Source organism: Cucumis sativus, chromosome 3 (assembly GCF_000004075.3).
Source record: "Cucumis sativus cultivar 9930 chromosome 3, Cucumber_9930_V3, whole genome shotgun sequence".
Taxonomy (NCBI): Eukaryota; Viridiplantae; Streptophyta; class Magnoliopsida; order Cucurbitales; family Cucurbitaceae; genus Cucumis; species Cucumis sativus.
This window is the reverse complement of record NC_026657.2, coordinates 23,430,072-23,501,371: the sequence shown is the minus strand read 5'-3', so window position 1 is coordinate 23,501,371 and position 71,300 is coordinate 23,430,072. Positions and strand designations below refer to the sequence as shown.

The 71,300-nt window shown below is 33.1% G+C and overlaps 7 protein-coding genes across 9 annotated transcripts in view; 4 read left to right on the top strand and 3 right to left on the bottom strand.

Moving 5' to 3' along the window:
• The first annotated feature begins 8,771 nt into the window (after positions 1-8,771).
• Positions 8,772-11,487, top strand: LOC101216739 (F-box/kelch-repeat protein At3g27150). The gene is made up of 2 exons (XM_004145622.3): positions 8,772-9,382; positions 9,821-11,487. The coding sequence occupies exon 2, from the start codon at positions 9,830-9,832 to the stop codon at positions 11,096-11,098; it is 1,269 nt and encodes a 422-aa protein (XP_004145670.1). The 5' UTR covers positions 8,772-9,382; positions 9,821-9,829; the 3' UTR covers positions 11,099-11,487.
• An 11,744-nt stretch (positions 11,488-23,231) lies between these two features.
• LOC101216499 (KIN17-like protein) lies at positions 23,232-25,133 on the top strand. Its single transcript, XM_004145621.3, has one exon. The coding sequence runs from the start codon at positions 23,675-23,677 to the stop codon at positions 24,866-24,868; it is 1,194 nt and encodes a 397-aa protein (XP_004145669.1). The 5' UTR covers positions 23,232-23,674; the 3' UTR covers positions 24,869-25,133.
• A 15,559-nt stretch (positions 25,134-40,692) lies between these two features.
• Positions 40,693-43,953, top strand: LOC101216251 (SWI/SNF complex component SNF12 homolog). Of its 2 annotated transcripts, XM_004145620.3 has the most exons (3): positions 40,693-40,867; positions 41,130-42,980; positions 43,381-43,953. In XM_004145620.3, exons 2-3 carry the CDS (start codon positions 41,410-41,412, stop codon positions 43,451-43,453), a joined length of 1,644 nt encoding a protein of 547 aa, XP_004145668.1. In that variant the 5' UTR covers positions 40,693-40,867; positions 41,130-41,409; the 3' UTR covers positions 43,454-43,953. The 2 variants fall into 2 exon arrangements, with proteins under 2 accessions (XP_004145668.1, XP_011651559.1); XM_011653257.2 differs by having other exon boundaries at positions 40,693-42,980.
• Positions 43,954-44,124: 171 nt separating this feature from the next.
• LOC101207598 (cytochrome P450 94B3) lies at positions 44,125-48,640 on the bottom strand. Its single transcript, XM_011653256.2, has 3 exons — positions 48,061-48,640; positions 46,520-46,815; positions 44,125-45,192 (listed from the first exon to the last, which is right to left on the bottom strand). Exons 1-3 carry the CDS (start codon positions 48,568-48,570, stop codon positions 44,481-44,483), a joined length of 1,518 nt encoding a protein of 505 aa, XP_011651558.1. The 5' UTR covers positions 48,571-48,640; the 3' UTR covers positions 44,125-44,480.
• A 14,497-nt stretch (positions 48,641-63,137) lies between these two features.
• Positions 63,138-64,742, top strand: LOC101207350. Its single transcript, XM_004145665.3, has 3 exons — positions 63,138-63,354; positions 63,455-63,973; positions 64,070-64,742. The coding sequence occupies exons 1-3, from the start codon at positions 63,165-63,167 to the stop codon at positions 64,645-64,647; spliced, it is 1,287 nt and encodes a 428-aa protein (XP_004145713.2). The 5' UTR covers positions 63,138-63,164; the 3' UTR covers positions 64,648-64,742.
• LOC101216014 (protease HtpX homolog) lies at positions 64,703-70,555 on the bottom strand. Of its 2 annotated transcripts, XM_004145619.3 has the most exons (9): positions 70,217-70,541; positions 68,460-68,517; positions 67,707-67,774; positions 67,371-67,550; positions 66,954-67,050; positions 66,555-66,664; positions 66,289-66,422; positions 66,022-66,209; positions 64,703-65,002 (listed from the first exon to the last, which is right to left on the bottom strand). In XM_004145619.3, the coding sequence occupies exons 1-8, from the start codon at positions 70,436-70,438 to the stop codon at positions 66,074-66,076; spliced, it is 1,005 nt and encodes a 334-aa protein (XP_004145667.1). In that variant the 5' UTR covers positions 70,439-70,541; the 3' UTR covers positions 64,703-65,002; positions 66,022-66,073. The 2 variants fall into 2 exon arrangements, with proteins under 2 accessions (XP_004145667.1, XP_011651557.1); XM_011653255.2 differs by lacking the exon at positions 64,703-65,002 and having other exon boundaries at positions 66,126-66,209; positions 66,289-66,424; positions 70,217-70,555.
• A 666-nt stretch (positions 70,556-71,221) lies between these two features.
• LOC101215772 overlaps positions 71,222-71,300 on the bottom strand; it is a 3,476-nt gene continuing 3,397 nt past the window's right edge. The window contains exon 6 of the mRNA XM_004145618.3: positions 71,222-71,300. This exon is cut by the window's right edge and continues 399 nt beyond it. The gene's annotated coding sequence lies outside the window, so the exon portion shown is untranslated.

Sequence of the window (71,300 nt, the reverse complement as noted above, 5' to 3'; positions counted from 1 at the left end):
TGTGGTGGGGTACCCGGTGGCACATAAATAGTAAAATCATGTCACGAAAGTTATCGATTTAAGACAATTCCATATACAAATCCCTTAGCTTCAATGTCGGAGAAGTACAAATACCACTTACCCTTCGCAACTTGCAGTCCATTGGGTCGTGAAATAGCATCATGAAGTATGTGGGAATCGGTTGCAGATCCTTCCTAGCTAGCCAAGATGAATACGAAGTCGCCTTTTGTGTCACAGACGTCAAAGACATTTATGAAAACTTCATCCTTACGTGTTTTATACCTAGGACAATCGAACACGAGCATGTTCACCTGTATATAAGTCTCGTCCAATACCCAAAGAAAATTTTGTAGAATTGAACAAACTGCAGATAAGTACTATGAGCTCGGGATATCTTTATAGTATGGACTACAAGAATAGTTAAACCTCGAAGCACCTCCATCGTGAATCGATGCATGTGTTTGTTACTGGTTGTGGTTTTTTCAGCAACTCATCATGCAATCATATCATAGCTAACAACACGAGGTTGATATGACAAGAAACAGTCTCCCTCGACCGCATAAAGTCCCGCTGGATGACTCTATTCTTCACATTGTGAGCCAGTATATCTAGGAACATTGCGGCCATCTCCTCCACATCGACAATTTATGTTGACGTCTTACCGACACTTGTCCTTAATAAGTGACATAGAATGGAAAAAGTTCTTCTGTTCATTCTAGTACTTTGACGATAAACGAGGTCAGAGGCGTGGATCATACAAAAGTACACAAGATGTCAAATTTGATGTCTAGTGTCGTACGGTGTATGTGTCACCCGCTTATTGTTGTTCATCAATGCCTCCAAAATTAGCAGTAACTGACGTTGGGTTACTATGAAGATAGTTAGTATTGTGCGAATGTTTTCTGATGCCATTTTAGGGTAATCACTACGAACCTGACGATGTACTTTTCTAATTAGAATGTTATTACAGTTACAATGCATGCGTTAGAAAATAATAAAATATGCGTTTAAATTTTAAAAAAACGTTGTGACTTTATATCTCGAGTACACTCTATTGCGAAGTGGGACAGGTACCAATCTTTGATTGGAATTTGTAATTGAATAAAACAAACTTAGGGGATTCATCAATCCTCAATCCATTTTTTTTAACTGAAAACAGAGATCCGTATCCGTTATGCAACAAAAGTCAAAAGTACCTTTTTTTCCCTTTAAATGGTTTTATAATGTATTTGGGAAACTAAACCCTATTTTTAAAAAAATTATCAGTCTACTCTTTGAAAAGGGTATGTAATGTTCATGACCAAAACTTTTTTTTTAAATTCATGGTGTAGTGTTTCAAAAGTGTTGCTAATATATGGAAAAGTCCTTGTCTTTTTTTTAAAAAAATGCATGATCATGTGTTTTAAAAGAGTTCATAATGTTTGTGAAAATGAACCCATATGTTATTAAAAAAATCATGGTCCACTGGCTTTCAATTCCATACTAAGTCGAACTGTTAAAATATTTTGAATCCGTACATTTAATGAAATACCTGAGCACAATATGGTTACAATCAAGCGATAGGCATTGTATTTTAAAATTGAACGTTGGCGGACTTGAACAAAAAAAATAAGAAAAGTATGGGAACGAAAGATATAGTTGGTAGAATAAAGTATGTAATATGTTCACGAAAAAGGAAAATAATGGAAGATGAAAATCACAAATGTAGTTACAAACGAAGAAGGAAAAATAAATGTTCAAATACATTGTAGTATACAGTCTAAAAAAAGTTACGAAAACAAATGACAAAATGTACTACAAAATGGTAATGTCGTAGTACCTCTCACAATGGAAGTATGACGTCAGGTGTTCTAGAAATAAAATAAGAAAATGAGTCACCCGGGCAAAGACAAATAACACTAAAAAGACTATAGGAAAAAAATGGTAAGCATTACGTATCATGTACTTTAGAGGAATTTCCAATGTTGAAATGAAAAAAACAACACTTGTTAAAATAAACAAGAAAATGTCACTATTTTATTAAGAAAATGTTGTGCCTTAGAGGAAATAAATTCGTTCAATGTAATGAACTAGATTTAGTTGTGGAAGCATCAGTAAAAAAAATATGCATGAAAATGAGGTGCAATGAAGTATGGGGATGAAAATGCATACAAACAAATATAGGAAATGAACAACCAAATATTTCACTACGAAGTTATAGTGATTCGGCAAAGGAGGAGAGGTTATATCATTGCATAAATAGAAATAAAGAAAGTCATGGTCTATACTATGTCTTAAACAGAACACAGAAATGAAAGCAAGGACAGCCATACACATGATTGGTAACATGGTTCATGACAAGAAACATACAAGGTGCGAAAGAAATATGAAAATAAGAAAGCAAGAGTAACTTACCTACCAAAAAAGAAGGAACAAAGGAGGAAACAGAATGACAAAGGAGGGAAACAGCGCACAATAAGATAGAAGCAAATTGTATTACAGCAAGAGGGATTCTCCCCCCTCCAAGAAAACGAAGGCCAATGACAACAGAGAAAGATTGAAGATGAGTTGACGAAAAAAGGGAGATTTATTTTTTTTCGGCCATTAAACCCAAAACATGGTGGTTGAAGATGATTGAAGAGATGACGAGATGATTTTGTATGAAAATAGAAAAATGATGAAATGGTTTGTGGAAAGCATGAAGTGGGAGTTGAGGAAAGGTTGAAGAGAAGTTGAGAAGGGATGAACACAAGTTGAGGGGGAGAATAGCGTGCAAAATCGTAAAGGATTGAGAATGGAAGAATGGGGATTTAGGAATAAAACGGGAAGTATGAAAACCCAACTTGGGCCCCAAATGTGGGTTAGGGTTATAGGGATTATATGGGCCCAAACAACCTCTTACTCTCAATTTTTAGTTTCTTTCTATTTTTTTGCAAAACATTCTAATATATAAAGATTGATGAAATAGAGAGAGATTGAGGAATGTTTTTAGAGATCTTATCTAAATTTTGTATCTACTCAAAGAAAAACCAAGAATTTTAACTTCTCCTTGTGATGTAGGTCATCTGTTACCAAACCATGCATTAAAACTTTTAACTCCTCTTTTGTGTTCTTTCTCTTGGTCTTTTTTATTTACATCATTCAATCTTGCTTCATCTGTGTTGGATGTGATTTGACATTGTCAAATTCACTTCTACCAATACCACTTTTTCTTTAAATCATGGTCTTTGACGTAAAAAAAATATATAATAATGTCAAATTTTGTTAGGTAATTTTCGATCAATCAATTAAAAAATTTGTAATCTAATTTAGATTTTGGAAAATTGTATAGGATTGTATTTTAAGAATATGATATAACAATTATAGCACATTCTTTTAGAATTTTGCAAATATGGCAAAATTTTCCCTTCTTCATCTTAAATTTGTTATTATTCATAAACTACCTTTCAATAACTTATTTCTCTTCTTTTTTAATGTCCTACCCATTATTTATTTATCCTTCCATTTTGTAAGGTCCTAATTATTTGTTTATTCTTTTACGAGAAAAATTATTTATTCTTTTTGTCTTAATCTTAATTTTAAAATTTTAATAGTACAATAATTGCAATATGAAATATAATATAATGGTTGTTGATCGGAGTAATTTAACTTCATTTGTGATTTTTTTTTTTTACTTTCTTTGATGTGTATTTTGAGTTGAATCTGATTCTAAATGATTTTGTTTTGTTTTTTCTCATTAATTTTCTTGTTTTACTTTGTCTCAGTTTCGTACTTTAGTGTTGTGATATATTTATATTATATGTATTAGTTGGTTAATACAGTAACTACGTAATTTTCATTTTTTTTCAAAATTTATGCAGTTCATTAGAGTATTATTAAGTATATGAATGATGTAACTCAGTGTATCATTATCAAGTATATCAACAATATATTGTTAAAGTATATCAGTAAAGTGAATCATTATCAAGTATATGAATCAAGTTTACAAGTGTATATAAATAGTATATCAAGTGTATAAGTAGAACTTCAAGCATATCAAATGCATTTATCAATCATTTGTATAAGTGAATAATACTAAATGTATCTATAGTGTATCAGATGTATCAAACATATAATAGTAATGTTTCAGGTGTGTATCAAAAGGTATCAAGTGTATAAAAGAGTATCAGGTGCATCAAGTATATCAATGAAATATATCAATTGTATCAAGGGGTGTATAGGTGTATCAGACATGTATAAGATGTATCAAAGTATATTAATAACGAGGACATTTGTGACATCTTACCTCTTGATGTGTGGGTTGGACTTCGATTTTGTCATTTTCTCAAATAATAAAGTGTGTGTTATATACTTAATTATTATAACTTATTTTGTCATTTTTGCAAGTGCCCCTTAGATTTTGGTGTAAATATTGTTGTTTAGTCGTGTGTAATTTTTTAAAATATTTTAAATATTAAAACAAAATATGACCGAAATTGCCTATCATTTAAACAAATGATTATATATGATTTTAATTTTCTATCAATATCTACATATAAACATATCTCAACCATGTATATAAAAATTTAACGACAAAATTATTTAGTTAAATAATTATTTTTCAAATTGAATGTACAATTACTAATTGGGTAGTTCTAAATTAACATTAGGATCAAACATAAATTTAAATAACGATTTAAAAATTAATTTTACAAAATCAATTATACATAAATGTCTTTTAGTGGAAGTATGACTTTCAAAACACCCAAATTATGAATTCAAAATCATTGTTATCATAGAGAGCTTTCTTTCTTCTTCTCTAATCTGAATTGCATTCTCAAATTCTCTTTCATATTAAGCATCACCTCAACTTACCGTTGATAGAGGCATTAACTTGGAAAACAATTTAGTACTATACCACAAAATCCTTCCCCTCATTATTTGACTTGTAGTTTAATGATTTACTAATTTGTTATTAATTTATTAATTTATTTTGTAAACCTCACATAATTCATAAATACTACCATTGCAGTATATTGAAATAAATAAATTACTATTTTATGTTTTGTAACCATTTGTAAGCACAAGATATAAAGGGATAATTAATATTAATTTCCCTTTCATATTTATGAACATATCAACATGTGACAAATATTTTAATCTTTGGCCTCCATTTATTTATGTACCTTTGCTCCACATAGCATCAAGGATGGTATCTTATCCACACACAGAGTTGTACTTGCATTGACATACACTTCTCTTTCATGTTTCATACACTTCTCTTTCATGTTTCCTTCTTTAAACACAATATTCTACAAACCTAGAAACTATATACAAACTACACAAAATCCAAAATTTTTAGCTTATTTCGTTTCATAATTTGTTAAGAGTGATTTTGGATAAAACAATCTAATCGATATAAAAAATGGACACAAACAACTAGGCTAACAAAATAACAAGGTTCTATATAGAACTAGTACTTTTAGGACTATAATGAGCATAAGAAAAATGTTAACTTGGGTCAAGGCCCAAATCAATGTGCTTGACCTTAACCAAGGTCAAAGTCGATCGACCCTTGAAGAATAGCATATGGTATGTCTTGTGTGCATGCCTCACCACAAAGTTGCACCCTATGACCAAAATAGACTTGTGAGAAGGTGATTGACCAAAGTCAAGGGCGGTCTAAGTCCAACTCAAAATAAGGCACGTCTTGTCGCTATATGAATTGAAAATCTATCTCAAACCAAATCTAAAACATTACGAACATAAACCTAGGTCAAAAACTAATCTAAATACATCATGATAGCATTTAGAAGAAGGAAATTTGTTGTCCACTTACAAACTATTATTTTTTTACCCTAATCCAATTTCATTATCTATTCACAAATTATTAGCTTTGTTGTTCTAATCCAAGTTTGTTATCCATTCATAGACTATTAGTTTCATTGTCCTAATCCACTACTTAGATTAAGCATTATAACACGAGTGGCAAGCACCACACCAATGCATAGATTTTCTTATTTTGCAAGTCACATTCTTAATTCTCTCTATTCAAACGAACTTGTCGTGTCTTATTTGTGACAAACACCACACCAATAAGTAAATTTCCTTATATTTTGCAAGTCAACTTCTTCTTATCAAACATATTTACCGTTTTTGTACTGTGACGATCAAATTCATTTTCTGTCTGAATTTTAACATCAATATAATTCAAACACCAATATTGTTATCTCGTTAAAGTTTGGTGACATGAACTAAATAAAATCATAAACCACATACAAAGTTTTACAGATTAAACTTTAAAACCACCAAACTTGTCTTCAAGTTAATAATTAGGAAAAGGAGAGACAATACTTTAGAAATTAGCGAGGAAAGTCATATCCAAATGGGATTACCAATAGCAGTGTTTGGAGGTGGCATCTTCTCTATAATTGGTTTGCCTTCTAAAATAATGGGGAAAAAAAAGCTTGGAAAGGGGATTTGTTTAATTAGCATATCTTCCCCAAATGAATAGGACAGACATAATATGGTTGCATCACTTTCCAAAACTATTTTGTATCCCAAAGCTTTTCTTGGAGCTGCCCATCTTAGTCCTTTTTTTTCTTTTGTAATTTTCCATATTTTTTTTGGGTTCCTTAGTGACCTAGGCAACTCCAAAACATATTATTCTTTTTATTGGTACTAAAGATCATTTATATATATATATATATATTAAAATATTATCAGCCTCTGCTCATATTACATTAGAATAACAACTTTGGCACCACTTCAACTTATTTAAATGTAAGTGAATTGAATAAAGTTGTAATGTTAGGTACCATGTTCCTCACTGACTTCATTCAAATAGTTTCAACCATTATCATTTTCATATATGTTATTTAAAAGGGTATTATATTGAAGTTAAAAGTTAAAGTTAAATATAAAAGGTCTGAAAAGTAAAAAAAAAAAAAATTGTAATTTTACTTGAACTATTAACCTTTCAATTTTACTCTTGAATTTTTAAGTTTTTTTAACAAAAGTTTTTCATTTTATCGATAGAGTCACCAATGTTTAGAGTAGATGAATTGAACATCTCAATGTGTTATCGTGTTTTTTTTCACTTCTTGAAAAAAATGAATTACAAAAATTAAACCTTAAAAGGTTTAAACATCATACCCTATGGTGTTAAAAAATATCCAATGATCTGAAACCAATGGGTTAGGTTGGGTTATCAACTTATTCGGGTTGGGTTGAGTTTGGATTGGTTCAAGTTTCACCAACAAAAACAACCACAACCAATCAGAATTTATTATTAATTTTAAAAATATGAATTTTTTATTTATGATATACTATTATATATACATATATTATTTTCTTCATTTATTGTCTAACAACTTCTAAATTTTTTAAAAAGCTTTGGAGGGAGATTGAATGTAAATTGAGATTGAGTTGTTAATCTTAATTCAATATATGAAAATAAATATAAAATTTTTATATGTAACCCGAACTAAACCCAACCAACCCAACCCAAATGCTCATAGTTGGATTGATTAGGTTGGGTTCATTATTCAACGAGGGTTATTTAGGTTGAAAAAAATATACAATCCGAATAATTGTTGAGTCTAAAAAAAATACTTGAACTCATTTCAACCCAAGCCACAAACACCGTGAACATACTTTTGTAGATACATAAATGTGACAAAAATTTTGATGGGAACCAATAGTCTCCCCGCTGAAGTTTTTTTTCCTTTAACAAACATCCCATGTGTAGAAATCACTTGAGAAAATGAAAAGGAAAATGTTTAGAGAATTTTTGTGTAACAAAAATTGGGAGAGAATATATAAGTGGTAAGATGAATGATTTTATTCTTTTTCAATGAAGGTGAAAGAGAAAAAGAAAAGAAAAATTATAAAATATAGAACCCTTCCCAAGATATTTATACTTTATATAATAAATTTTGTTTGATTGGAGGTAAATAGTTGAACTTTTGTAAAAGAAAATCTCCATTGGGATGTATAAGATCATTTTTGGAAAAAAAATTAGAAAAAGAGAAATGGTCAGTTTTCATGTCATTTGATAGTCATATCACTTCCGAAGACAAAAAGAAAAAAAAAATAAGAATAATTAATTAGATCAAATTTCTTTTATTTTTCTACTTGTTTAAGGCTGTAATGTAACTTCAGATTTTTGCATTTTCTTTTTAGCTTTTTAAAAAGGAAGAGTTGTATTTTTTTTTTTTATTTGTTGATGGAAGAAAATAAAAATGGGATCCCAAAAATGTATTTCACAAATTTTTATTGCATTTTAATTTCAACAATTACTGTTACAATATAATCCATAATCTAACTAAACACGTGATGAGATAAGAAAGTTGGAAAGGCAGTAGAGAAATGTTTTAGGCAAAAAGTATCATAGTTAAGCATCTACTTTTTTTTGCTTGGACAGCTCAACGCAAAAGATTTAAATTTAATTACACCAAAGTATTGATACAGTCCAATTAAACTCTCCTGCTCCATTATGATGTCAAACTATCAATCAATTCAAGAATTTAACTGGATGGGTTGTAATAAATTTAAGGGAGAAAAAGAATATGAAAAACTTGTATTGGAGTTCATCAAAATGGAACCTTTTTGTCATATTGTGCATGGCGAGGGCGATTGGAAGAGTAATTGGAACAGAGAAATGGAAATCCATCGTAGAAATGAGTAGGAACCCATTCCTCTATTTTCCTAAATCATCAAATGAAATGGAAAAGTAAAGAGTTTTTTTAAAAAGGGTTTTTGATTAATTTGTGTCACACCCATTCAGAGAAAGCCACTCTCTTCCCCTTTCATTTCTCCTCGGTTCTCTCTCTTATCAAATATAGTGAACAACAAACAACCAATCAAAACCAGAATCTCCCCTTTTTCTCTCTCCCAAAATCTCAAACCCAATATCATATTGTTTTTCCAATGGAGTGGAGTTCTAGAGGTGTCCAAACTTCGTCCATCGCATTTTTCCGTTTCAATTAGTGCCTAATTTTTAATTAATAATTTTGCTTTTTTCAACTTTTTCTTTGAACCCAAAAACAATTCAATCTCTCTCTCTCACTTCCTTCCTTCCTAAAAGTAGGCTTTGAAATTGTATTTTGTATTTGCCCTTCAACTCTTATGTGTGCTCTTCGAGTTCTATACTGTTCCTCTACAACCATTATTAGTACCACCTTCACCTGCTCTCTTCCCTCTCATTCTTCTCTTTGCTTTAATGGCCTCCTCTTTCCCTTCATTTTCATCTCTCTTTACACCTTTTCTTCTTATTTTTTTTCTTCTTCTCCTTCTTCTTCTTCCCCCACTTCCATTCTCAATCCCTACCACCTCTCACGCTTCGCTTCTTTGATTTTCATCTTCGTTTTAAGATACCCTTTTGCCCATTTCTTCACGGATTTCGTTTTGCTTGACTTTTCTGGTAAACCCCTTTTGTACTTTTCACTCACCGTTTTATTTTTATTTCTTTTGGTTCGATTTTATATCTGGGTTTCTTCTGTAATGATTTGTTTGGTGTTTTGGTATAGCCTGAAACTGTCTCAAGTGTTTGATTTTTGTTGTTTTAGAGCTGGATTTTTTATCTGTTTTTTGCGGTTGGATGTGTTTATTTAAAACTGGCTCTTGAGGTGTTTGTGTTCTTTGCTTGACTAAAAAGTGATTTGGGATCTTTGTGGTAGAGTTTGTTTCTTTGTTCCTTATGTAAGTGTCTCTTTGATTATTTAGCATCTGGGAATTGTTTTCTTTGAGGTGGAATGCTTCGAATTAGAAACTGATGAATTGATTGAATATTTGTTTTGGAAACATGTTCTGTTTCTTATCTTAAGGGCATATGTTTGTATTTATTGATTTTGTATTGCAGTGTTGATCGATGCATAAGGATAAAGGTTTAAAAGCTAAAGAAGGAAAAGGAAAGTTGTGTAGGTGTAATGGTTTAAGGAAGAATAAAGATATGATGTTTCGGGATTTAGTTCCCCGTAGTTCCCCACCACGATTCATCAGGGACTGTGGTGTTGGTGAATCCTCGGGTTTGAAACCTCAGGATGCAGATTATTCTATTCCTTTATTTGGTGATGAGTTGGAGCTTTCAATCTTGGCTAGGTTTCCTCAATCCGAACAATGGAAGTTGTCTTGTGTGAGCAAGAGATATTTAACTCTTGTAAGGAGTGGTGAACTGTATAGGATTAGGAAAGAAATCGGATACCAAGAGTCATCTGTTTTCATGTTAGCAAGTGGGGAGAGCAGCTGGATGATGTTTGATCGGACTTTTCAGTCGTGTCGTAGGCTTCCTGTCCTACCATCGGATACTTGCTTCTTGGATGCAGATAAGGAATCACTTTGTGCAGGCACAGATCTTTTTGTTACTGGTCGAGAACTTACAGGAGGTGCCATTTGGAGGTATCAGCTGGTTGAGAACAAATGGATCAAAGGTCCTTCTATGATCAGTCCAAGGTGTTTATTTGCATCTGCCTCCTGTGGTTCTGATGCATTTGTTGCAGGAGGGATTGCTCTAGAGTTCAGCACGGAAGGTGCTTTCGGTATGGGGATGGAATATGGACAAACTGTCTTGAACACTGTAGAAAAGTATAGCCCTGAAAGCTCATCATGGGAGCCTCTCCCAAACATGCACCGGCCGAGGAAAAAGTGCTCGGGCTGCTTCATGGATAATAAGTTCTACGTCATCGGAGGAAGAGACAAAGATGGAAACCATCTCACTTGTGGCGAAGTCTTTGACAAGGAGAAAAACTTGTGGGATTTGATTGAAAATATGCTGGAAGACACCCCAATTTCAACTTCTCAATCGCCTCCTCTTGTTGCAGTCGTGAACAATGAGCTCTACTCGCTCGAACCAGCTTCAAATGAGTTGAAGGTGTATTTGAAAGAGAGAAATGAGTGGAAGAACTTGGGTCCAGTTCCAGTCCATGCTGTTGTAAACAAAGGTTGGGGAGTTGCATTCAAGTCACTGGGGAGTGAACTTCTGGTGATTGGTGCATCGGTAGAATCATCCACAAACAATTCCATGAGCATATACACATGCACCCCAGATCCAAGGGCTGATCGATTGCAGTGGAGGCGTCTTGATGGCGGCACAAACCATCTCAGTCCATTCATTCTCAATTGTTGTGTCATGGTTGCTTGAGTAAGCCTTCATCAAATCATGTTGGGTGCCTACGGTTTTGGAATAAATAAAACGAATACCTTATTCGGTACTCGCACTTGTCATTGTCTTCGAGTTAAGTGGCTATTTTAGATTTATGTCTAGGTAATCTACAAGATAGACTTGTTGAATTTATCTTTTATGATCTTTCAGTGGTCTCCATGATTTCATCTGTTTGTTCCATCTTTCAACCCCCAACCCCTTAAAAAAGTACAAAAGAACACGATAGGAAGTAAAACTCAAACTTTATGGCTGAGACGTTATCTTCTGCAGTATTTGGTTTGTCATCTTACGATATTGTCTAGAACGAGGGTGCTTCATTGTAGGCTTCTAATTGTGTGTACGAATATGAAATTTTTCTCATTGTGCAAGTTAACTCCTTCCTCCTATCAAACAAATCTACCGCTTTTGTTACGTGACACTCAAATCCATTCTTTATCTGAATTTTGACATCAATATATAATTCAAACACTGAGTAATACCAAGGACACAAATTTATCCAAAGTAGACTCTGAAACCACCCAACTGTCTCCAAGTGAATAATTACAAAAAAGAGAGACAATACATTAGAAATTAGTGAGAAAAGCCATATCCCAAATGGGATTACCAATAGAAGTGTTTGGTGGTGGCATCTTCTCTATAATTGGTTTGCCTTCTAAAATAATGGGGGAAAAAACGTGGAAAGGGGATTTGTTTAATTAGCATATTTTCCCCAAATGAATAGGACAGACATAATATGGTTGCATCACTTTCCAAAACTATTTTGTATCCCAAAGCATTTCTTGGGGCTCCCCATCTTAGTCCTTTTTTTGTAATTTTCCATATTTTTTTGGGTTCCTTACTGACCTAGGCAACTCCAAAACATACCATTCTTTTTATTGGTTACTAAAGATCATATATATGTATATATATTAAAATATTATCAGCCTCTGCTCATATTACATTAGAATAACAACTTTCGCACCACTTCAACTTATTTAAATGTAAGTGAATTGAATAAAGTTGTAATGTTAGGTACCATGTTCTTCACTGACTTCATTCAAATAGTTTCAACCATTATCATTTTCATATATGTTATTTAAAAGGATATTATATTGAAGTTAAAAGTTAAAGTTAAATATAAAAGGTTTCGATAACATGACAAACTTTTTTTTGTAATTTTACTTCAACCTTTAACCTTTCAAAATTTTCATTTTAACTCTTGAATTTTTAAGTTTGTTGAACAAAAGGTTTTCATCCTATCGAGACTCATCAATGTATAGTAATCAAATATCCCAACGTGAGATTATGTTTTTAACTTCTTGAAAAAATTAAAAATACAAAAAAAAAAATTCCAAATTTTAACACCATATCTATGGAGTTAAAAAAACACGATGACCTAAAAAATACGACAATCTAATCCAATATGTAGGAATTGGAATAAATTATCAACTTAGTTGGATTTTATTGGTTGATGGTTCATAAAAAACAATATTAATAATTTATTAATGTTTTTTCTACCTACGATAGCATCATATATGCATATAATTATCTTAATTCATTCTCTAACAACTCTTAAAAACAATTTTTTAAAGTTTGAAAAGAGAATTTTTATAATATAAATTAATATTGAATTGTTAATCTTAATTTAATATATGAAAATAATTAAACATGAAATACTTAATTTTAGAACAGAAATTTGAAATTTAGTGAAGTAACTTGACTAACTCAAACCAATCCAGCCAAAATAGTTTAGATTAGATTATGTTGGATTCATTATTTGGTAAGGATGGGTTGGATTGAAAAAATATACATTCCTAACGATTGTTGAGTCTAAAAAATAGTTGAACTCTGTTCATCATTTCACGTCATCTTTTCTACTGTGACTTTAAGAAAGATACAATTTGTGGAAATCGCTTCTGTAAAATGAGAGGAAACAAAGAAGGAAAATGTTTAGGAAACTCTTATCTGTGGTGAGATGAATGATTTTATTATATTTCAATAAAGTAAAAAAGAAAAAAAAACCTCAAATATATTATGAACTGTAGCATAAAATTGTCAGTTTTCATGTCATTTAGTAGTCATATCAATTTGAAGATAAAAAGAAATAATAAGAATAATTAATTAGGTCAAACTTCGCATCTTTTTTATACTGTATAAGACTGTAACTTGTAAGCCATTAGTGCTCAGATTTTTGCCTTTCTTAAGAAAAAGAAGAAATAAAAGAAATTTTCTATCTTTTAAGTTGATAGTACTTTTAGGAATTTTTTAAAAATGATGTCTTATCAATTTCAAACTCAAATTCAAATTTAATCAACATTTCCTAAATTTATGTCTTCAATTTATTTTAGATTTTTTTATTTGTAGGTTTCAAATCAAATTATTAACAATTTATTTTTATTAATATATATATAATAATAGTTATTTAATTCACACTCTTTCTCATATCCATAAAATGATTGATGATATAATTCCTTCATTGTAGGTTTCATAAGCTTTGTTTAATTCTTAGTAACATTTTATTATATCATACAAATATAAATTTTTCATATAATGATTGATAATATAATTTATTCATTATACGTTTCTTAACGTTTAGTTAATTTTTAGTAACATTTTATTATATCATATAAATACACAATTTTTCAGATTTATCATTCGTTGTTTTCAGATTATATATATAGTAATCAATATTTATTTTATCATTTGATTTTAAAAGTTTAGTTTAAAAATCTTCAAAATTTGAATTTAAAATTATATCATCCCCTAAAATTCTACATTTGGTATAATAACAATTTCATATTAACATTGTATTTTCTCTATAATTATGCATGTAACAATTTTTCCATAAACGATATGATGATATTAATAATAATAAATTGACATTATTTAAGGGGAATCAATGTTAATATAAAGATATGTATGAATGATAAAATTTCTTTAAATTAATAATACAAACATTAAGTGCATCAAAATTAGGGGAATAAAATCCTTTTATGGAAGAATTATTAAATGAGGTATTTTTTCATAGATATTATTTAAAAATTGATTTTAAAATTTGATTTAAAATCACCAAAATACTAAAAATTTAATTTCAAATATCAATATAAAAAAAAAAACCGTGAGAATAATGTGATTTTTATTTGAATTTATTTAATTCTACCAATTATCCTCCATAGTTTTTTATCGAAATTTTAATATTTTGAAGTACAACAGTATTCGAATTTATTTTCAGTTCGCTGAATAATTTCACATTTATTGTACAGCTGTTTTTGAATTCCTTCCCAACAGATTTCGATTTTATTGTTCGACTGTCTTGGTATTCCTTTACCTTGATCCTCTAGTGTTTCTTCTAATGGTTGTTATACATTTTATCTTATATTAAATAATAAATACAAACTGATTCTCTTTACATAAATTATATAATTAAATAATTAAAAACAACATAGTTTTATTCAAAATATTCTTCTCTTTCGAACCTTCCAAGATTACAGAGCCGACAACAATGGGAATTGATTACAAAGCCAACAACAATAAGAATTTTAAATTGTTCAAAAATACAATCCTAAGCATTTCCTGCATAGCGATATTCAAAGAAAAAATTGCATCAAAAGAAGAACAAATTTGATTAGAACCGAAAAAGAACGAACAAAGCAACTAACTAACTATAATGGCAATATTCGAAGAAGAAAAAGAACAGTGCAAACTAAAGCGGTTGAAGTCAGATGTGCTTATGAACCAATGCAAAAGAATGGTGATATTCGAATAAGGGGAAGAGACTTGGACTAATCATGTTTGGCCTATATGTGATTATGAAGAAATCTGCTAAGAAGGTGAACAAATGCTTTCAAATTGTTTTCAAACTAGTTTTAGGGTTTCAAATAAAGAAGGCAGTAATTGGTCGAATTCCAAGGGAAAAACGATTACCTGCAAAGATTTAAATTTTGAATGTATCAGGTGGAGCTTCACAATAATAGCAACTTTTCTAATTTTATGTTTTTGCGAGAATTTTTTTGTAGCATTTGTTATTTCAATTATAGTATAATTGGGGTTTATGTTTTTGGGTTATTAATTTGTATTTTAGAGTTTGAACAGAGGCAGAATTGTTTCATTCATTTATTTTTTTCTGTTTTTCATGTTTTGCTATTCTAACAATTTAAAACTATTTTTGCTATTTTTCCAAAGTAAAATCTATAATTTCCTATTCTTCTCGAGAGCACTAAGGGGAGTTTGCAAAAATAACAAAAAAAATTATGATAATAAAGCCCACGTCACTTATATTTTCAAAATTGCAAAAATAGTAAATTTAAAAACAAATTACCATCTGATTACCGTTTAATTACCATCATATATATTTGCCAAATTTGCAATAGGAAAAAAAGAGGTGTTATGAGCTGTTTTTTCTAATTTTTTTGTTATCTAATGAAATTTTCCTATTAAATATCCTAATTTGTAATTTTCAATCCTAAAAATATGTATTTGCACCATCGAAAAAAATAGCGCACCGTCGAACAAACAAATAAAAACTAATCCTGCCTGATCGATACTCACCCCTACCTACAGATCAGAAGCTCCAATATGATACTAATTGACTAAACTCATTAATCACATTAAACAATATTTTTGTTTATGCTGAGTATAAGGTTACTTTGTATTTGATACAAATGCAATGATTCAACGGTATGTTCGCTAGGGATTGTTCTTTGATTTGTATGAGTGAGTGTAGTGTACACAGTTAATGTCATATCGTTATAGCTTATGATTAGTCTATTAGGTCCTCTTCCTAGCTCGTGAATCTGAGACCGAAGAAGAATTATTCAATCTCACTTTATTAATAACGGTCAATGGATTATATTATAAATGCTGGGGTGGGGATTTGGGATTATATTATAAATGCTGGGGTGGGGATTTGAACCCGGGGCCTCTTGTCCACAAGAACATACAGGTGCTAGTTGAGCTAAGTTCATGTTGGCGACTATTTCGATTATTGATGACTTAGGTAACTTAATATTAATCTTAATCTTAAGCTAACTATGAAGTTATGTTCACACGAGATTATCCCTAGATCTGCATAGGTTAGGACAACTCAACAAATAAGCTTCTCATTTTAAGGCTAAGACCAGATGAATAGTTGGGGACATATAATGCAAGATGTAATTCGGTACCTTAATGGCTAAATCCAGGACTTGAACAAGAAGCCCCACCCTCTTATTGCCCCGAGAGAGATTAGGTTTTGGGTTAGACCTTAAACCATATATTTAATATGGATCAATGAGACTTAAGAAGTAAGATTAATCTCGAGGGTAAAATAGTATTTTGACTCAGCCGAGGTTATGAACAACATGTAAAAGATTAACTTACTACTCATGACTAAATCAGATGGACATAAATATATCTATAGTAAGTGGAATGCAACTACGAAACTTTAGTGAAATGATCCATTAATTAACTAATGTTGGTTAGCTTGGTCTAAAAGAGTTTAACTAGTTAATCTCTTATCATCAGTGCCCATGATCTATAGGTCCAATAGGTTCTCCTGCCAGCTCATAAGGAATAAACTTAGAATAGTATGTTGGAGTAATTTGAATTGTATGAATTAGGTAAGGAGAGAGGAACTAACAAGTACATGTGATATAACGATCGGTTACCAGTTTAAAGATAGAGTTTTATATTTAAATATGGTTTAAATATAAAAAGTATAAATGCGAATTCATATCCAAAAGCTCAAAAATGATGGAAATGATCAAAGTTGTAAAAAGTCATTGTTAACTTTTGACTTTGAAAAGTCAAACTTTGATTGGCAATATATTCAAATTTGATTTTGAATTTCAAAAAAATTAATGCAGATTCATGCTCGAGAGGTCAAATTAATCAAGATAGACAACATGATAAAAATTCAAAATGTTGACTCCTATAATGATGAAATGGCCATTTTATCCTTTAACTAAAGTTAGTTGAAAAATCTAACATTTTGTTGGATAATCCTTTTTACTTTTAGTGGGTTATGTGAAAGCTCATAGTGATGACACCAAACCCACTAAAAGATAGTACAGTGTTGCAAAACTTCATTAACTTATTAGTGAGCCTAAGTGGAAGCTCACAGTGATGACACCATGATTGCTAAGAGTTAATGGAATGTGAGGTTTTTGGCTTTAGTGAGTTTAGACGTGTAATAGTTGCATGTATGTTGTCTATTTAAAGAAGATTTTTTTAGTATGTTAAAAACTTTTGGTATTTTCGTTTATTTTTTTCACTCTCTCTTAAATCTTTCATTCATCGGGTCCCACAACCAGTTCTAAGTTTGGAGAATAGTATGTCAACACTAGTGGTAGTCCAATGTAACACCTTAAAAATTTAAGGAAATTATTTGAGCGTTAGATTAATTTGAATTTTAAGTTACGAAATTTTATTGGTGTAATGTGTTGGATTAATTAAGTATACATATGTCGGTATGTATAATAAATTAAAGATTTTGAAATTTGGTGACCAATGCTATGAAGAGAAAGCCCATTACCGTGAGTTGTTCGAGATTAGAACTTTCAAGGACGAAAGTTTATTAAGAAGAGAAGATTGTAATAACCTGCAAATTAAGATAATTTGGAGTTAATGATCTCAGTTTAAGTTAATTATGTTGAATTATTGGGGTGTTGTTTTGAGATATTTGGTGAGAATTATTTGATTTTGTGGAAGTTAGAATTAATTAATTGTTTGGATGAATATTTAATTAATTTTGAAAATTGGGATTTTGGTGTTAATGAAAGATTTGTTTTAAGTTGAATGATATTGGTTAATTAAAGGTTGGATAGATTTGAATGAATTAAGAATAATTATATATATATATATATATATATATATATATATATATATATATATATATATATATATATATATATATATATATGTGTGTGTGTGTGTGTGTGTATATAATTAAATAGATTTTTGGAATGAAAATAATTATATTGTGATAATATAATTATTTAAAGAGAGTATATTATTATTGGGGGGAAAGGAGAAAGTTTGATTGGATGGAAATTAGTTGAAGAGAGAGATTATTTATTTGTTGGTAAATAAATAAAGTAAAAAGGAAAAGGAACAAGTAAATAATAATATAGTTAATACTATTATTATTATTAAATAGGACCCCTTAAACAGCGTGCCAAAGAATTCAACCATCTTCTTCCCCACAAACCCTAGGTGTCGTTGTCGCCCACCATCTCTGATCACCGTTGTAACCTCGTCGATTGTTTTGTCACGTCAAGTCGATTGTCATATGTCTCTGCCTGTTCTCCATTTGTGTTTCTTTTGGTTCAGATCTGGCGTTTTCGTTTCGTCTGGTCGTGCCTGTTTAGCCCGTCGTCCCTTCTCTGCTTGTGAGCCACTTTCGTCTCTTCAGTCGTCCATCCTTCTTCGTCTCTCTTTGTCTCAAGTGAAGCTGAGCGTTCATCCACTGTTTTCTTTGATGAAACTCTGTTCGAGCCACCTTAAAAAATAACTTGAGTCATTCCCCTTCGAGAGTCGTGCGTCCCAGCCGATCTGTCTCTTTACTAAGCTAAGTCGATCCTTCCCTTCCAGTCGAATTCTCCTTTAGCCGAGCCATTGCCTTCCTTTTAAGCTAGTTTAGTTGTGCCAACTTTTGATACTTTTTGGTAAAGTTTTGATTGGGTTTTAGTATGCCCATCAACTAAATTAATTTTGGATTATTTTTGTTGGAGGTGTATTTGGCAAATTGTGAAACAATTGTTTAGTGGAATTTTTCCCAACCACGGTTGAATTGGTTTCAACTTGGTTTCAACTTCAGCTTTGTTTATATTTAAGATTGATTTATTTCAATTTTGACTCTCAGTCAAGAAAATCTAATTTCAAGATAAGAGATTATACTACTAAACTTTCGAAAATAAAATTAAGAACTTGCATGTATTTTTTATCATGCATTGATGTAGCCAAGATGTATAATGTGATTTTTATGGATAACTGTTGTTGTGGATGACTAATATGTTATGATGCATGATATATTAATCACATGATAATGACATTACAATTGATATTCATGTCATGTTATGATATGCAACATGCTATGGACTGTGGAGTTTTGTTAACTTTGTTTATTAGGGTCGTACCCATATGAGTATCCCCCGAGATCACCACCTTTTTATGACTATGTGGTTCAATAGGATCAACAGTCTTTCATGATATATTTTATGAGTGATTTGACGACGTCACTTACAGCCCGATTCTTTGAGGTGTTCCTTTGGGTTCATCGAAGACCAAATGTGTTCTTACGGAATCACTAGATAGCGTGTGTTTGAAAGCACGATAATTTTGGGGTACTTCCTTACAGAACCCTAATGGAAAGTTAGTAGACACTAAGCGGGACTAGTAGTGGGTCCTTTACTGAGTGTATGTTTATACTCACTTTTTCTATATTTAATTTTTCAACAAATATAAAGGTAGAGGAAAGCTGGCAAATGACAATAAGTGACCGTGACTTTCCATAGGGAATATCTTATGTTGCTTCCGCCTTCCATATTTTCAATATTTGATTTTTAGTATTCTATACAAAGTTATCAAACTTATGAAATACTTTATGTTATTTTTCTTTAAAAGTTAGATAGAGCCCGAACTAAGACTATATTTATTTCTATCTTTCCAAATTATGAACTATGAAAGAGTATTTAAAGTATTTTGATTGAGAATTTAGTTTTTTTTTCTTTTTATTTTAAATGCAAAATTTGTTATTTATTTTATTAGTAACGACCTCAACTTAGTATAAAGAGTTGAGTCGTTACATCTAAATTGTGTGGAGGTGGAGATTAGTGTGATATTTGAGCTTCAAAGATATGGTTTCTTAAAACCCAATAAAATTTAATTAGGTAAATGCATGTTAGTTTTTAATAGGATTAGATGCAATTAGGGTAGAATTGATGTGATTTTCGCTGCGCGTGTCTACCATATCCATTATACACTCGAGTAAATACTCACAGTTGCACTTTTATAACTATATTTTTTTTTTGTATACATGGATATAGACCAATAACAACAAGTTAGTTATTCTCGGTTGTTTATAACATCAGTTGAGTTAAATTATCATTTTACCTCCAAGTTACTTCTTAGTCCTTAAATATCAGTGCCCATAATGAACAACAACTATTTATGGCTCAACTAATAATACGAAACCTCTCTTGTGTCATAGAGAGGGTAGGACCTTTTGTTCAAATCCTGTAGATACCATTTATGGAAACATTCATCTACTTATCATAAAATCGAGAATTAGTAAATTTCTTTTGTGATTATGTTTCCAACTCATCACTTGATCTTATGCCTAAAATAGTAAGCTTATTAAGTCAGCAATTTGGACAATCACTTGTAAACAAAAGTTCATAGTACATTAAGGATTAAGAACTAAGTTACCTAGATCATCCTATTGAAATAGAAATCTAACTAGTCAATAGAGTTACATTTAATAGTTACTTTTTTGTGGTCTAGTCTTTTGTAAACTCATTATATAGGATACTCCACTTGCATATCATCTACATAAATGTGTTGAATCATTGTGTTTGTATCAAATATAAAGTAGGTCGTATCCATAGTGTTATCAGGTTGAGGTATCTAACTTTATTTTTATACTATAGTCTCTTTAAGTTATATCTTGAACACTGATTCTTGTATGTCTTCACATACAGTTCAAGACTCATAAGGTAGTTTAGAATGTTAGTTTATTTAGGTTATTAAAATAAATATAATAAAATAATTAATAACACTGATTGAAATTACAACAATACTTTATTAATAACGATAAATGAATTACACATTTACTATCTACGAGTTCTAGAACATAAAATCCAACACAATGTATGTTTGGCAATTAATTAGTTAATAGTTTACATATGAACGCATGTCGATATAAATTTACCACGTTTATTTTAAAATAATTTAGTGTAGGAGAGGGCTTCACATACATTTTTGTGGTTGCTAGAATGAGACCATAGATTATACATATTAGGACCCTTAAAAGGGATGATGTTACAATAACATATAATGAGCTATTAGATTGCATTCATGTCGTTACCAGAATAAAAAGAGAAAAGCACAACAATGAGCTAGCATTCAAGAGAGCCTTACACAATCTTTACCACTAGTATAAATATAGGATGACAAAGATGTGAAGTTCTTCATGGGGCATGAATGGTTGACAAATATTCAAATCTACGTCATGACAAAACCAAAGGAACAAATGTATCATGCCGACCCAATATACAATGATGTGCAAAGTATGCATGAAACTAATTTCAACTAGACGTATTAGGGGTGTAATTGGGTTGAGTTGGGAGACATTCTCAACCCAACCCGTAAAATATAGTTTGGGTTGTCAAGTTTTATTATTATTTATATATATATATGCTTGACTAGGACGAAGGAGATATGAGATTTGGGGAATATAAGAGATGTTGAAGATTGGAGATGTCGAAGTTGGAGGAGATGTCGAAGGAGACAAAGGAGATATGAGATCGAAGGAGATTGAGGAACTGAGATCTGAGATCGGCCTGACAAAGAAGATGAAGGAGGAGAGACAGAGCTGAGACGAAGGAGACGTCAGAGATGTTGCGGTGCACGAGGGAGAGTTGGAGGTGAAGTGTCGTGTGACGACGTGAGAACTGAGAAGATGAGGTGAAGTGTTGCGTGAGAACTAAGAAGATGGTTTTGCATGGGCCGTGAGAAGTGAAAAGGTAAACTGAGAAAACCTAATTAGTAATTTTTTTTCTTATTAAATAAATAATATATATATATATATTAATTCGGGTTGGGTTGGGTTGAACTGAATTTTTCAACCCTAACTCGAGACCCAACCCAATCCAACTCGAAAAAATCCTATTTTTTAAACCCAACCCAATCCACACTTTAACCTAATCCAACCCTTATAATATAAGTTAGGTAGTTCAGGTTATTTGAGTTCAACCTATATTCTTACACTCCTAACACGTACAATAATGACAACAATTGCAATAATCACAAAGACTACAATGATAGCTATGTCGCAGTTGTTGACTTGGGTAATGACAACCATTTTTAGGATCATTACATTTCACATCCAACTGACAATAACGATCAATACTAGAGGAATCAATGTATGAGGATCCACAATTATGTATGTCGTAGAATGATGAAACAAAAATTTATGAAAAAAAAAACCATAAAATAGATACTTGTTTTCTAGAGCTTTTTCTAGAAAAAAAACAAAAATAAAAGAAAAATGGAGTTCTCTTTTTTCTTTTATAATTCTCCGAATTGGAGAAATTGTAAATAAAATTGTTTTTCAGAAGATAGTCATAGGGAATTTCATTAAAAAAATTAATGGTGGAGAAAAAAGGACGTTTACAAAAATAGAATTTTTTTTCAGGATAATAGGACTCATGTCACTACATTTTTTTCAGGATAATAGGACTCATGTCACTACATTTTCTAAAGAAAAATTGGAATGATTAACCATTTCAGCAATAATAATTAAGGATACAGCAAAATTTAAAAAAAAAATACAAATATAGTAAAACTATCACTGATAGACTTATATCACTGATACACTTCGTATGGTCTATCACTTACAACATGGTCTATCGTTGATAGACTTATATTAATGATATAATTTGACAAAATTTGCTATATTTGTAATTTTTTTAAATTGTTGCTATATACTTAATTATTTTGAATCTAATTGCTAAATTTGCAACTACCCATTTTCTAAATTGTAAAGTTAGCAAATTCAAAAGTGGATAGTTTTTTAATAGTTCTATAACATATTTAATTACTTGTTATATTTATCGTATTTGGAATATGTAAAAAAGAGGTGCCATGAATTTTTAATTTTTTTTTTTTTGGTGATATCACAATGTTTTGAGAGAGAAAGAAGAAGAAAAATAAGAAGAATATGATGAGGGAATTGGTGAGAATAATAAGAAAGGAGTTAAAAAAAATTGCAATTCATATTTTATTCCAAAAAAATTAGGATAATTATTGGAAAGAAATTCAAAACAAAGATAGTAATAAAAAAAAAAAGAAAAAAAGAAAAAAAAGAAAAAAAGAAAACAGATTATGAAAAGCTTATGAAATCAGACAAAACTTTGACCACAAACATAGATATGTAAATTCTGGGGACATATCAACTCACGCTCCAAATATTTGCTAAGTTAAAAAGTATTTTCCTACTCAAAAGATAGAAGATTGAGAGATATCTTATCATTTAGCATTTTTTTCTAAACAAATCAGTTCTACAATTAGGTAATTTCTACGTCAACTCTTCCTCTTTTCTATTTGTTAGGTTTCCTCCTCCGCCGCAGCTGCTCGCCGGAGCGCTGTCTTCACCATCTTATTCTATTCTTCTTATATCCCTCTCTTCTTCAACCGCACCCCCCCACTTCCTTCAACGCCAGCTGATCGACACGGACCCCCATTACCCAGTCGCTCGCCGCTTACCTTTCTTTTTCATTTTTGGAAATCTTTGATATTCGAGTCGATTTGGTGGAGTATCTCATTTTCCTCCACCCTTCACATACAGAAAAACCCTAAAGAATCCTCTAAGAAATTTCAATGGGGAAGAACGAATTTCTGACCCCTAAAGCAATCGCAAACAGAATCAAGGCGAAAGGGCTACAGAAGCTGAGATGGTATTGCCAGATGTGTCAAAAGCAGTGCCGGGATGAGAATGGCTTTAAATGTCACTGTATGAGTGAAAGCCACCAGCGCCAGATGCAGATCTTTGGCCAAAATCCCCATCGTATTGTTGAAGGCTACTCTGAAGAGTTCGAGACATCTTTCATGGAGCACATTAAGCGTAGCCATCGGTTCAGTCGTGTGGCAGCTACAGTTGTCTATAATGAATACATTAACGACAGACATCATATTCATATGAATTCAACGCAGTGGGCTACTCTTACTGAATTTATTAAACATTTGGGTCGAACTGGGCAATGTAAAGTAGAGGAAACTCCCAAGGGTTGGTTCATTACTTACATAGATAGAGACTCAGAGACGCTTTTTAAAGAGAGAATGAAGAATAAGAGGATGCGGGCGGATTTAGCTGAAGAAGAGAAGCAAGAAAGAGAAATAAAGAGGCAAATTGAGAGGGCTGAGCAATTTGCACCTTTGGCTTCCGCATCTGCCGAGCTTTTGGAGGCTGAACAAACAAGAGAGTTGAAATTAGAGAGTGGGGTTAAACTAGGATTTGCTTTGGGAACAACATCAAAATTGAAGGAGAAGAAAGGAGAGAGTTCCAGGGTAGTTTTTGATGAGGATGAGACGTATGAGACTATCAAGGGGAAACCTGAAGGGACTTCCAAAAACAGGATGGGTAGTGGTGGTGGTCTGTCATCTTTGGAGGAATTGATGAAAGAAGAAGAGATGAAGAAGGAGAAGCTTAATAGGAAGGATTACTGGCTTTGTGATGGAATAATTGTAAAGATTATGAGCAAGGATTTGGCTGAAAAGGGGTACTATAAACAGAAGGGAGTTGTGCGAAAAGTGATTGATAAATATGTTGGAGAGATTGAAATGCTTGACGGCAAGCATGTGTTGAGAGTTGATCAAGAAGAATTAGAAACAGTGATACCACAAATTGGTGGCTTAGTAAGAATAGTAAATGGCGCATATCGTGGATCAAATGCTAGGTTGTTAGGTGTTGACACTGATAAGTTTTGTGCTAAAGTGCAAATTGAGAAGGGTGTATACGATGGCAGGGTGCTTAAGGCTGTTGAATATGAAGATATTTGTAAACTTGCATCATAACTTTGAGATAGAAGATGAAATTCAATATTTGTAATTTTGTTCTCATATTTTCTTTAAGCATATTTATGCGAGTATGAGGTTTGATGTCTTCCAATTACTTCTTCTTTGTTTTTCATGATACTCCTTTTCTTTTAAAACAAAATGCACAGGGATGGTGCCATCCCTCTCCCACCCCACCCTGAATTGTGATCACACATTCTACATATTTCATGTATTTAGTCGATCAAGTTTCTTGGTTTTGATATTTATGAAGATTTTGGTATAAGCATGTGCAGCCCCAACATTTACTTGAAGAGGATCTGCTCTAAGAGAACTATTGTTCAAGTAATAAACCCATTGATTATTAAACTTGCTCTCTGTTTAGTGTCCTCTTGCTTTGCACCATTAACGTTTGATGTGAAGTAGGATCTCAACTAGCACTAATTTGCTACATCTCATACTTTTGACAACATTGAAGAAAAAACTCCACTCTTTTGGCTGGTACGTGACACAGGTTTGCAAGTATCTCTTTCTTCTTTCTAGAGACGTATAGCTCCCCTTGCCCCATTTTGTTGCATGAGTTCTCTGTCTGGTAGATTGAACACAAAAGGATTGCAATATTATTTTCCCTCACTCTTTAAGTACAATTGCAAGGATGAGAAATCAAACCGTTGATCTTGGTCATGTCAGCTAAACTCACTTCGGCTGATAGTATTACTTCTTAGCTTCAAGGGATATTGTACAACCAATCCTACCTACTGAGTGTTGAGGAAGTCGTTATTTGACATTCATAACCTCAAATCCTATTTGCAAGAGTGGAATCATAGTTATCTTGAATTATCTTGAAAATACTATCTGGTGGAACATGTTGACTAAGGCACTGAAAAAGTTTTTGGGCTCAGGTAAATCATCATGATCATAATTTTGTTGCAAGTTGATAATGCCATGGAAATAAATAAAATTGCCATATTGATGCTCTAAGTTTTGGGAATGTTCTATTTTTCTTTTCTTTATGTTTTTAAACAGCGGGAGAGGATTCCTGTAAAACTAGTTATGGAAGGAATAAGGTTGCACTTATTTCATAAGAATCATTCTACACTAGTTCATTGAACTAACCTCATTGAAATAATTAGTGCTTGTATTATTGCTCATATTTTTGCAACACTGAATTGACAGTCTTCATTTTTGTTGCAATGTTTCACTATAGTTTGGGATTTTTTTCAATATATATCCAAATCAATGAATCTAGTCAATGATCTTGAGGCGACTCAAGGCGCACGCCTCAGGGGAGGCGACCTGGGGTCTTCTTGCCTATGTGTCAGTCAAGGCGAGCACCTTCAGTCAGGTGCTTGCTTGCCTGTGCCATCAACCATTACAAAGGCGTGCACCTAAATTGTAAATGAGCCAAAAACAGGTTTCATTATTTTATTTTATTTATTTATTTTCTCTTTCTTTCTTTTTTTTTTTTTAGGAATTGAAATTGTTTTCATAAAATGAAAAGAGATGGAAATATGATAGAAGGGTTCACTGGCCTCTCATGGAGCCCAAACGACAAAAGACTTGTCAAACCAGATTCAAAGAACTAAGAGCTAAGATTTAAGGAAGGATTCTCTCTTTCATGAATGTGATGCTACAAATTCTGAAGATCATAATGCTACACCTGTGTGGAGATTCTAGGAAGAGAAGTTCATCCCTCTTTTGGATCATGTTTTTTGATTTTGTTGATATTGGCTTTGGTTTTTTGGACTTCATTTTGCTTTGCTATGAGTTATGTGAGTACAAGGATCTAGCTTCATTGTCTTTGCTTGAAGATTTTGAGAAGATGGATTCTTTTTAGTCCGTAATTGTTTTTTTTATATGGTTAAGGGTGATGGAGGTAAAGGTTGGGCTAGATTATGTTTGGGATGAAATTGTAAGGCCTCTTATTATCCATACATATAAGAGGAAGGGTAGGTAGGTAAATTCAAAAAACCGTAGTCCCTATAATTGTTTTCTTGATGCCCTCTTCCCTCATTCGAATTTGGTGATATCCAGATTTCAGGTCTAGCTTCGAAAACCGTAGCTCCATCTAGTTCATCTAACAATTCTTCTATAACCAGATTGGGAAATATATCGAAAGTGGTCACTTGTTTCAGCTTCCTATAGTCTACGCAAAACCTCCATCCTCTCCATCTTTTTTTCTTGACTAGCAATACTGAGCTTGAGTAGGGATTATGACTAGGTCTAATTTCCCTTGCTTGAAGCATCTCTGTCACCAGCTTCTCAATCTCTTCTTTCTGAACATAACCATACTTATAAGGCCGCACTTTCATCGGTCTTTGTTCAGTTATGGTCAGGATGTGATGATCAATGACTCTCTTGGGTGGTAGTCCTTTTGGTGCCTCAAAGATATCCCCATATTGTCTCAATAGTGACTTGATCATGGGCAGGTTTTCCTCATCTCCCTTCATCCTTGGTTCTTCCTTGTACTCATCTTCCACTTCAATTTCATAGTGTTGAAACCCCGTAAGGAAACCTTGATCCTCTTCCCCCCAAGTTTTTTCTAATGCCTTTAAAGAACACTTAGCTTCAATCTGTTTTTCCCCAACCCAAAAGGTCATGGTAAAAGAGGGCCAATGAACTTTTATAGTTCCTATAGTATCCAACCATCTCAACACAACATTTACACTTCCCAACTCCACAACCAAGAAATCCGCTACAATAATCATTTCATTCAGCTTTAGTTCAACCCTCTTACATAACCCTTCCTTTACAACGTGTGCCATTGTCAATAATGACCCCAAACTGAGTCCCCTTCTCAACTAAGATTTCCCTTTCCTCCACTAAATTCTGATGTATAAAGTGGTGCATGGCCCCGCTATCGATCAGCACCACCACTTCTTTCCTTTTTACCATCCCTTTCAGCTTCATGGTTCCCTTTGAAGAAAATCCAGTAATTGTTTTTAGCTCAATTTCAGTCCCGTTCGTGAAATCCAACTGCTTCAATTCAACAATGTCCCATGTACTTCCTTCCAGAATCCCTTCTTCCCTTTACTTTCTTCTTCATCGAGGATGAAGAGCATTAATTCTCTTTTCTCTTTTACTTTGCATCTATGGCCATGGGACTAATTTTCATTACACCTAAAGCAGATACCCTTGTCCAGTGTTGCCCGAAATTCAGCATTTGAGAGCCTTTTTATTGGAGGTTCGTTTTTCTGGTAAGTTCCCTTGATCGGAGTAGTGATCTGTTTCATCTGAAACTCAGTTTTCCTCTTAGTTCCGTTCTCACTTCCCCCTTGAGTCTTGCTAATGGAGCCCTCTTCTCCTTTAGGTTCTACTATTACCAACTCTGCCCTAGCCAACTGTAATGCTAGATTTCAATCATTCACTAGCTATGCTTCATACATTCTTCTAATGTGTGAGGGTGTCTACTTATCACTTTGGCCTGTAGAGTGGGTTCCAATCCAGTCACGAATGCGTTCCGAAGGACACTTTCTGCCATATAGGGTAATGGTGCTGAGTAGTTCACAAACTTCTTAACATATTCATTATATGTTTCCAATGTTCCATTCTGTTGAATACAGATCAGCCTAGCACCCAAGCTCTTTTGCCTCGAATCTCGAAAAAAACTCAAACACTCTCCCCTTCAGATCTTCCCATGATTCAATCTTCTTCTGGTTATGACTCCACCTATACCAATCCACCTTATCATGCCCAAAATTAACCACCGCTACCTTTACTTTCTCTGTTTCTAGTAAGTTGTTGATCTCAAAAAAATGCTCTGCTCTATAAACTCAAGATTCAGGGTTTTCTCCTAAGAACATTGGCATTGCATTTCCAACTTCTTATACTTACTCCGATCTACTGTTGTATTGTTTTCCTCGGTCATGACATCCATTTCTTCTATTTTTCCCTTGAGTTTCATGACAGACCTGTTGGATGTGCTAGACTCCTCTCTTTTCTTATAACTATGGCTCTCTCTCATCTCATTCGCCATTCTATCCATGGATTTCTTCATTTCTATCATCATTTCTTTCAGTCCCAGGATTTCCTTTTCAGTACCCTATACTCTTTCTTCTATCTGTTGTTGAGCCATTGCGTGCCTAATAACTCCCAGTTTCAGGGATCTAATACTAGTTGTTAGGATATTAACAAGAATAATCTAAGATATCTCAACTTAATGGCTGAAACAGAGTCAGTACTTTGCTGATTTATATATATATAAGCCAAAATATGATAACAAGTAAAAAAGATGATGATAACGGAAAGAACAAACAACAAGAAAAACTCCCCAGCCCCCCTCACAATGAGCTGAGGAAACTCAGGCGCAGCCTTTACAACCAAAAGATGGAAATAAAAATAACCTAGCTACCCTAAACCCTATTAAAGGTCTATATATAGCTCCCCTATCTTTCCTCCCCGCAGGTCCCACCTGCACAAACTTTTTTCAGATTATTCCTCCATCATTAGTTACCTGTTCATTTACCTTTTTACCCCTCTTGTAAGTATGAATAACACAGGGGTTCTTACAGTATCCTAACAGAATGATGCATGTAAAGTATTGATTAGAAAACCACTGTTCATGATTTCTTTATTGGAGGCAAACATGATCAGTAGCCTTGTATTAAACATATTTTGCTAGATATAGAGTTCTATTTTTGTTTTTTTTCTCATCAGTTATCGGTGATTTGTGCTTTTGAAGCTTGGTCTTCAGTTCATGTTTGTCTTGTTTGTAAGGAATGTAAATACATGGGAATGGGAATCTTTAATTAGGTTTGTGATTGAAGTGTTAAAATCAATTATCATTGTTTCATGGGTTACAAGATTGCATTGATTGTGTACATGGCTAGCAATTTCTGAGTCTACCCTTTAAATCTTGATTTTGTTTGATTGTCTTGTTGATTTGTTCTCATCTCTATTCTTTTTCTTTAATATGATTGAATTTTGATTGCACTCAAGTTTTATTTTGGTCGTTGAGAAAATGGAGAAGGGCTTTGAAGGGGACGATTTTACATCTTTTTCTTTTCGTTACTTGATGTCCCGAAGCCTTAAAAATCTTGTTTTCCATAATGTCCCAATATATTCATTTAGCCGAGGAGTTAATGGCGGATATCAATCTTCTCTGCGTAGTTTTTCAGTTAATAAATAGGCAATGGAATATGCGTGTTTTTCCTCTTTCTTCTTCCTCCCAGTACCTAGGGTAGATATGCGTTAGGTACTTAAATATCTTGGATGCTTATTGAGGTGGGAGAGCCAAGCGACGTGGGACGACATTCTGGCAGCTAGACCAACGGTACTTCTCTCGGAAACACCTGGTTAGAACCCTCTGCTGGTGCTTCTTCCGAAATGTTAGAAAATCAACTTTGATATGACTCTTAGGGTTTTAAGCACTTTGGAGAACCCAAAAGCCAAACTGTTGAGGTGGGAGAACCAACCCACTTAAGTACTACTTGGTCATCCCATTCTAACTGATGTGGGACAAAGTTAGCTTATACTACCTTGGTTTCTAACTATATGACTATAAGATTTAGATTTTATTTGGTCCTTTTTGTTTGTATTGGGTTTTCCTTTGTTTTCTTTATACATTAGCGACTCCCACCTTTTCATAATTTCTGAAATTTTAGTGTACAACTTCTCTGACTAATTGATGGTTTTAGAGAGTTTTGCTTTTGAGCCAGCATCTGCAAAATGTAGATAAATGCAGTAGGTTATTTTAGCATGGCTTCAAAGAGTTTTAATTGTATTTGCAGATTTTTATTGGGCTGCTCTCTCAACTTGACTTCTCTCTCTTCAAATTTCTGTGCATCTCCATTCGCAATCTATATGGCTTCACTCTGCTTTTTATTCTCAGCAGTCAGCATTACTCTGCTTTTTATTCTCAGCAGTCAGCATTACTCTGCTTTTTATTTTCAGCAGTCAGCATTACTCAAAGGTGACATTCAATTATTTCACTTTTTTGGGGTAACTTGCGTTCCCTATTTCTTTGAGCTTTGTGAGTTACCTTTTCTGGATTGTCGTTATATATACATATATATTTTAAGCTGCTTTTGCAAGTTAAGGTGACTGTCAATTTCATTGTCATTTTAACTTCGCTCAATTTCTTTTCTGAATTGTTTTTTAAAATGGAGTTTATAGTCATCCATCTCCTAAAGACTATTTGACTATTTCCGGGTACAATTTTGATGAAGATTCAAATGTTAGTTTAAACAGTGAGAATATTATGTATTCTCTGGCACAAGATGCTTTTGTTGAGGAGAGTCCAGTAGTTTTCTTTGTAAATGGTTTTAATATTTTGTTTCGAGAAGTGTGAAAATGTTCAAGCAAAATAGCAACCCATAATTCTTGCGATGTTCTCTGCTCTGCTTGATTAAAAAGTGTAGTTTTCAGAAGGAATCAATTCCTCGTTCTCTCTCAGTTAAAGCATAAATTGGTGGTTTTTGAACTAATTTTTTGGATTTCTTGGGTTTATGTGCCTAAGCTTTACTGATTTTTCCTCTTGATTTCTAGTTTGAAAGTTTCGATCTTATTGGACTTACCTCCTCTCATATTGTTTTTGGCATTTTAGTCTGTGTTCTCTAGTTTTAGTTTTATTTCTGAAGTTGGTTTGTGATTTAAAGTCATTTTACAGTCCAATCTAGTAATAATTGTGAATTGTTATTTGACGCTTAAGGAGGCATTTACTCGTTTAGGGAATACATGTAGCAATATGAGTGCCATCAACACACCAACGTGTCTTGAAAGATGAGCATAAATGTAAATATATTTTACATATTATATTTCTAAAAATTGGATCAAAATATTAACTCAAAAGCACAAAATTACGGCGTCGGGAAATGTAAGAGGATCTTTCGACGCTACATTTTGTGCGTTAGGAAATTCTACCGCACATAAGAAATGACTAGTAAGAACTACAACAAAGTTTTTGTGTATCAAAAAATTGAATAAAACAAACCTAACCTCGAAACATTGCCAACTTGCATCTGTGCATGTGTTCGTCAGAGGCTGTGGTTTTGATAATAACTCATCATGCAGATGAAGTACGACCATCAAGATTTGGTTGAAATGTCGTGAGCCTGTCTCACCGGACCGTATGAACTTCCGTTGAATCTCGTAGTTCTTCAAAATTAATCATTTAGAAAGATGGATAAAAGAGAACAAAAGTACATACCAGACAAAGTCCAAATGCCAGAAGTAGTATAGATTTTCAGAAGAATACCAACAAGTTTGAATCTACATAATTGGCAAAATGCAATCCACAAAAGATGAAAAAGACTGTAAGAAACCTATTAGTGCTGTTTTTTCTTTTCAACATTATTGCCATGGTCTCCTATACAAGATTCATGACTATCATAACACAAAACGAATTTCCAAACAAATCAAAACAAATGTTCAATGCTCAAGATCCTACCTAAATAATCCAGAAAACATGTTCATCTGAGACAACTTTTAAATCAGAAAAGATCAAATGAGAATAAGATGGATAGGTTTAAAGTCATATATATTGGTCTTATGTATGATAGTTAACCAAACGAAAAGAAACTCCTCACATAATTGTCTTGTAATCTGGAAATAAAACAATAGTAGTTGAATTGCAAACTCAATTGGAGTAACATCTAGCAAACTATGGGCTATTTCGTCTTGTACCCATAATAAACAGGAAGACAAATATCTCCCCCCTCCCCCATTGTAAACATTCTAAAAACCTCCCAAGCAACACACATCCAAAAATATTACAACAGTTAACCCAACTAAAACATCATCCAACTTCCTATCATTTTCTTTCCCACGTATATAAAATTTGGTGACTTTGGGTCTATCATGTTACCACATACTAATTAAATTCATTACCTTGAGAAAGCAAGAATAATATGGGTAGAACATAAAAATGCTCAGCTACACATAAGTGTACTAGACCAATCTCAAATAAATGAGTTTGATCCCAAGATCCAGATCAGTTCCATAGTACGTGGTTTAGTTCTATGCAATAATAACGGTTTTTCCCAATGAACGACGTCGCGAAAAGCGCATCAGGGATACTTTTCGCGACGCATCTCGACACAACGTCGAGGAAGGTTTCCCCCGTGCACTGCCCATTATGTTGCATACGACTTCCACGACGTCGGCGTCGCGGAATATATATATATATATATATTTCTTAAATAGTTTTATTATCATTATTTAGGCATTAGTAAAACTCAATATAATAAAATCTGTAATAAACTGATTAAAATGAAAACATTACTCATTATGAAATGAAATAATACATTAAATGTGTTCAATACAAAAAATTAATTACATAAAAATTAAAAAAAAACTTCAAGTGCAATGGACTAAAAGACGGCAGTAGACGGTGCGTAGTAAGAGACGGCAACGACAACGGCGAAATTTGGCAACCTCGAACTTTCTCCATTTCTCTCTCAAAAATTTGGATTGTGAATGAATTATGAGAAAATTCAAGAATTGTTGAATGAATTCAGTTAAATAGGCAAGACTTTTCGTGACGTCTTCGAAAACATCGCAGAAAGTAGGTATCTGCGACGTACGAAGTAGGTGACGTCGCGGTTTATGTTCGACTATCCGCGTCGTTTCGTTGGTTTTACACTTTTCGTGACGTCTTCGAAAACGTCGTTGAAAGCAGGTATCTGCGACATATGAAGTAGGTGACGTTGCGATATACGTTCGATTATCCGCGTCGTTTCGTTGTTTTTACACTTTTCGCGACGTCTTCGAAAACGTCACGAAAAGCAGGTATTTGCAACGTATGAAGTAGGTGACGTCGTGGTTTAGTTCGACTATCCACGTTGTTTCGTTGTTTTTTACACTTTCCGCGACGTGGCACCCTCCAACGTCGCATAAGTCTAACCTTAATTTCGTATGATAATCTTTTGCGACGCACCTCTGCAAGACGTCTTGTTTCTTTGCTCCGTAGAAAGTGAACGCATTAAATTTAATTTTTGACTTTTCGCGACGTCTTGTTTCTCTGCGTTGCGGTACGTCACCTTCCGCGACGTACCATGGTGTGCGTCGCAAAAAGTGAACACATTAAATTTAATTTTAATTTTTCATTTTATAAACTTTTCGCGACGTTTGGCTTTGTGCGTCGCAGAAAGTGAACGCATTAAATTTAATTTTTTGACCTTTTGCGACGTCTTGTTTCTCTACGTCGCGGTAAGTCACTTTTTGCGACGTACCATTGTGTGCGTCGCGAAAAGTGAACGCATTAAATTTAAATTTCATTTTCATTTTAAACTTTTCGCGACGTTTGGTTTTGTGTGTTGCAGAAAGTGAACGCATTAAATTTATTTTTTTTGACTTTCTGCGACGTCTTGTTTCTCTGCGTCGCGGAAAGTGAATGCATTAAATTTAATTTTAGAATTTTCGCGACGTAACATTTCATGCATCGAAGAAAGGTGATCAACGACGACGCACCTTTTGTCGATGTTGTTTTTGGCGTCACAATTGTTCCGATTACTTGTAGTGCATTTGATTATCGTATGATTTTCATTAGATATCTTAAAGTATTTTGTGATTTTTGTTTGATTGTGATCATATGCATGATCGATACCTTTGTGATTTTCTATTAAAAACTATAAGTTACGTGAAAAAACCTTAAAGTAATTATATGACGACAATCATAAATCAACCAAATGATTAACTAGTTGACAAAAATAAAAGACTATCATTGTTGAAATTTATGTTATAAAACTCATAGTTTGTTATCATATTCTATTTAATAAAATCGTTATCGAAAAATTATTACTGAAATTAAATTCTATAATCTTAAATCCAATAAACTAAGGTCTCAAGACTATTTTGAATAAACTTAACTTTATATAGAGATATAAACGTGAATTAAGTTTGAGAATATAACCTAAATAGTCTATAGTATACGAATAAGGATGGACACCTTATTTTGGGGACAATATGGATGCAACTCGCTTTGCAGTTAGTACAAATGATGTGATTCTAAATCGTTCATGTGGATACATGAAAGTGAGGGCATCCTATGTAAAAAGTTTACATAAGACTGAACCATAAAATAGTCACTTTTACGTTATAATGTTGTTTACTATTTAAAACTGACTATTTCGACTATTGATGACTTAGGTAGCTTAATATAATCCTGAGCTAACTATGAACTCATGTTCACACGAGATTATCCTTATGTCTACATATGTAAGGGAGCTAATCAATGTTAGCCCAATAAGCCTCCAATTTTAGGGGTAAGACCAGGTGGATAATAGTTGGTGATAAAGGGTGCAAGACGAATTTCACTCTTACCCACTTTAGGGTTAGTAGATAGGTTGTTCCTTAAGGACTAAATCCAAATCTTGAACAAGAGGTTCCACCTTCTCATTAGCCGGAGGGGGATTCAGTTTATAGGCTAGACCTTAAACTAATTGTCCAATATTGGATAAGTGAGACGTAAAGAGTTAGATGTAGTCTCGGGGGTAAAGGATAATTTAATCTAGTCGAGGTTACAAACAACATGTGAAAAATTAAATTTTCAATCATGGTTATATCAAATAGACACAAATATATCTATAGTGAAAGGAGTGCAACTACGAAACTTTAATGGAATGGCCCGTTAGTTAATAAATGTTGATTAGCTCAGCCTAAAAGAGTTCAGTCAGTTAATCTCAGATTGTTGGAGCCCATGATCTATAGGTCTATTAGATTCTTCTGCTAACTCATATGGAAGAAACTTAGAATAGTATGATGAAACGAGTCGAATTGTTCGATTTAGGTGAGAAAAGAGAAAAATCGATAAGTATATGTGATATAGTCGTCGGTTATCAGATTGCAGATAGATCTTTATGTTAAATATAAATGTGGATTCATACTCGAAAGCTAAAAAATGATGGAAATAGTTAAAGTTGCAAAAAGTCAAAATGTTGACTTTTTTATTTTGAAAAGTCAAACTTTGACTAGCAATATATTTAATTATGATTTGAATTTTGAGAATATAAATGAAAATTCATGCTCGAAGGGTCAAAATTAGTTAAGACAAATAAAATGGTAAAAAATCAAAAGGTTGACTTTTGACCAAATGACCATTTTGCCATTTGACCAAAGTTAGTGGAAAGATCCAACATTTTGTAGGATAATCCTACTAACTCTGGTGGGCTAGGTGTTATCATTTGATAAAGACAAAAAGTCCACTAGAGAAAGTGGACTTTGAGTTGTTTGGACTATAGTGTTGCATGAAGATGCAATTTTGCATGAAAATTTCTCCATTTGAGGGGTTGAACTTTTTGGGCTCTGTCAAGAAATTTAATTTCTATTTCTTTCTCACTTATTTACAAAAATCTTCGAAATGTCCAATTTCTCTTTATTTTCATCTCTTTCTCTCTCTCTCTCGGTTCCTTCATCCAACGGATCCCACAACCTGATTTTGAGTCCAAAGGATAACATGTCAACCTTAGTGGTGGTTCAAGAAAAAATCAAAGCTTCAAATGTAAGTATCTTTAAAACCCTAATTTGCATGTTAATCTTAGTAATTAGAGTAAAATTTAGATTCGGTTTTTGATATCTGATATGCATGTCTATTTTCTATCGTATTCATATGGTAACCAAATGAAGGTTAAATTAATATAATAAATTATTATTTATTATATTAAGTATCAAACACAATAAATTTTCTTTTTGTTTTGCTTGTTTCTAATAAAGCCCAATCTTTTAAGTGAAACCTTGAGAATGGTGATTTGACATTCAATATTGGTAAAATAGAAGTCACGTGAAGTGATTTAGTAAAAACAAATAAATTACATGATCTATATCAAATAGCAATCAAACAATCATTTGATAACAAATAATTAAATATATGATAACGATTAGATAACAATCATGATCAAAAAGTAATTAGGAATGTGTCAAATAATAGAAGTTATTTGGATGACAACTACAATAGCAAAATATTAAAACTTTTGGGGAGTTTGCAAAAATAACAAAAAAAAAAAAAAAAAAGATAATAAAGCTCATGTAACTTACATTTTCAAATTTTCAAAAAATAGCAAATTTAAGAGCAGATTACCGTCAAATTATCGTTTGATTACCGTCAAATTTGCCAAATTTGCAATATGCAAAAAGAAAGTGTGATGAGTTGTGTTTTTCTAATTTATTTTGTCATCTAATACAATTTTTCAAAATGTTTTGCAAATTATAGCAAAATCGATCAAATTCTCTATAACCCATTAAATTTTTTTTTTCTATAACCCATTTAATTTTTTTTCTATAAAAAACAATTTCCCTTTATAAGACTTTCATTTAAAGAAAAGAGAAATTGTTATGCATTTAAAAAAAAAAATCAAATTATTAACAAAATTTATATTTACTTCCCCTTTATATTTTATCATAAAAATTTATATTCCAAGGATTTTCGATCGAAATTTATTTTATTTTCATGGTAAATAAACCTAAAACAAAATATATAGGGACCGTTGAGGCACAAAGTGGATTATTATAATATGTGGTTGTTATAGTCCATGTTTGGGGTGCAAAGTACTATAGTTTGTATTTGGGGTGTAGAGTATTATAGTATGGATTATTAGTATGTTTTGAAGTGTAGATTATTATAGTGTTATATCATGTTTATTTTTTTTCACTATTATGTTTTGACATATATATATTAAGTACTTGAAGTACCATTTTTTGAAAATATAGTTCGAATTGTACATTCCACTAATTTGTACCTTCCACTAATTTGTACAACTAATTTATTACGAGTTGGGATGCATGTCTTCTACAAGTTTATATTATAACATAATCTATAGAAATTGACATGTGATTTAATTAAATCTTGTTAAATAGGTTGTTTATTTAATAAATTTAAGGTTAATTTTAATAAATGTAACAAAACACCAAAATATTTATGGCTCTTGTAAAAAACCAAAAAACCTATGAAACCGGTAAAATATTTTCATAAATTCCAGGTTTGCCCTTGATATTATGGACGATTCGTCACTTCTCTTTCTTCTTCTTTTTTGCGATTTATTCATCTTCTATGAGACCCGTTCTTGAATAATAGGTGATTTGGTTAAACAATCGTATAAGAACATAAACGATCGTGTAAGACAATCTAGATGATCGTGTAAGACGAAAAAGATGATAAAAGATCGTGTAAAAGACATATAATGATTGTATAAGAGATTGAACGATCGTATTAAACGATCGTGTAGAATTCTAAATGATTGTGTAGGAAATTAAAGAGGTTTTCAGGGTTAATTACTAAATCAGTGACGTTTCCAGATGTCATGGCATGCCAGAATTTAGTTAAGTAGGAGCTAACGAAATTATAGGAGGTAAAAAAATGACTAATCCAACTTAGTATTAATGTAAATAAGAGAAGAAGACAAAAGGAAATGATGATTTATTTGAGATTTTTCAAAAAGAAAAGCTAAGAGATCGAACATGTTGCAGAGGAGGGCTAGGTCATTATGAGAAAGAGAATTTAGATAGTGAATGATTTTCTAAAATGTTATTAGATTTTAAAAACCGGGCTAGGTCATTATGAGAAAGAGAATTTAGATAGTGAATGATTTTCTAAAATGTTATTAGATTTTAAAAACCTTTCCTTTCTTCTAATCTTATACTGATTTGTATTGATATTTCATATATAAATGTTTGCAAAGAGATTTTGAATGAAAGCTTATTTTATGTGTTTCAAATAAATGTGAAATTATGTACAAACCATTAATCATTTTCCTATCAATGAGCTAGTTGTTATGGAAGCCATGTAGATAAGGCTTGCATGGTGGAATGAGGTGAGACAATGTATAAAAGACGTGTATTGCACCAGGAAGCTTGAGAAACAAAGAATGAACCAAAAAATTCTAAAGGATGTTGTTGATGAAAATGTCATCACAATAGTCCATGTACGAGAACAATTCACGTCTTGGTGAAAGGAATGAGTGAAACTAATGTGTATTTATGATTTGAAATGTGTTATTGAATTTAGGCAATGAGCATGTGTTTAAACGAAAATGATTTATAAACTGTATTTCCAAAAGATTTTCAAAAGTATCACTCACTAAGTCTTTTGACTTGCGTTTTAAATTTTCCTTGATCCAGGTTATATGAGTAAGTGATCATTTAGAAAAGTAAGCGATCGAACAGACAAGTAAGCAATCAGAGGTAAGTGATCGTTCAAGTAACTAAGCGATCATGTTTGAAAGGGTAAATGATCAGGTTAAGAAATCGATCCAAGGAGCTACACGATCAAATTGAAAACTTACACGATTGTTGAAGGTTGAAAACTTGAGGCATTTCTTTGTTTAATTATTGTTGAGAAAATTTGTATCATATCCTGTTTTGTTGTAGAAATGGATGGATTGGAATTAATAAGAGAAGTTTACTGATTTAATTTTTGTTGTGTGGTTTTTAGTTAAGTAATTTGGAATAGGGCATGACATCTTCTCTTCTAGATTTATTAACCTCCTCTTTTAGATTTTCTTTCTTTATTTTTATTTATCTTCCCCTTCTTTCTTCATCTTTTCTTTCTTTCATTCAGCTTCTTTTCTAGAATATCAAAATCGTTTAAATATCACTTTGGTGTGATCTAAACGATTACTTACCTAGTCAACTAGATTGTTTAGCATGGTCAACACGATTGTTTAGATTTAAAGTCATTTTCCCGTTGTTTAAAAAGAACTAAACGATCATGTGGATATGATCTAAACGATCGCTTACCTAGTCAACACAATCGTTTATATTTGAAGTCATTTTTCTATCGTTTAAAAAGAACTACACGATCATGTGGATATGATTTAAATGATTGCTTATCTTAGTCAACATGATCGCTTCGCATGATCAACACGATCGTTAAGATTTGAAGCATTTTTCCATTGTAAAAAAAAAAACTACACGGTCGTGCTGATACTACCTACACGATCGTGTATAATTTTCTACACGATACACGATCGCATATCATGACTGTTTAGAAGAAAAATTACACATCTTTTGTGTTGTTGATTAATCGTGTGTTGACTGAGACATTTTTTGTATTTCTCATTTTGAGTCTGTGTGCTTTTCTTGTTTTCTGTTCTATACAATATAAATATTTTACCAATTTGTTATATTTTTTTACAAAATACGAAATTTGAGAAATGGAAATTTTTTAAAAAGAGTAGATTTTACAAAATATTTACAACCTAGCAAATTATATCACTGATAGTCATTGATATGCTATAGTGATAGAAAACTATCAATGATAGAATAAAATTTTTTGTTATATTTTGTAAATATTTTAATTTATTTTTCTATTTTTAAAAACACCGCTTGAGAAATTGTAAAAAATAGCAAAATTGACAAATATTTATCAACTATACAAATTTGACAAATATTTATCAACTATAGCAAAACTTCATATTCTATCAATAACAAACATTTGATAGTCAATGATATTATTCTATTATTGACATTGGTAGCTAGTGATAGAAGAATATTATTGACAGAATAATTTTTTTTTTGTTATAGCTTATAAATATTTTAATTTATTTTACTGTTTTAAAAAATGCATCTACAAAATTTTTAAAATAAAAACATTTTTAAAAATAGTGTTTGTATATACAAGTTTTATTTTGTTTGTTCTGTATACTAAAAAATTTTCTACTAAAAATTTTCAAGATTGATCAAAGACAATGGTTGCTGGAGTTGTTGAAAGTTCGTTGTAAAGTGATGGAGGTGATGGTTGGGGATTGACCCACCACAATCATTAATAAAAATAAATGTAGAATAAATAAAAATAATAATCGGGCCGGTACGGTATATTAACCCAATGGGTCGGAACCCGAGCCGATGAAGAATTTTAGCCTTCATAATTTCATTATTCTTTAATTTAATTGAGTGAGAAAAAAAAGGAAAATAATCAAATTTTGGCTGTATTGAGAAAACAGAGAAAAACTGTGAGAAGAGGGAAGCCATTGGGAAAGCGTCTTCTCTTTCTTCTCTCGCTTCTCTCACTTTTCCGCCATTTTCATTCTGTTTCTGTTCTTACCTAACAGAAGAGAGCTCCGCTTCTACTCACTTCCTTCATCTCTGACTGTAAGCCCTTCTATTCACTCCACTTCCCTCTTTCTCTCTCTCTCTCTATATATATATAATATATATTCTCAATTTTAATTTTGACCCATTCTGTCTTTTCTTTTCTTGAATTTCATCCCAAACCCCTGAATCCAACCTCCCCTTTCGTCTTTGTAATGTGGGTCCTATAATTTGATCGATTTCCGTCATGATTCTCATCATTTCACCTCTTGCGGACTCTGTGTTTTGGGTTAGGGTTTTTGACGTCTCGATGTAATGTTAGGGTTTTCGCTACGCTTGACTCCATTTGCTGGAATTTTGAGATTTGGGTTCTGCTGCTCCTGCTCTATTTCTTCGAAGAAGCTGGAACTTTTTTACTGCTAGGTATTTTTCTTCTTCCTGTTGTTTTGTCTATTGGATCAAAAGTTTGAGATACGCTTGATTGTTCGGGAGGGGCGTTTTTGAGGTTTTTCTAGCTGGACTTGAGGAGGCAATGCTAGAGTAGACGTTCTACATTTTGTTGGTTTGTAACTGTTCTGGCTAGAGTAATTGGTTAGATAGTGATGTCTATGAACAATAATAACCCGCCGAAGACCCTTGGAGGGGCTTCTTCGTCGCCTTTTGGAAATTCTGGGATGGTTCCACCATCTATGGCAGCAAATTCCACATCATTTTCTCAGCCGCAACCTCAAGCTCAATTAGGAGCTGGGTTTCAAAATCCATTTCCGCTGACCACTGCTCAGGTTCTTGCCCAAGCTCAATACAAGGCTCACGCTCATGCCCAAGCTCAAGCACAAGCAGCTCACGCCCAGTTTCAAGCTCAGTTACAAGCTCAAGGGCTGTCCTTAACTCAGAGCCAAAATGTTGGTGGTGGGAACGTGGGTTCGCCTTCCCCAGGATTTTCCACACCTGGCCTTGCAGGTGTGAAGCGAATTCCTCAAAAGCCGCCAGTTCGCCCTCCTATTCTTTCTCCTGGTACCACGTTTTCACCATTGAAAACAATGGAACTCACACCTGCTGCTCGTAAAAAGAAGCAGAAGCTGCCTGAGAAGCAGCTTCAAGATAAAGTTGCTGCAATCTTGCCTGAATCTGCTCTCTACACTCAGCTGCTTGAGTTTGAGTCTCGTGTTGATGCTGCTCTCGCAAGAAAGAAAGTTGACATCCATGAGGCGCTTAAAAACCCACCTTGCATTCAGAAAACTCTTCGAATTTATGTCTTCAACACATTTGCAAATCAAGTTAACACAATACCCAAAAAGCCAAATGCTGATCCTCCTACCTGGACTCTTAAGATAATAGGCAGGATCTTGGAAGATGGGATAGATCCTGATCATCCTGGGGTCGTACAAAGATCAAACCCTTTATACCCAAAATTTTCATCTTTCTTCAAGAGAGTAACCATTTCCTTGGACCAGAGGCTATATCCAGATAGTCACATCATAGTATGGGAGAATGCTCGATCACCTGCACCTCATGAGGGCTTCGAGGTGAAGAGAAAAGGGGACAAAGAATTTTCAGTTAACATTCGATTAGAAATGAATTATATTCCAGAGAAATTCAAGTTGTCGCCTGCTTTGATGGAAGTTCTTGGTATCGAAGTTGATACTCGCCCAAGAATAATAGCAGCAATCTGGCATTATGTAAAGGCTAGGAAACTTCAGAACCCCAATGATCCTTCTTTCTTTCATTGTGATCCACCTCTCCAGAAGGTATTTGGGGAAGACAAATTGAAATTCACTATGGTATCGCAGAGAATATCACAACACTTGTTTCCTCCACAGCCTATACATCTGGAGCATAAGGTTAAGCTTTCAGGAAATAGTCCAGCAGGTACAGCATGCTACGATGTGTTGGTCGATGTGCCTTTCCCAATTCACCGGGAATTGTCTGCTCTATTAGCCAATGCAGAGAAGAACAAGGAGATTGATGCATGTGATGAAGCAATTTGTACAGCTATAAGGAAAATTCACGAGCATCGACGGAGACGTGCATTTTTCCTTGGGTTCAGTCAGTCACCAGTGGAGTTTATTGATGCCTTGATTGAATCTCAAAGCAAGGATCTAAAACTTCTTGCAGGAGAAGCTAGTCGAAATGCTGAAAAGGAGCGACGATCAGATTTCTTCAATCAACCATGGTATGTTTGTTGCCTATTTCACATATTTTCTATGTTTCTTATCATCGTATTCTTAGGTAAAGTCAGCAGACTTGTGACTTTGTATTCTTTTTTCTTTTTCTTAACAACTAACTCCCTTTTTGTTTCTAACGGTTGCTGTGTGAGAATCGACCCAGAAAGATATTTTTCTAACTTCCTCTCTTCCCTGTTGCTGTTTTGTTTTTGCATTATTGACAAAAGTTATGCTGTATATAGTTCTTTCTTTTATTTTTTCAATAAAAGAGTTTATTCTTTAAGCTTTTAGCTGGCGCCGTCACACAAATTTCATTGGTTTAAGGATTAATCTAATATTGGGATTTCCAGTCTATCTATTCCTTTAACCATTTTGAGCTTGATCTTAAATTCATGGTTGATTGAACAGGGTTGAAGATGCTGTGATTCGGTACATAAATCGAAAACCAGCCACAGGTAGTGATGCACCTGGAAGTACATGACTGGGATCTTATTGAGTTGCTATGGATTGCCAATTTTTGATGGGAGCTTCATTGGATTAGCGTGCTAAGATACATGTATGACACCCTTTAGTTTAGTAGCAAACACCTGATCGTTTCAATGCCATGCCAATGATTCATTAGTGCACATGGTATGTGAATTCCACAAAACATTGCTCTTTAGTCCAAGCCAAGCCATAACAATTAGCTGGTGATGCCAATGCTTCATGAACAACATATGGTTTCTTCATAGTCGTTTTCTTAGTGCATCCTTTATTGTAGTATGGAATATTTCTTGTAGTAGAATCTGCAACCATATAAAGTTGAGATTTTTTTTCCTGGTAAAGCTTTGTGAAGATGAAGGTTCATGATGATTTGTTAATTCCACTTGGAACTTTTTCAATCATTCCTTGAACATGTAGTTCGTTAATTGTTATCTTTTACAAATATCACGTTTCTTGATATTTGAAGGTGCAATAGAGGTAATTGAGCTCATCGATTTATTTCTCGATTAGATTTGAAACAATTTAATACTATTATCTTTTAGAAATCAACCCAATGTTTACGTGACATAGATGAATAACCAATACTATTTTTTATTTGACGAGAAGATTTTCTCCAAATTATTTAAATGCTGAGATCTTTTTTGAAAGTAGAGATTGGAGACTCCGATATGAGGGGTGGTTCAGCCATGTCCCCCTGAAGTGAGTTCAGTCTCTTTTATTATCCTTTTATTTATTATGAAGGAATCTTCAAAAGGAAATCCGACTGCTTTAAATGGCTTTTTTTTTTCTTTGTTTATAGACTTTTCTTTTTATTCATTTCATAATTACTATGAATATTAGGAAAAGGAATGTGAATGCAAAGAAAAAAAAGTAGTGAAATTAATAGCTTGTCTGATTTAATCTTGTATTCTTGGTTTCTGAATTCAAGCAATCAAGTGTTGACACGTGGAACGTAAATTTTTGTAGCTGTGTTCTGTCAGTTCAGTGTTGGAATTGTTGACTTGCCTCTTCTACTGTACTGTGTTTTATATTGTGGATTTTGTTTGTTTGTCTTGAATTGCCTCTCTCTCTCTCTCTCTCTCTCTCCTTTGAATAAAAACCTTGAAGCCGCCGGCCATGTGCGCCGTCAACAGCGGCACAAACACAGGGTGGTCGCCGGCAACAGGTTTGATTCTGAATTGGCTAAGAATAGAAGCCACCACATACTTCATCTGAAGGAAGGCCATCTCCTTCCCCAAACACACCCTTGGCCCAGCTTGAAATATGGGAAACTTGTATGGACTCACCAATTTCACCCCTCTTCTCCGCCCCCCACGCCCGTCTTGTTCCACAACCCATCGGCTCGGCTTGAACTCGAACTGGTCCTTCCCCCACAAGGCCACCATTCTACCCATCCCGTACGGGAAATATGTCACTCTATCTCCTGATCGGACGAGAGTACCGTCTGGCAAGTAGTCATCGGCAACGGCATGCTTTGAGTCCCATGGGACTGGTGGATACATTCTCATGGTTTCACAGAGGCATGCCTTGAGATATTTGAGCTCCTTCAGAGATTGGTAGTCCAATTTTACTGACGTCAAGTCTATCTCTTCTATTAATTGATTTTCTATGTTAGGATGAATGCAGAGTAGCCAAAACAACCATGTCATTGCAGCAGAAGTTGTGTCTCGACCTGCCATGATGAAGCTTATCACCATGTCTCGGATCACCTCATCGTCGTGCCCGGTTTTGATCAACCTGTCTTAGTGAAAATTTTGTTCATCATTCCATCATGCTTAATATTTAGGATTGAGGATTGTTCACAAACTGTTGGAAATGTTTATAAATATAAAAAATGTTAATTTTGATTAGTAATAGATCACATAACTCAACTAGACACATCCGTGATATATCTAGATATATCAATTGAAAGTATTATTTTATTATATTTGTAATTTTTTTGTGAGTGTTCTTCTTTCAAATAATCTTTTTATTATTGTTTAACCATTGAAACCTTCCTTTTATGAGAAAGGGGAGTATTATTATTAGTAAGTTATTTTTTGAATTTTGAAACGAAAACAAGTTTCATTACCAAAATAATGATGAAATTGACAACTAAACTTGGAGGGAATTTTAACCCTGGGAAGTTCTGTCTGATTCTCACTTGAGATTTATTGCATCTTTTTAAAAAAATTACTATTTAAGAAAACAAAAGGAAGTTTGATGACAATAACTTATTCCTGCTCAAATAAAACAATAATAATACCAATAATAAATATAAATAGTTGTTGTACCAAAACTAACACTTATATATAAATATAGTTCAAGACTAAATTGTTTCACATTGAAATTTTTCTACTTCAAATTTGTACTAAAAGAAAATATAGTTATCGTCTTATGTGCTCTTAAATTTGTACTAAAAGAAAATATAGTTATCATCCTCCTAAAAAAAAGTAGATTACTTTTTATTTTTTTAAATTGATTATTAATATTTATACTAGTTGTGTTTTTTTAAGAGAAGTTATTAGTTTAATAAAGGAAATATGGGGTTTTTAAAATTTGATGTTTAAGACTTTTTTTTTTTTTCTTTTTGTAAAAGGAAGTTGATGTTTAGACTTTGAGAAGAATGCAATGTGTCTTTAAATATCCAATTTTGTATAGGTTTTTAACAAACAAGCTCTGACACATTTGAAATTAATTGATCTACCATGTATGACTTGGTGAATTAGATCTAATAGACAACATAAATTTTTTAATTTTGTGTTTAATAAATATATAAAACTTAAAATATATCACAAATTATATTAGTTTGTGAACTAAAATTATGGCGTAGATACTTATATTTAAATATTTTACGGGAAAATGGTTATTAATAACACAATCCAATTTTTGAATATATATTTTTAACGAAAGTTTAAAATCAAACGTAGAACTGATCTATGAAAATACCCATCAATCTACTTTCTACATTATGTAAATATATAAGCGTGTGAGAACTGATTTCTCCAAAAGAAAAAAATGAAAAGAATGCATATGTTAAATAATATTATGAATATATGATTTGATGATTTATGTAGTTGGTTACCTGGACAGAAGATCTTGGGTGCCATGGATATCCTGGATCTTCTCCTTCTTTCTTCTTTTGTCAATTATGTTCATCACTTTCCGATGAACCTCCGCCACCTCCATCTTCAACCGCTGCTCCGATCCAACCCCAAACCATCTCTTCATTTTCCACATCACGTAAACTGGCTCCATTGCTCGCCTCGCGCACACTTCCGACGCCACGTCGAAGCTCTTTTGAAGCGCAAAGATTGTCTCTTCTTCACTCCCCAAAACAATCTTACAAATTACTCGGAATGCAAATCCTCTTAGTAAATCCTTCAGTGATATGTAGCTATTATTAGACCACATACTTGAAAATCAAACTCATCAACTTAATCGCTATTTAATATTGATGATTATACACAAAATAAATATTTTAAATATTTAAAAAAAAAAGTTACAAAAGTTGGTAAATGACAAAGATTATTTGGTATAGAATACACAAATGTAATAATCTATGATCTACTAATTAAGTAATTTTCTTTCTACAGTGAGATGAAAATTTTATGTTTTTACGTAGAACTTAGATGCCTTGATTTAAAGGAAGAAGGAGAGGGAAAAAAGAAAGAATTATATAAAATGTCTGTTGATCAGTTATTTTTTATTTGTTTTTAAATTTATGTTGTTTAAAAATTTTTAATTTACTCTCACATAGAGAATTTTCTTTTGTTCTCCTCCAATTTCTTAGGAAGATGGCATAACATTTTTACATATATTTTCCCCTCTATATTCACTTCCAAATCTATGTCAATTAAAATATATTCCCCAGTATTCATTTTATGAATGATCATTATTAGCTTAGTTATAGATATAAGTTTTAATATGTTTTTGCTAATTCAGCAGAAAATTAAGTGTACATCATTGTAAAACTTTATATTCAACTTTTTTCTTTCGACAATATTTTTAAAATTGATGTCTAAACTTTGATTTTGTTTTAAAATTTCGACCAAATTCAGAAGAGAGGACGATTATTGTAGAACATCAAGGGTAAGTAAAATTAAACTAAAAGGCAAAGATTAGACGTCATCTATACTATATCTAATATCCCATTCTTCATTTTTTAATATATATAAAATTAAGTTTTTAGTATCTTTTTAAAAAATAAATTCACACCTGAATTTTCTTTAATATGATTCGATTCGGATTATAAAATAGAATAAGCGCCACGTAAGTTTTTTTTCAAGACTAAAACATTGATTGTCTGTCGGATGTGATTTTAAACAAATTGAGTTTAAAATAATGAATTCTACATCTACATTTTTTACTATATTATCTACTATTTATCATATTGTTTTGAAAAATTAAGTAATTTTTTGGTTGAGAAAAATGTAAATGAGGTTGATGATATTTAATAAAATATATCAAAATAAGTTAAGTAGCGAATAATGGCATAAACAAGATAAGTATTATTTGGATAGGTAGATCAATCATAAATATTTTTAGAAGATTTAAAATAATTTCCCAACAAAATAATTGAGAGCAATCTCTCTCCTTTTCCTTCTTTGCTCCACTCTTAATTACCTGGAAGTCCACGACTTTAGCGTCGTGGGCCGAAGCCTCGAGGGCTGGCAACAACCGCATCTCAACTTCTGACTTCAACGTCTCCACAACAAATTCCTGAAGCGACTTGGCACTAAATTCATGGCTAGCCAGCTTACGCTGTGTCCGCCATTGGTCACCGTCGACGTTGAAAATGCCGCAGCCAAGAAAGTCATTCAAGATCTCAGTGAAAGGCTTGCCTTTAGGGAAATTATGGAAATGGGTCGTCAAAATGTACTCTACGTTAACTGGGTTCACGGTCACCACCGTGCGTCGACAGCCGAGGCGGCGGATGACGATAGTGCCGGTGGGGGATTTCGACAAGAGCTCAGTGTACCAATCCAACAGGCGATTGCGGTTAATGTAGAAGGAGATGAGACAACCGATTAGAGGGTACGTCGGCGGGGAAGAAAAGTCGGCGGGGGGTGGCCGGAATCTGAAGAGGAAAACAAAGAAAATAGAGATGGAGAAGAGGGAGATGATGATACCCATGAAATGATACTGATATTATTGGATTTGCAAACTTGGGAAAAAATATATATATATAATAAGACTTCGAAAAAAGAGAGATGATTAATTAATTAACAAGTTTCATGTGTATGTGTTACTTTTTATAATATGATTGGAAGACTTTGCTTAATATAATGATTAGTTTTAATCTTATTACTTTTAATTTTCGTTCATATTGAAGTTGGAGGTTGAGGCCAACTCACCCATTCCTTTAAATGGTACCAAAGAAGAGCAAACAAAGCAATTAGGCCATTAAGCTAAGGTCGAGGCCAACTCACCCATTTCCTTTGGATGATGCTAAAGAACAACAAACAAAGCAATTATAATGTGTTGTTTTGATCCAATTTGACTTGCTTCAAAAGTCCGAACCAACTTTTCCCCATTCTTTGGAGCCTATTCTCGGTAGACCCCTATATGATAACACATGTGACTCAGTCCAATTCTTCATTGTAAGGACGACCACAATCTAAGTCATTTACCAAAAGAATGCTGAAACAAACTCTACGTTTAGCCTCACTAATATTTTAATATCAAATTAGTTCGCTTCTTCTCTAAATTGCTTGTGACTTTTGTACTAAAAACTAACATAGGAATCACAAAGTTTATGTGGCAAACACCACTTAAGAGCACGTATTATAATGATTGTTTTGTAGGTGATATCTTCCCTGAAACACAAATTCACCATTACTAACAAGTTAAGGAGGTTAGATAATGAATCTTCTTGTCAAGATTTTGGTTTAAAACAAATGTATATTGGATTGGACAACAAGAAACAAGTAGTTATATGGAAATTGAAATTCCAATAAGAATGACGAGGGTGCATCGTCATCTTCATCATTCAATTGATGATATAAATGAAATATAATTAAATAAAAATAAAAATATTAATAAAACAGACTAACAAAAACTTGAAGGGATGAGTTAAATATGTAATACTCGTAACAAAATAAATAAGTGAGAATTTCAGTAAAAAGGCAATAATTAAAACTATAGATATAAATGAATAAAAAATAGATATAAAATAGGAAAGATAAAAATGATAATAAGGACAATATAATAATAAAAAAAAAAGTTTCTTTTTTTGGGTATGAAGCACGTTGATTGGTTGGAGTGGATATGGAAATTTGATTCTCTGCAGTTTCTGCCTGCCTATGGGCAGTGGTCACCATGTTGTGGGTTCAACACTTCTACACAACTCTTCTTCAATGCGATCCAAATTACAACTACCTTCTCATCAATCAGAATATATAACCTAAAGTTTAGGCCCACTCATTCATCCAACGCCTATCATCACATCAATCCACTTGTCTTTTTCACCGCTCCTATATCACCATCCTCACATTCCCAATTAATATATAGAAAGAAAATCATTGGATATGCTTCTAACCTAACCATCACCCTCTACTATCCACATTTTCTGTGGTTGGGTGCATTCTAAAACGTTCTCATATTTTTTAAATCATTCAATTGCAAACTATGCTCTTCAACTTTGTAGTTGATGCAAAAGTACTTTCAACCTTCCAAACTTTAAAAAACCTTCTTTTTCTTTTTTTCAAAAAAATAAATACTTTTCCAATAGTTTCTATCCTTAATTTGATTTTACATCAATTTTTTCACCCACTAAAATTTAAAATTAAAAAAAGTCTCACAAAATTCTAAATTTTTTTTTCCCTAATACTAACTAGTCAATTCACTATTATCATACTAAACTTTTCAAAAAACTGGTAAGACCCATATCATTTTAGCTTAACTGACATTTTGTATATTTTCAAGAACAAGAGGTTGGTACTTAAAAAAACCTTTTTAAAAGAATGAAAGAAAGAAAATGGATAAACTTTTAAAAGTTAAAACACTACCCTTAGGATTAAAGAAAAAGTCCTAGTAATATAGCACAAGTGGTTAATATCATTTTACTGCTATATTTTTTTCCTCTCTTCTTCTTCTTAAACACTTTTAAAAATAGTAAAATAAATTAAAATATTTATAAGTTATAACAAAATTTTGGATTCTATTAAACGATATGACTCCATATCAATGTTATTGATAGAAGTATATATGTATCTGTTATTGAAAGAATTTGAAAATTTTGCTATATTTTGTAAATATTTGGTTAAATTTTCTATTTTTAACCATTTTTTCTCTTTTTTTTTTTTTTTTATTCCGGTGAAATATTATGTTTTAACTTAGATTTAATTTTTTTATTTGTGTGAAATATTTTTAACCATGATTGAAAGTAGAAAACTTTTGAAAGTTGAAAAAATATATCTTAAATAAACTATAAAATTGATAAGCTTTTTTTTAAAATTTTAATTTTAGCCTTTTAAAAAAGTTCAAACCTGTTAAAAATGGATTTGGTTTTTGTGTCTTGAAAAAAATTGACTTAAAAGTTTGTGTTTGATGTAATTAAAATTCTATTAGAATCAAAATTAACCATTTATGGACAAATTCTAAAAAAATGTTTTAGAAACATAGTATTATTTAACATATAGTTTACATAATTAATTATTAGAAGGTGTTGGGTGGATGGGGTATTTACTTATATAAATATATATAAAATAAGGATATAGTATTTTAGTATCAATCTGATTCATAATTTAATTTGGATTTGGATAATAATTTAGGAGCACTATCCAATGTGTTTAACATTCAAGTAATTTCCCTTTATTTTTACATGTTTCAGCCCTGCCCCCAACCACCGTGAAAATTCATTAGAACCAAACCTACAATTACCAATAATAATATGTACTATCTATTATCGATTTCAAGTTCATATTCATGGCTAACTTTTTGTCAATTATTATCAAGTTTGATCAAACAAAGAAAAAAAAAAAACTTATGAGGTGTTCCCCACGTGTTTGACAAACTAAGAAACACATGCATAAAACTCATTTCGTCTTCTAATTTTACTCTTTCCCTTGTGACATCCAAACTTCACAAGAGAAAGAAAATCTCAAACAATCTACAAAAGAATGTTTTAGTAAAGAACAAAATGAAAACAATGAAGAAGAGAGAGAAGAAATGATACCAGTATGATGCTATGATCACCTACATCCACTTTCAACACAGTCATAAAGCTTTTGTTCATTTGATAAATGATTTATAAGATAACTCTCTATTTTTCCTTTCAAATCCAATGGTTGTCACGTAATAGCTCCACCTAATTAACTTTTAACATAGCCTACATCACTAACAAGTAGTCATACATCATCTTTTATTACTTTTGTCGTAGTTAAAAACTCAGCTTTAATAGTTGAAAGAGAGTGTTAGATTTTCGGTTGATCACATTTCTTCGAAATAGAAAAGTAAAGCTGGTAGTGATCTCATTAAATCGTAATCACCAGCAATAAAATTAAAAGTCCACCAAGTCTTTTAGTATTAGCTTTGTAGAATTAAGTGATTCATGGAGTAAGCCTCTATTAGTATGTCCAACAAAATATCGAAGGATCAACTTAAATAGGTTTCCTGTGTGCCTTAAAGTTCATGGATTGCACATATATACCTATTAACAAGACTAGATAAGAAGGTTAAATTTGGTCTTGAGCAGACAATTAAGTAAATTAAGCTTCATTGTTCATTAGAGTAGAAAACTTTGCCCATTTATTTTATATCATTTTCAAACTCCAAGAATCTTTGGTTCAAAGCTTGAAGTGGTCTGCTCACTCATTTTCACTCAACATATACTGAATTTAGTCAGAATTCTTTTAGTTTATTCACTTTAGATGACACATTAATTGATCACCCCAGCTACTCAATCTTAATCATGCCACATTTATAAACTTCAATTTGTAAGGACAGTCCTTTGATTTACACTGATAAGAGTTGGCTCGATGGCTCGAGTTATTGACTCAATAAGCCTAGCATTATGAATATTTGACTAAATAAGGAGATAAAAACATAACTTCACAAGATGAAGTTCACTACTTCTCATATAGGGTAAGTATACGCAGTTTCTTGAAGTGTTTGATTTGAGTCTTGAATAAAGAGCTCCACCACCTCCCTGACCCAAGAGGGACTTTGGTTGGACCTATCGATATATTGTATGCCCTGGTTTATTGTATTATATTTTGATACTTTACCTCCAACTCATTTTTTATTGTATTGCAGTTTGATGCTATACATTGCACTTTATTTTATTTTTATTTTGATATTATACATTGCTCTTGCTTTAGAACTTTTTTTTTTTTTGTTGAATTATATTTATGGCACTCGCTTTGTCACACCCCACCTTGAGCACCTTCTTGCTCGTCCCAAAACATGGCGTGATGTTTGCCGAAGCCATTTACTTCTAGAATAACCTCAACTGACACACGACGTGTAAATAGGTGAAACAATCAACAACGAAATTCTTTTAACTTGAAATTATTTAAAAACATAGCGTAATCTCCATTTGAAATCTTTATAAAGTGAATCGTGGATAACAAACAAAACAAGAATATAAGTATTTGAACAATCACATTATTAATTTGAAAGAATATACTGCTTTTGCATAAAAAAAAACTAGGTTGTCCTGACAGCAGTAAGTTCAGCACACGAAGACAGTGGCAGATCCAAAAAATTTATTGACAGAGGGATTTATAGTTTAGTAAAAAAATATATATACAGTACCTCTCATAACTATTAATACTTTTCTTCAAAGGAGATCATGATGATCCTCGTCAATTTTCTTTTAAAATATTTCTCAACTTAGATTTCAAATTAAATATACAATAACATAACATTGTAATGAGAATAAATCAAGAAGATATTGACATATAACAAAAATATAACTTAAACAACCCAACAATAATTAATAAAATATGTATAAAAAAAATGAACTAATACAAAAAAAAATAGTATATTTGAAATATGAAAACAACTGCATACAAATAAAATAACAAACTTGGTAAGGGAAGAAAATAAATTACAAAATTTACCTAAATTGAAGAATAAGCCGGGAAGAAGTTGAATAATAAATTTTTAAAACTAAAGCAAATAAGAATGCTTTTAAATATTAAAATGAATTAATGCATATAAATAAAATAACAAACTTACCAAGAAAAAGAAAAACACAGATAAATAAATAAAAACTTACCTAAGAAGCTTTGAGAAGATGTTGAAGAAGAAGCAAAAAAAATGTTGAAGTTTTATAAAAATAAAAAAGTAAAAGAGTTTAATTTAGGTGGGGAAGAATGTATAATTATTATTTCTCGGGTGGAAATCAAAGAGTTGTAATTTGAAGAAAAAATAAAAATCTGAAAAATAAATTACAATGGTGGAATTTGAACTCGGGTTGGAAGCTAACTATAAATATTAAGAATTAAATAGTTTTTTCTATATATATTAATAATTGAATGATTTTTTTTATATATCTTATATAAAGACGATAAAGTCGAGCCTCCCTGGGCCTATACTAAATCCGTTGGTGCGCAAAGATCCACAATACGTACTTGAAAAGTGGAAAAACATTTTGAAAGAGTAAGTCGAAAGACTTAGCGAACAACAATTTTATAAAACAGGTTTTCACAAAAATTTTAGTATAAAACCAAAGCTTAAATACATTCATCAGTAACCAACATTTGAATAGCTTTTGGAAGACAATCATCCATAGTCACGTGTAGTATTTACCCCTTCGTCCAAAGACGAAACAGTCGATGGGTAGGTAACCCTCCTCCTTTAAGGCATAATAATATATCCTTCATGATGGCCTATAGTTAAAAATAGGTTCCACAACCGTACCATCGGTATGAAGTTAACCACATATATACAATAGGTCTCATGGGATATTCGGGCATGGATAAAAAATTTGAAAACATAAAATATTTCAAACTAAATATTTCCTTGAAAGTTTGAAATATTTCCTTGAATCATGAAATCATAACGTAGCTTGAAAATATTATTTCAATTTATCAATAGCATGACTTGTATAAGAACTTGAGATCATGTTTAGCAAATCATTTATTTGTTTGTAAAACCTGAAAACTTGTTTAACGATAACATTTAGGAATCAATGTATTAATCACAAGCTATTGCTTGTGGAACTTGAAATCATGTTCAATAAATATCATTTAAAACATTTTGTTTCTCACAGTCACTTGAATATAGCCTTAGTCCCGAAAATTCCTTCCAATCCTCCTTGTCCTGAAAAATGTATATTTTATCCTTAATTAATTCCTTGAACATGAAAATATTCAAAACTTCCTTAAAAATCCCCAAAAATATCAAGACAATCCAAAATAGCTCGAAAACAGTCCAATGGTGCTCATTGACATGGTGCAGGGGCCTGGCCACGTGAGCATGGCCTGGGGGCCTTGCATGCTACCTCATAGTGAGGGGCACACGCCGCGTGCTAACCTCGCAAGAGGTATACCGAGCGCGTGCTTGCCACCTACCCAGTGTCCCTCACATGTATGGCGCACGCGTTGGTGCTCCTCGCACACCATGTGTCGTGCTAACCTCTTAAGACAGGGTCATGTGTGCAGCCTGAGCGCATGTCTTGCTGCTCAGTTATGCCATGACCTTTCCATGTGCTTGTAATCTGACCAAAATAACCTCTATAAAGAAAATGCACGTCCATCACGTCCACACATGCATGGCTCAAGGCCACTATCTAGAACACAGTTTTACTTCCACAATCATGACTCATCTTTGAAAAATCATAGCTAAAAATTCTGTTAATAAAACTTCTTTTTACAAAGTTTCTTTAATTTTCTTAAATTTTGTACCTCAAATTTTTGAAGGGAAAGTCCAAGTAATGAGTCCTGTAGCCCTTTGGAAGTACACCCTACTTAGAATCTCTTGGAAAACGATCTCCTCGTCTAATCTTGATCCAATCGCAAACCTTCTTGATTCCAAATTGAACAGTAGCCTTCTCTCACAAACTAGACTCAATTTCTGAACTTTTAAGACCAATTTAAGTAATTTTTCACAAGTGAGTTTTGAAAAAATCAATATTGAAGCTGATCTATTTATAGAGTCCCTTGCATGAGATTAAGGTGATACTTAATCTTAATTAGACTCACCTTTTAAGCTCTTGTTAACACCTCAGAAACTTCTCCACATCCTTGATCTCAAAATACATGATAACATGGTTATGAAACTTTGATTAACTTTACACCATTTGCCTACAACATGCCACACACTTGTCCTACTCATATGGCTAACCTCTAATTCATTTCACATAGCCCTTGGTCGCCTAGCTTCCTCGCATAGCCAAACCTTCCTCGCCTACCTAACCCTCTTAAATATGCCTAGCCAAACGCCTAGTCAAGCCTCAACTTCAAACGTATAGCCTTGACTTCCCCGCATCAAGTCTTCCCCGTGTGCACCTTTTCTCGACCAACTAACCTCTAATGGACAACCTTCCTTGCGTGCCGCTTTCCTTCCTCGCATAGGCTTTTTTGCTCGCCTAGCCCTTGCCTTGTCGCCTAGATAGCCTCATAATCTCAAAGAGATTATCTCGACTAACAAGCCTCAACACCCAAGTTCCAAATGTCTAACACTTACCAAAAATAACCTCTAAAGACAAGTTATCTTGCCTAGTGACCAAAACGGCTAGCCTTAAAGGTTTTCAAGCCCCTTCTTGCCGCCTAATGACACTTTTTTGGAGGTTTTCTAGCCTTCCTTTTCTGCCCATATAACCTCAAAATGCCTAAAACCATTCTTTTGACACAACCAAAATTTTCTAACTTTTCTCTTTTCCTCAAGTTTTTATCTAAATTCCAAGTATTTTTACCTTCTTTTCCAAAAAAAAAAAATCATTCTCTCTTGTTCTCCTTTTGGGGCACAAGTGATGAAGGTTCAATTGCATAGGTAGAGTTTGTCCAAACTCCTCCTTGTGCATGTTAGTTATATTCTTGCTACTTGCTCTCACGATTAGTTGGCGATAAACACTAGTCAAGCGATAGAGTGAAGCTCAACTAAGGCGATAAACCTTATAAGCTAATCTTCTTATCAATAACTTATCACAAGCCTAGACTACTTATAACACTTTGACAAATGAACAGTAAAGGAATGATAGATTGAAAGTGAATAAATATGCAATTAAAGAATGTAGGCATTAGGGCACTGTACAATATGAGCATCATATATTACAATGAAATACAAAAATAGAAAGTAAAGAGATGAAATGTGTTACAAGTTAGAGGGAAGAAGTATGGTGGATCTTTCTCTAGTTTTCTCTCTAAGCTCTCACTTACAAGATTGAACGGAGAAGGGGATGAACTTTTACAGAGGGTAGAAAGGCTAGTCCTATCCATCGGCTCCAATGGAGCTCTCTTGGTTTTGGTCTATTTAGATCAGACAGTGTTGCTTGATGGTGAAGGAGGCATCATATAGAGTATTTTTGACGATAAACTTCTATTTTTCGATCATGTTGGGGCAGATTACAGCCTTGCCATGTCATGTCATGTCACATCGACTCTAACTACCATTCTGGCCTACTAGCTAGTGAATCTTCCTCTCATGATGATATGTTTCCTTGCCTAAGGGTGTTATTCGCTAGACATGGTTCCTATCGTGTAGCTTTTGCACGTGATCCTCTGCGATTCACTATCTCTTCTTTTCTCTATCATCCTACGATAAAACACTAAATAATAGAGTAAAACAGCTATGCAGACTATGTAAGTTGTATTCTCTTATATTTATGAATTTGTGATAGAGGCTACATGTTTTGACATATTATCATGCGTTTTGGTTTCATTATTCTACTTAAAAGGCCATAATAACTTGTATTTCTACAAGTTATCAGTCGTCCATAAAGACTTCTATGCATTTTTCTACGAAATTAGAAAATATGCTCATTATGCATATTTGGAAAATGTCAAGTCCATTAAATAAACCAAAAGGCATAAGTACCGTAATCAAAAGTAAAAGTTGATTTCTTTTGATCCTCTTGTGCAATGGGGTTTGGTAAAATCCTGAGAATCCATCTAAAAAGAGAAAAAAAAAAATCGCTAATCTTTCTATCATTTGATTTAAAAAGGGATGGAGAAAAGGTTTTTTTAGTTACCTCGTTTAACTTACGATATTCTATGCATATTCTCCACCCGTTTTGCAGTTTTATTGGCATTATCTCTCCCTTTTTTTGTTTTTCACCACTGTCATTCTGATCTTCTTTGGAACTACGTGTATTGGAGTTACTCATGTGCTATCCGAGATAGGGTAGATTATGCCAGTATCGTTGAGCTTGAGCACTTCTTTCATCACAACTTCCTTCAAAGTTGGGTTAAGTCTTCTTCAAGAGCTTGGACTATATCTTTTGCTCTATCTTTTAGCTTGATCTTAAACATGTAAATTGAGGGACTAATTCCCAATATCATCAAGTGTCCATCTTATTGCTTTCTTATTTTTCTTCAAAGTCTCGATCAATATTTTTTTCTTTTATTTGGGTGAGTTCTTTTGAAATTATAAGAGGAAGCATATTCTTCTCTTTTAAGAATACATATTTCAAGTGTGAAGGAAGAACCAGAAGCTCAATCCCAAGTTCATAAGGAGAAAAAGAAATATGATCATAATCCAAATTATCAACGCCAAAATCCATTGAAGGTTCAACTAACCTATCACCGTTCTCAAATAGTTTTTTTTATCAACAAGATCATCAACATTTATCAAAATATCATTAATTTCATCGTGCTATTCTAAACTGCAAAGAGATAGGTGTTCCTCAAGAAATTTCATTTCATCGAAAATGTTAAAAGAAACTACATTGCCATCAAACTCAACACTGGGCAACCTCTGATACACATTTATAATGACTTTAGAGGTTTTTGGAAAAGGCCTACCTAATAAAATTGAATGTGATGGTTTGATAGATGCTCCATTCATTTATAGGATATAAAAGTCCACCGAAAATATTAGATTCCCTACCTTTACCAGAACATCTTCTACAATTTCTATAGGAGTTATAAAAGACACATCAGCTAGTTGTATAGAAACATTCGTTTTTTACAAGTTATTGAGCTCAAGATTTTTAAAAACACTAAAAGGCGCCATTACATTTATTGATGCTCTTAAGTCTAGCAGTGCATGCAAAATTAATCTATTTCTTATAATGCAAGGTAAGGAGAACATACTGAAATCGCTACATTTCTCCGAGATATTTGTCTTAAGTATAGCAAACATGTTTCCACTTACCATCACTTTTCTTTGTCCTTTGCTTTTCTTTTATTAGTGCAAAGTTCCTTTGAAAAATTTGCATAGCTTGGTATTTTTTGTATGGCGTTTAGGAGAGACATAATTTGAACTTTCCTAAATACCCCTAAAAGCTTCTCGTCTTTTGATGTCTCTTTCTTCTTTGGAGCCAACCTAGAAGGAAAAGGTGCTTGAGGTAATGAGGAATAGTATTTAAAGGAACATGTTCTTTACCTTGGGTTGTGGGAGTTTGGGAATAGTATTAACTTTTTTTCATCATTTACCTTGGTTTGGTCAACAAGAGGGGAAAGGTCGGGTTTTGTCAATGGGTCATCAATAGTAGAAATTAAAACCTTACCACTATGCCTAGATCAAACTCCTTTTGGCATGGTAGGGTTGAGCGGGAAGCTTATGATCTTTACCTTCTAGTTTGCTTACTGTCGTAGTCAATTGGGTAATTTGGTTACCCAAGTTCACAAATCTGACTCTCGTCTTTTGTTGAAAGGTCTTTGATTCTTGTTGAAATATTTTTTTTGTTATTATTAGAAATTTAAGGAGTTAGTTGCTAAAGTTTTGATAATATCCTCTAGGGTTGACATATCTTGGGATGAAGTTGAAGGATGAGGAGTGTAAGAGGATCTTTGTTCATAACTTGCTTGATTTGCCCACTTTAAACTTGGATGGTCTCTCCATCCCGAGTTGTAAGTGTTCCTATGGGGATCATACTTCTTTCACCCTCTAACAACATTCACCTCTTTTGTAAGCTTGGGGCATCTGTCATTTTGATGGTCGATCATGCCACAAACACCGCATTGAGTCACTTGAGGTGCATCTTCTTTAGCAAAAGAAGAGAAAATATTAGTTAGATTAAGAATTTGAGATTGAAGTTCACTTACCTCTTTGGATGTGGAGTTGTCAAGATCAATAGATTTACTCCTGAAACTTTGAGAGTTCTCTACCGTAGTAGAAATTAAGTCACGAGCCTCTATGGTTGTCTTATCCGCCAAGGCTCCACCCGTCGCTACATCTATTGTGTTCCTATCGTAAGCTAATAAATCGGAGTAAAAGTACTAAATCAAGTATTGATATGAAATTTGGTGGTAGGGGAAGCTTGCACATAGTTCTTTATATCTCTTCCAATACTCAGAGAGAGACTCACAAAAAAGCTTGCCTAATCTCCTATATTTCTTCCTAAGATTGTGTGCATGAGAGCGAGAATTTTTTTTCTAAGAATTTCTTTTTAAGACTAACCCACGTTGTAATAGACGTATCCCAACTCTAGATACTATAGCCACCTTTTTGCACTATCTGTAAGGGAGAAGGAGAATGACCTAATATTTAACTGTTCTTTCATTATATCATGTGGCCTCATGTGGAAGTCCTTTAAATGTTTGTAAGGATCTTCCCCAGAATTACCTTTAAAAAAAGGCAAAAGGTGGATTAATCTCAATTTTAGTTCAAAAGGTATTGTGGTTGGGGGAATAACTATACATAGGGGTCTTTGATCTAAATCGAGCTCAACTAACTCTCTAAGTGTCTTTTCTCTGACATCGCTTATTCTAACTCTATCAAGGTTGTCTATTCTACGCTAATGTTTGGTTCAACCCTCTAAATGGTTCTTAGTCTTGGTTATGAGGATTGTTTTGATGATTCCTGTTTTCTATTTTTTCTCTATGAATTCCACATTCCTCCCTAGAAATGTCGTCAAAGAAATCTAATTCAATATTTATAAAGGAACAGGTCATCCAATAATAAAAGCAAGAAGATTAATCAATTAAACTATCTTTATTTTTATTTTTTAAAAAACTCTATATAAGATTCAAGAAATCAAAATGTTTTTTAAATCAAAACTTGGTACCTATACCAAAGAATTCCCTGGCAATGTGTCACTTTGATAGAACACAATTTGGTTAGGATCGTTAAGGGTGAAAATATGCACAAATTAATCTCTATTGCACAAAAAAATCAATATAATTGCAACAAAGAATAGTCACTACCTAAAATCCCTAATTCAAACAAAGAATTTACCCAACTTACTCAACAAATTGTAGGTAGTATAGATCAATTTGGTGAAGGGATAAAAGCCCTATGGCAGCAGAAGATTCTACAGATTTTTAGCTCTTTCTTAAAGGGTTTAACTAGTTAATCTCAGATCATTAGAGTCCATGATCTATAGCTCCATTAGGTTCCTCTGCTAGCTCATATGAAATAAACTTAGAACAATATGATGAAATAATTTGAATTGGTCGAATTAGGTAAAGAGAGAGAAACCAACAACTATATCACATATATTTGTTGGTTTATCAGTTTGAGATAGAGTTTTATGTTTAAATGTGATTTAAATATAAAAAATATGAATTAGTGTTTGAGAGGTTGGAATTAGTCAATATGAACAAAATGGTAAAAAGACAAAGTTTGACTTTAACTTAAATGGTCAAATGACCATATTGTCCTTGGACTACAATTAATATTAGTGGGATAAGTGGCTACACGGGATGTAAACACCTAGCCCACTAAATTCTACTAATGGTTAGCAAAATGTTTGGTATTAAAATTTTATGTAATTAGGTTATTTGAAGGCAACATTTCAAATGAGGATAGCCTTTTGGCTAATTTTTGTAATTTTGACTTACAAAATAAACCAAAAACAAATTTCTCACTCAAACTCTCAACCCTAAATCCTACCTCCTAATTTCATTCTCTCTCCCTCATTCCTTCATTTATCGAGTCCCACAACCCGATTCTATGTTCGAAGAATAGCAATTCAACACTAGTAGTGATCTCGGATTCACATTCATGAGAAGATTACAAGGATCGGGAAGCTTCAAAGGCATGAGTTTTCTATTAACCCTAATTAAATGAATTAGGGTATTGTTGCATGTTAATTTCTAAATGGCTTAGATGAAATTAGGATAAAATCAATATGTACTCCACTGTGCATATCTACCACGGTGCCTCAAACCCGAGAGCACCTTGAAGTTGTAGCATCGTGGCCCTGAAAACAATTATACCCAACATCACAGCGTAACAAAATTTGAAGCTTTGTTAATGTGTAGGGTTGGCAACCGGGCGAGGCGGGGTTGGGGGCACTCTACATCCCCATCCCTGCCTATTACCCGTTTTGGGAGTTAAAAAATCTACGTCTGTTTTAAAAATTTTATTTTTTATTTAAAATAAATTGAAATTAATGAATAAAATTTTAATTTTTTTTTTTAAAAAAAAAAGAAGACTAATAAAACAGTAGCTAATTAGCTCCTGTTTTGAATTTAAGTAAAAAAATAATATAAATAGAGATAAATATATTATATTTATAATTCAATAAATTTCTCTCATTCAATCCATCAAAAAAGTCTCCTTTTATTCCAAATTATTCTTGATGCTTCTCCAGATCCATAACGAGCTAAAGGTATTTTATCTGAGAATGGGTTTTTGATAACTGGTAGAATATAAGTTATTATATTATTTTAAGTGGAACAATGAAATAATATTGCAATGTAAAGAAGAATAAAAATTACACGAAAATAAGAAGTTATAAAATACAAGCTATAAAAGATAAAAACATATGTTTATCACTGTTTTCCCTTTTAACGTAGGATTTAGCACAAGGAAGTTGAAAGCAAAATGGAGAAGATATCATAAGCAGTCATTGTTCGCATCAACCAACTGGTTGATATAGGAGAAATTGACAACAAAAGAACCACGCAACAATTTCGGCACCATATTAAAAGCTAAATTAACATGCTAGCAAAAGAAAAGTAGAATTAGAACACTATAGACTTCATGAATTTTGAAGATTAAGCATATTAAGAAAAGTAGAGAAAATTAACATTTTAGAACACTTTCCCTTAAAAGCTCAAAATTCTCCCTCAATTCTTGATTAAATCGGATGAAATCAAGTTAGACCATAAAATTTTCAAATTTAACGTCGTTATACTAAATGTAATTCACTAAATTCATGAAAAGTCATCAAATGTCAAGTTAATTGCAATATCACAAAATACAAATCAAGCATTGAAAACTTACATTGTGAGAACTCAAATGTGAAAATGAGAGATTTGGTAATTTTAGGGTTCAGTCTTTTATTTATTATGTGCTTTTTCCTTTTAGTTTCAAATTGGGGCAGTGAGTGAGTTTTTTTAAATAGGTGACTTAGTTTACGTATTTAGAAAGTATCAATATTTGATACATACTTGATATTTGATATAGATTGTTTGCCTCATATAAAGTAAGTATGATTCATAGCTGACTACCAAAATTGAAGTTTCCTATACCTGTTTTTCGTCCCCTTTGAAATATTCTGGCAATTGGATGGCCAGCGCAAATGGAAACCACATGATTGGTCATACTTTCAGCTTCATTAATAACCATGCAGAAAATTTTCTAATATACAATTTAAATAAAAAAAAAAACAAAAATAAAACAGCTATTATGAAAAGTAGAATTAATAATATAGTCGGTTTTTCTTAATAATGATAAAAGCCTCTCAACTAGCTGTATACTATACCTGTTTGTCTTGCAAACTCCAAGTCAAAGTCTCCTCTTTACTCCACGTGACAATGGCATTCTGGCTCCCTTCTTCTTCCTCTTCCTCCAACCATTCATGGCTGCTACCGGAAATACTCCTCTTCCTCCTTGTTTCCACCGGAGTAACATCTAGAGGTAAAGCTGAGCCACTAGTTAAGTTTAACAGTTTCAGAAACTGAAAAGAAGAAAAACATATTATGTATACACCTCTTACATTGTCTCTGTTCCTTTTCAGAATTTCTCAAGAATGCAGATTTCGAATCTCCGCCGTCAAACTTTCCCGAGAATTCAAACAAAACATCAGTGGCACTGAAGGAAAACAACACATTTCCAGGATGGACATTTCAGGGGGCGGTTGAGTACATAACAGTGGACCAAATAAAAAACATTTCGTTGCCAGACAAAGGACATGCCATATTATTAGGGGAAGATGGAAAAATCAACCAGACCTTCACAGCCGATGCCGACATTTTGACTTACTTGCTCACCTTTGCGTTGGCACCAGGCGGTCACAATTGTTCACTTACTGCTCCATTACAAATATCTGCACCGGATAGTGATGCATTGTTTAGCTTTAGCCAGCATTATGGGAAGCAGCCATGGGAGGTCCATGGCGTTTATCTGGGCAGCTGGGGAGATAGAGAGTCTGTAAACCTTGAAATTATGAGCCAATCAAATGATTCAACACCAACCTGTTGGCCTGCAGTTGACTCACTTCATATCAAGACAATGGGTATAGTGATGCCAGACGGGGGTAAGTAGATCATTTCTAAGTTCATCGTGATGTGCTAAAAAACCATCAATATTTTGACTTCAACTAAGACATATTTGGTACTCTTGATTGGCGCAGACAACTTAGTAGTCAATGGAGGATTTGAATACGGCCCAGATTTTCTTGAGAGCTCAGAGGGAGGAGTTCTGCTGGATTCAGTTCCTACTACTTTCTTTTCACCACTAATACAGTGGGCAATCCTGGGAAAAGTCAGATACATCAACTCAAAACACTTCTTTGTACCACAAGGCAATACTGCTGTAGAATTGGTATCAGGAGTTTCATCTGGACTACAAGCAGTACCAAAACTCCAGGCGGGTTCTTCTTATACCTTGAGTTTCACACTGGGCGATGCCAATGATTCGTGCAAAGCTACATTTCTTGTTGGTGCTCAAGCTGGATTGACATCTCGGAATTTCACACTGGAGAGTAATGGAACAGGTTCGGCTGCTAAATTCTCCATGACATTCACTGCAGGTCCTGATGTTAATACAATCACTCTCCTTAGCTACACTACATCCCAAACAAAAGATGGAGACTTCTGTGGTCCAGTCATAGATGATGTCATTTTGAGGGTTTCTCGTGGACTCAGAATTTCTGTACCCTGGAAGAGTTTGATTTCTCTGTGTTTGATTACAATCGTCTGCTTTTTCTAAGGGCTGTGCCATTCTTATTTGGGGAAAAATTCAGAATAAAAACCAACAAACATTGTATTTTGTCTCAATCGAAATATAATTTATTTATTTCTGGAGATAAATAGAACCACAGTAATTGTTCCAGTACAGTACGTTTAGATTGTTGTAACTTCATATCTATGATTGGGTATAATTTGCTTAAACACCTTTGTGTCGGTGTAAATTCTGAAAATGCTGCTTCATGTAACAATGTGATTAAACTTTGCTGTGCATATGACCCGAATATCTAAAGCCTCCAATTAGGAAGTTCAGAACATAATCGTCAATGGTGGAGAGCTTTTCGTACACTGTCCATTGTATTGGCCTTTTAGATGACCTGTAAATGATACAAAATAATGAAACACAATGCTAGCCGTATCTGATAGCGATAATAGACATGCTTCCAGTACTATACAACTGCGAGGACTAGAAAGTAATGATTCCATCATGTAACATTACCCGAAGTATTAAACCAACCAACAAAATGGATACGGTTAGATTACAAATTTAGTCAAAACTTCCAAGTTTGTATATAAAACGTCACTAAACTTAAAACAGAGCCTATTAGGTTCTTAAACTTTTATTTACGTGCCTAGAAAGTCCTTGAACTTAAAAATATCTTATAAATTCTTGAACTTCCAATTTTGCGTCTAAGGGACGTTAAACTTTCAATTTTTTATCTAACATTAACAATACTCAATTTTAAATATGAAATTTATGGATCTATTAAACACTATATAAAATATTTAAGTGACCACAAACATCTTTTGTTTTAGTTGAAGAACCTGTTGAAAACAACATTCAAGCCTATTAAATAAACACAAAACCAAAAATTTCAGGACTAAACTTGTAATTTAATGAATGGATATTAACAATAACTTTACTTTTTAGCATGATGATGCAGTACAGTGAAATTATCCTTTCATGTACCTAACAAATGATACCATCTTAAATTTTGAAGTAGCATACTCCAATTCCAAACAGCAGTTTCATTCTATCTAGTGCTGTTTTTCACATCTTATAGGCTTTGGACAAGATAATGTACAAGAGGATCGAGTATGCAATACCAAAACAAAAAAACTAACATGCTTCTACGATAGAATGTGATACAAGTATAATTCATCCTTCCATAAACAAAGCAGTACTACTGTAATGGATTACCTAACCAATCAAATTTTCTTCCATAGTTACGTGATCACTCTGATGTTTTGCGGTTATCAAGGTCATGGTAACATAGACTAGATAAAAGTATATATGATGAATGTAAGTCATGGTGAAGTAATTCTACTAACGTTTAAGGTAATCAGCATCACAGTCACTAGACTAAAGGACAAAAAGAAATTCAGAATCACTTACCATATAAAAGGTACTATAACTGTCAATATTTCTGATCATGTACACAAGGTAGCTATGCTGTTTCAACAAAATTGATCTTTGTTCCACGTTTCAAAAGATTTTTATATTCTTGACCTTTTGACCAGTCATCAACTTCACGTGCTCGTAAAACAGGTAGAGGATGTGAGAGTTGTCTTGTCTGAGCATTTCTGCAAACACGGTCAGTAAGTAAGATAAGAACTTGGACGGAAATAACTTGATATTTTATACGCTTCACTGACTGTTCACCTTATATACCATCCTATAGGGCTTGAAGAAGCTTTGTCATAAGAGCGAGCTTGCTCCAAAAAGGCATCCACATTCAGTTGATCAGCTATAGATGGACAGCCCCCAGCTAGTTTCATCAAAACAGAGATGACCACCTCTTGTTGGAACAAATGAGAAATCAAATAGATGAGAAAAGAAATTCAAAAATAAAATTCATCTACATAAGAGAGAGAGAGAGAAAGACATTCAGAAGGAGTATGAGGTTTCTAGTTAAATAATTTTTGTACTTTAGAATCCTGGGCAACAAGAAGGGCAGCACGATCGCAAGTAAGCTCTGCTGCTCGAAGCCAACGGAACAACTGTTCTTCCAAGTTCCGAGCTAAAAATCCACCAAGCCCTATAAAACATAATAAATGAAAGTGGGTACTTACTTGAATACTTTTAGCCTGAGCCTACACACCGTTTTAAATACTGCATTATAATGTTTGTTCATTGACATGAAGCAACAATCATTTACTTTCATGCTAAATTTTTTGTGTGCACAAGAACAATGCCCTCAATAACTTTGTCTTCTAGAATTAGAATATTACACAATTATATTAATACTTCACAGTTAGCACTCTGTCATTCTCCAAACGGACCAACCCACAAATTTATACTAACCAGACCGTGATTTAAATGCTTACCAGGTACAGTGTAAGCTCCCACGGTAAGAATATTCGCAAATGTAAGCCACACACCATGATCACATTTTAGATGACCCAATTCATGAGCCAAAACAGCCTAGAAATTTCAAGTGAGAAAATTACGTCGTGGGACAGATAGCATCAAATAAGAAACAAAAGGATGGAAAACAAATAGGCAAAAATGAAATAATAAATAACAATGACTTCAGTTCCACGTTATGGTTTGGCCATGTATTTGATCAATGATGTATGCGCAAAGCATTTTTCGTTTATTTTTTTTTTATTTACTCAAATATTACGAAAGTTGAAGACACAAATTGATTCGGCAAACTAAGAGGCTCAGACTGCATCAGCTACACATAATTTTGGTTAGAACGGGTGCTATCAATCAGACAACAGCATAAGATAACTGCTGACCTGCAATTCTTTTCCTGTAAGAAGCTCCACAAGGCCGGTATGAACAACAACAAACGGCTTTTTACCACTTATGGCTAAAGTATAAGCATTTGGCACAGGATTTTGACGGACATATAGATCTGGAGCCTCAACATTCAGTACTTCGGCAGCCTCAATCATAAGTTGATGAAGATCAGAAAGCTGAAAAAGGAAGAAACATTTACTAAACATTAGTTGTAAAATCCCCAGGTTCAATTCCATCACGTTCATATAATAAGGATCAACAAATCGCATCATCCAATTTCCATATTACAAAGAGTACAATCATGAGATGAACGATTTTTAGAGTAGAAAAACCTGATTTTCAGAAACAAGAATTGATGTTCCAATGTTCTCAAGAAGCATGACTTGCTCAGCCACGGTTCCTGCCATGACGAAACAACAGTACCATTAAACAGAACAAAGTAATAATAATAATTAGCACTATGTAACCAATGAGCGGCCAATTAAGAGTATGGAAGTAACTATTGAAATATATAATGTGTCAAAGGAATAACAGCTTATATAGCCTATGTAGGTTGGCGTAATGGATAATAAGACCAATGTAAACCATAAACGCCTTAAGGGAAAATGGATTCAAGTCATGGTGGTTAAAAGCTGCCTACAATTTAGTTTCCTATGCACTTTCTTAGTAATTACATGTAGTAGGGTTCGGACCGTTTTCTCTCATAAATCAAAGTGCATGCTAGCTAGTCCAAACATTCACATATATAAATAAAGATAATTTATGCTCACATGATCATATATATAAAATAAGTTTACGTTGAAAGGTTGATATACTGTCTTTAATGATTTAATCATCTTGACAAAAACAACACCAACCAAGTTGCAAATCAGATTTCTTAAAGCTCTTTGTAGTTCATTCACTAGAACAGATTCACAAGATTAACCCAAATTGTAACAACTAACAACTCAGTCATGCACCAACAATAAAATATGGATACTCAAGCTGGATATTCAGCAAAAGCAAGAAAATTGTTTCTAATATGTATATCCAAATCAATTGGATGCTCAATAATCATTCTTCAGTTCTTCAGTTCTCAGTCCTACCCAATAAAACCTTCCCCAACTCGCTCAACCCTGGAATTGCCCGCAAAATCATTGTGTTCTGCATAAAAGGACAATGCTTGACTTAGTAACAAAATATCTGACTCGGAATGATATGAACATAATTATTTTTTATTAAAAAGAAGGAAATTGCCATAAGTTACTTCTATCTTCTAACATCGTAGAGTACACCATTGATCTTATTTTCAAATTGTCTATGAATTCTTTTATGAAACAATTTTACAATCCTTTAGTTTTTAAAGATACTTGAATATAAGGTATTAATTGTTGAAGTCAACAGATGACTCCATTCTAATCTGTGAGTGTCCGACCAGCTTATCACCATGAATTTGAACCCATAATCTCTTAGTTAGTTATTGAGACTATCTCCTTTTTACCACTAGCTCAACCCATGATAGTTGGGCTAAAATATCAAATTGAAAGATTAATTCACTCTAGTCTATTCAAAAGCTTAAACATCTTGGTTTAAAGCAATATAGATGGTATCACAACAACAGATCCAAGCAATGTCAGTCTCTTATCATTTTATATTCCCAGCTTACCCATCATGCCTCGAAAACCAAGAGTAACTTTCAAATCAGTATTAGCTCTTCTCACGAGAATTGGAATAGACTTCCATTCTCATCGCCAGAGAACAAACATTGCAAATAAATTCTAGGAACACACACAACAAATATGAAGAGAAAATAAGTGGTTTAATTGTTTGAAAAATGAAATTTGACTGGCTTTTCCAAAACAAGGTTTTCAAGCCTTTTTGCATCACAAAGCCTTTTAGGATTTTCTTTTCTGGTTTTACTTAGCTGGCTTTCTTGCTCCATTCTAGTTCTAGCACGCTTTCTCATCGCTTCATTCTAGTTCTAGGTTTTTCTCACTTTTAGTCACTTTCTTGAACTTCACCCCTACACTAGGTTTATTTGGCACCCTGAAAAGCTCCTTGGTTGCCATTGGCCATCGCTCATTGCAAAAAAGAGAAAGAAAAACAACTCTGCCTGTTGTCGCCATTGCCTTCGTCATAGATAAAATACAAGGAAGCGAGCAATGTTTTTGGAAACTCTTCATTCTTGGGCCCCAGCGGACGATCATGATAGTCTTAAATGGAATCTTAATGCTAATGGCAGCTTTACTACAAAGTCTACTTTTCTTAAATTAACCAAGAGATCCCCACCATTGTTGTTCCCTTGGTTCCACATATGGAAGACTAGAATTCCAAAAAAGGTGAAATTCTTCTTATGGTGGCTCACCTATAGAAGACTTTAACACTCATGAGAAACTTCAAAAAAAGATTCCAGCACACCACGCTCAGTCCTTCAATGTGCTGCCTTTGTTTCAAAAACAAGGAAACCCATTTATTTCTGCATTGTATTTTACTAGGAAAGCATGGAACACTTTGTTTAGAATCTTCAATTTGGAGGTTTGTCTTCACAGTAGGCCAGTACGGTTGATAGATGGATGCTCGAAGGTCTCAATATCAGAGGTTATAGTCCGAAAGAAAAATCTTGTTGAGTTGCACTACTACCCGTTGTCTTTTATGGTGTATTTGGAAAGAGAGGAACAGTAGAAATTTTTAAAACAATTATTTTGATAGTTGAATACATCAAATGACCCAAAACTAATGTGTCTCGTAGCAGTCAGAGGCAAGATTAAAAGAACTTGGCCTCCATAGCAAACAAGAAACTTCACCAAAGTCCAAAAAGACGTAATCATGAAGTGAGTTTAAAGAAACGAGAAAAACTACTAACCTGCTTATCGAGAGGATGGCGGAAATCGTCGGCATCAAGGTCGCGAAAGGCGAGGGAGGCAGCTGCGCAAACGGAGGACCTAATTCTCTTAGTGACCGGCGACTGGATTCCGAAACGGATTCCAAAGGTAGTGAAACTGAATCTGTAGGAGGATGAAGATCCGATTCCGCGAGGAACAGGATTTGTGGTGAGGCAGAGAGAAGAAAGGGGAACTGAAGCCATGGAAGCAGAAAGAGGAAGGGGAGGTTGGAGAAGGAAATGAAGATTAGTGGTTTAATTGGTGCATTAGTATTGGGCGAAAAGGGAGCTGATGATATTTATTTTATTGGGGGTTACGTTTTGGATTTATGGCCACTGACCATACTTATGGTTAAAACTTGGCGCCATTTCGTTTTCCTTTGACCGTTGATCGCCCCATCAACCGACCTTAAAACCACCTTCCCTAACACCATCAAAAGTTTCAATAATCTATATTCAAATTGAATGATAATAGTAACAATAATCTTGGAGGGATAAGATTGGAAGTTATTGAATTTGAACTTCGTTACATATTTAAGCTAATTGACAAAATACAATTAGATATTTAAGCTAATTGACAAAATACAATAAGGTTGAGACTATATCAAAATCTTAATTTCACTCTATTGAAGGTAATTAAATTAAAATTTTAATTTATAATAAATTATGAAAGAAATTAAAATTTTAATAATGTATATAAAAACTACAAATGATAAAAAAAAAAGTAGTATTTTAAATAAATGGATTAATTATAAATGAAGAAAAGTTGAGAAGGGGTTGAGGAAGGATTGAGAAAGGGTTGAGAGAAGAAGTTGAGCGTAAAACATACCCTAATGGAGAAGTGAAGCACTTTCAAAATTGTTATCAGACAAGGTTAGCTAAAACTTCTAAAAATTCATTATCGTGCTTTGAAATTTGACTATGCATTTTACATCTTTCCTTCCAAATGCTGATACACATTAACAAAGACTAAATTAAAAATAATAGTTCAATATCCAAATCTCTTAATTTTTCATTACTTTTTTTTCTTTCAAGCTAATAATAGAAAGAACATAACAGTGCCTGT

Bases quoted from the DNA above. Each gene is read 5' to 3' on its own strand.
- LOC101207598 (XM_011653256.2), bottom strand. From the start codon at position 48,570: ATGGGTATCATCATCTCCCTCTTCTCCATCTCTATTTTCTTTGTTTTC. The intron at 46,816-48,060 runs GTAATTAAGAGT...ATATCACTGAAG, and splicing joins CTAAAGTCGTGGACTTCCAG to GATTTACTAAGAGGATTTGC. The intron at 45,193-46,519 runs GTAACCAACTAC...TCACTAAGACAG, and splicing joins ACCCAAGATCTTCTGTCCAG to GTTGATCAAAACCGGGCACG.
- LOC101207350 (XM_004145665.3), top strand. From the start codon at position 63,165: ATGATAAAAGCCTCTCAACTAGCTGTATACTATACCTGTTTGTCTTGC. The intron at 63,355-63,454 runs GTAAAGCTGAGC...GTTCCTTTTCAG, and splicing joins CACCGGAGTAACATCTAGAG to AATTTCTCAAGAATGCAGAT. The intron at 63,974-64,069 runs GTAAGTAGATCA...TGATTGGCGCAG, and splicing joins TATAGTGATGCCAGACGGGG to ACAACTTAGTAGTCAATGGA.
- LOC101216014 (XM_004145619.3), bottom strand. From the start codon at position 70,438: ATGGCTTCAGTTCCCCTTTCTTCTCTCTGCCTCACCACAAATCCTGTT. The intron at 67,551-67,706 runs GTTTTTCTACTC...TTCCTTTTTCAG, and splicing joins TTCTTGTTTCTGAAAATCAG to CTTTCTGATCTTCATCAACT. The intron at 67,051-67,370 runs GTCAGCAGTTAT...TGAAATTTCTAG, and splicing joins TTACAGGAAAAGAATTGCAG to GCTGTTTTGGCTCATGAATT.
- LOC101216499 (XM_004145621.3), top strand. From the start codon at position 23,675: ATGGGGAAGAACGAATTTCTGACCCCTAAAGCAATCGCAAACAGAATC.
- LOC101216739 (XM_004145622.3), top strand. From the start codon at position 9,830: ATGCATAAGGATAAAGGTTTAAAAGCTAAAGAAGGAAAAGGAAAGTTG.
- LOC101216251 (XM_004145620.3), top strand. From the start codon at position 41,410: ATGTCTATGAACAATAATAACCCGCCGAAGACCCTTGGAGGGGCTTCT. The intron at 42,981-43,380 runs GTATGTTTGTTG...TTGATTGAACAG, and splicing joins GATTTCTTCAATCAACCATG to GGTTGAAGATGCTGTGATTC.